The following is a 72,089-nucleotide window of genomic DNA, read 5'->3' on the forward strand; positions in this document are numbered from 1 at the left end:
CCCAGCAGCTCCCACACGCTGCACCCAGGGGCTCCCACATGCTGCACCCAGGGGCTCCCACACGCTGCACCCAGGAACTCCCACACGCTGCACCCAGGAACTCCCACACGCTGCACCCAGGAACTCCCACACGCTGCACCCAGGAACTCCCACAAGCTGCACCCAGGGGCTCCCACACGCTGCACCCAGGAACTCCCACATGCTGCACCCAGGAACTCCCACACGCTGCACCCAGGGGCTCCCACACGCTGCACCCAGGAACTCCCACACGCTGCACCCAGGGGCTCCCACACGCTGCACCCAGGAACTCCCACACGCTGCACCCAGCAGCTCCCACACGCTGCACCCAGGGACTCCCACACGCTGCACCCAGGAAATCCCACACGCTGCACCCAGGAACTCCCACACGCTGCACCCAGGGGCTCCCACACGCTGCACCCAGGAACTCCCACACGCTGCACCCAGGGGCTCCCACACGCTGCACCCAGGAACTCCCACATGCTGCACCCAGGAACTCCCACACGCTGCACCCAGGGGCTCCCACACGCTGCACCCAGGAACTCCCACACGCTGCACCCAGGAACTCCCAAACGCTGCACCCAGGAACTCCCACACGCTGCACCCAGGAACTCCCACACGCTGCACCCAGGGGCTCCCACACGCTGCACCCAGGAACTCCCACACGCTGCACCCAGGGGCTCCCACACGCTGCACCCAGGGGCTCCCACACGCTGCACCCAGGAACTCCCACACGCTGCACCCAGGAACTCCCACACGCTGCACCCAGGGGCTCCCACACGCTGCACCCAGGGGCTCCCACACGCTGCACCCAGGAACTCCCACACGTTGCACCCAGGGGCTCCCACACGCTGCACCCAGGAACTCCCACACGCTGCACCCAGGAACTCCCACATGCTGCACCCAGGGACTCCCACACGCTGCACCCACGAACTCCCACACGCTGCACCCTCAGACTCCCACACGCTGCACCCAGGAACTCCCACACGCTGCACCCAGGGACTCCCACACGCTGCACCCAGGAACTCCCACACGCTGCACCCAGGAACTCCCACACGCTGCACCCAGGGGCTCCCACACGCTGCACCCAGGGGCTCCCACACGCTGCACCCAGGGGCTCCCACACGCTGCACCCAGGGGCTCCCACACGCTGCACCCAGGGGCTCCCACACGCTGCACCCAGGAACTCCCACACGCTGCACCCAGGAACTCCCACACGCTGCACCCAGGGGCTCCCACACGCTGCACCCAGGGGCTCCCACACGCTGCACCCAGGGGCTCCCACAAGCTGCACCCAGGAACTCCCACACGCTGCACCCAGGAACTCCCACAAGCTGCACCCAGGAACTCCCACACGCTGCACCCAGGAACTCCCACACGCTGCACCCAGGAACTCCCACACGCTGCACCCAGGGGCTCCCACACGCTGCACCCAGGAACTCCCACACGCTGCACCCAGGAACTCCCACACGCTGCACCCAGGAACTCCCACATGCTGCACCCAGGGGCTCCCACACGCTGCACCCAGGGGCTCCCACACGCTGCACCCAGGGGCTCCCACATGCTGCACCCAGGGGCTCCCACAAGCTGCACCCAGGAACTCCCACACGCTGCACCCACAGACTCCCACATGCTGCACCCAGGGGCTCCCACAAGCTGCACCCAGGAACTCCCACACGCTGCACCCAGGGGCTCCCACACGCTGCACCCAGGAACTCCCACACGCTGCACCCAGGAACTCCCACACGCTGCACCCAGGGGCTCCCACACGCTGCACCCAGCGTCTCCCACACGCTGCACCCAGGAACTCCCACACGCTGCACCCAGGGGCTCCCACACGCTGCACCCAGCAGCTCCCACACGCTGCACCCAGGGGCTCCCACACGCTGCACCCAGGGGCTCCCACACGCTGCACCCAGGGGCTCCCACACGCTGCACCCAGGGGCTCCCACACGCTGCACCCAGGAACTCCCACACGCTGCACCCAGGAACTCCCACACGCTGCACCCAGGAACTCCCACACGCTGCACCCAGGGGCTCCCACACGCTGCACCCAGGGGCTCCCACACGCTGCACCCAGGAACTCCCACACGCTGCACCCAGGGGCTCCCACACGCTGCACCCAGGAACTCCCACATGCTGCACCCAGGGGCTCCCACACGCTGCACCCAGGGGCTCGCACACGCTGCACACAGGAACTCCCACACGCTGCACCCAGGAACTCCCACACGCTGCACCCAGGAACTCCCACACGCTGCACCCACAGACTCCCACACGCTGCACCCAGGAACTCCCACACGCTGCACCCAGGAACTTCCACACGCTGCACCCAGGAACTCCCACACGCTGCACCCAGGGGCTCCCACACGCTGCACCCAGGAACTCCCACACGCTGCACCCAGGGGCTCCCACACGCTGCACCCAGGAACTCCCACACGCTGCACCCAGGAACTCCCACACGCTGCACCCACAGACTCCCACACGCTGCACCCAGGGGCTCCCACACGCTGCACCCAGGAACTCCCACACGCTGCACCCAGGAACTCCCACACGCTGCACCCACAGACTCCCACACGCTGCACCCAGGGGCTCCCACATGCTGCACCCAGGAACTCCCACACGCTGCACCCAGGGGCTCCCACACGCTGCACCCAGGAACTCCCACACGCTGCACCCAGGAACTCCCACACGCTGCACCCAGGAACTCCCACACGCTGCACCCAGGAACTCCCACACGCTGCACCCAGGAACTCCCACACGCTGCACCCAGGGGCTCCCACACGCTGCACCCAGCAGCTCCCACACGCTGCACCCAGGGGCTCCCACACGCTGCACCCAGGAACTCCCACACGCTGCACCCAGGAACTCCCACACGCTGCACCCAGGAACTCCCACATGCTGCACCCAGGGGCTCCCACACGCTGCACCCAGCAGCTCCCACACGCTGCACCCAGGAACTCCCACAAGCTGCACCCAGGGGCTCCCACACGCTGCACCCAGGAACTCCCACATGCTGCACCCAGGAACTCCCACACGCTGCACCCAGGGGCTCCCACACGCTGCACCCAGGAACTCCCACACGCTGCACCCAGGGGCTCCCACACGCTGCACCCAGGAGCTCCCACACGCTGCACCCAGGAACTCCCACACGCTGCACCCAGGAACTCCCACACGCTGCACCCAGGGGCTCCCACACGCTGCACCCAGGAACTCCCACACGCTGCACCCAGCAGCTCCCACACGCTGCACCCAGGGACTCCCACACGCTGCACCCAGGGGCTCCCACACGCTGCACCCAGGGGCTCCCACACGCTGCACCCAGGAACTCCCACACGCTGCACCCAGGAACTCCCAAACGCTGCACCCAGGAACTCCCACACGCTGCACCCAGGAACTCCCACACGCTGCACCCAGGGGCTCCCACACGCTGCACCCAGGAACTCCCACACGCTGCACCCAGGGGCTCCCACACGCTGCACCCAGGGACTCCCACACGCTGCACCCAGGAACTCCCACACGCTGCACCCAGGGGCTCCCACACGCTGCACCCAGGAACTCCCACATGCTGCACCCAGGGACTCCCACACGCTGCACCCAGGGACTCCCACACGCTGCACCCAGGAACTCCCACACGCTGCACCCAGGAGCTCCCACACGCTGCACCCAGGAGCTCCCACACGTTGCACCCAGGAACTCCCACACGCTGCACCCAGGAACTCCCACACGCTGCACCCAGGGGCTCCCACACGCTGCACCCAGGAACTCCCACACGCTGCACCCAGGAACTCCCACACGCTGCACCCAGGAACTCCCACACGCTGCACCCAGGGGCTCCCACACGCTGCACCCAGGGGCTCCCACACGCTGCACCCAGGGGCTCCCACACGCTGCACCCAGGAACTCCCACATGCTGCACCCAGGAACTCCCACACGCTGCACCCAGGAACTCCCACACGCTGCACCCAGGGGCTCCCACATGCTGCACCCAGGGGCTCCCACACGCTGCACCCAGGAACTCCCACACGCTGCACCCAGGAACTCCCACACGCTGCACCCAGGGGCTCCCACACGCTGCACCCAGGGGCTCCCACATGCTGCACCCAGGGACTCCCACACGCTGCACCCAGGGGCTCCCACACGCTGCACCCAGGAACTCCCACATGCTGCACCCAGGAACTCCCACATGCTGCACCCAGGAACTCCCACACGCTGCACCCAGGGGCTCCCACACGCTGCACCCAGGAACTCCCACACGCTGCACCCAGGAACTCCCACACGCTGCACCCAGGGGCTCCCACACGCTGCACCCAGGAACTCCCACATGCTGCACCCACAGACTCCCACACGCTGCACCCAGGGAGTCCCACACGCTGCACCCAGCAGCTCCCACACGCTGCACCCAGGAACTCCCACACGCTGCACCCAGGAACTCCCACACGCTGCACCCAGGGGCTCCCACACGCTGCACCCAGGAACTCCCACACGCTGCACCCAGGAACTCCCACACGCTGCACCCAGGGGCTCCCACACGCTGCACCCAGGAACTCCCACACGCTGCACCCAGGAACTCCCACACGCTGCACCCAGGGGCTCCCACACGCTGCACCCAGGAACTCGCACACGCTGCACCCAGGAACTCCCACACGCTGCACCCAGGAACTCCCACACGCTGCACCCAGGGGCTCCCACACGCTGCACCCAGGGGCTCCCACACGCTGCACCCAGGGGCTCCCACAAGCTGCACCCAGGAACTCCCACACGCTGCACCCAGGGGCTCCCACACGCTGCACCCAGGAACTCCCACATGCTGCACCCACAGACTCCCACACGCTGCACCCAGGGAGTCCCACACGCTGCACCCAGCAGCTCCCACACGCTGCACCCAGGAACTCCCACACGCTGCACCCAGGAACTCCCACACGCTGCACCCAGGGGCTCCCACACGCTGCACCCAGGAACTCCCACACGCTGCACCCAGGAACTCCCACACGCTGCACCCAGGGGCTCCCACACGGTGCACCCAGGAACTCCCACACGCTGCACCCAGGAATTCCCACATGCTGCACCCAGGGGCTCCCACACGCTGCACCCAGGAACTCGCACACGCTGCACCCAGGAACTCCCAAACGCTGCACCCAGGGGCTCCCACACGCTGCACCCAGGAACTCCCACACGCTGCACCCAGGAACTCCCACACGCTGCACCCAGGAACTCCCACACGCTGCACCCAGGAACTCCCACACGCTGCACCCAGGAACTCCCACACGCTGCACCCAGGAACTCCCACACGCTGCACCCAGGGGCTCCCACACGCTGCACCCAGGGGCTCCCACACGCTGCACCCTGGAACTCCCACACGCTGCACCCAGGAACTCCCACACGCTGCACACAGGAACTCCCACACGCTGCACCCAGGGGCTCCCACACGCTGCACCCAGGAACTCCCACACGCTGCACCCAGGAAATCCCACACGCTGCACCCAGGGGCTCCCACACGCTGCACCCAGGAACTCCCACACGCTGCACCCAGGAACTCCCACATGCTGCACCCAGGAACTCCCACACGCTGCACCCAGGAACTCCCACACGCTGCACCAAGGAACTCCCACACGCTGCACCCAGGAACTCCCACACGCTGCACCCAGGGGCTCCCACACGCTGCACCCAGGAACTCCCACACGCTGCACCCAGGGGCTCCCACACGCTGCACCCAGCAGCTCCCACACGCTGCACCCAGGGGCTCCCACACGCTGCACCCAGGAACTCCCACACGCTGCACCCAGGGGCTCCCACACGCTGCACCCAGGGGCTCCCACACGCTGCACCCAGGAACTCCCACACACTGCACCCAGGAACTCCCACACGCTGCACCCAGGAACTCCCACACGCTGCACCCAGGGGCTCCCACACGCTGCACCCAGGGGCTCCCACACGCTGCACCCAGGAGCTCCCACACGCTGCACCCAGGAACTCCCACACGCTGCACCCAGGGGCTCGCACACGCTGCACCCAGGAACTCCCACACGCTGCACCCAGGAACTCCCACACGCTGCACCCAGGGACTCCCACACGCTGCACCCAGGAACTCCCACACGCTGCACCCACAGACTCCCACACGCTGCACCCAGGAACTCCCACACGCTGCACCCACAGACTCCCACACGCTGCACCCAGGGGCTCCCACACGCTGCACCCAGGGGCTCCCACACGCTGCACCCAGGAACTCCCACACGCTGCACCCAGGGGCTCCCACACGCTGCACCCAGGGGCTCCCACACGCTGCACCCAGGAACTCCCACACGCTGCACCCAGGAACTCCCACACGCTGCACCCAGGAACTCCCACACGCTGCACCCAGGAACTCCCACACGCTGCACCCAGGGGCTCCCACACGCTGCACCCAGGGGCTCCCACACGCTGCACCCAGGAACTCCCACACGCTGCACCCAGGAACTCCCACACGCTGCACCCAGGAACTCCCACACGCTGTACCCAGGGACTCCCACACGCTGCACCCAGCAGCTCCCACACGCTGCACCCAGGAACTCCCACACGCTGTACCCAGGGGCTCCCACACGCTGCACCCAGGAACTCCCACACGCTGTACCCAGGGACACCCACACGCTGCACCCAGGAACTCCCACACGCTGCACCCACAGACTCCCACACGCTGCACCCAGGAACTCCCACACGCTGCACCCAAGGGCTCCCACACGCTGCACCCAGGAACTCCCACACGCTGCACCCAGGGGCTCCCACACGCTGCACCCAGGGGCTCGCACACACTGCACCCAGGGGCTCCCACATGCTGCACCCAGGAACTCCCACATGCTGCACCCAGGAACTCCCACACGCTGCACCCAGGGGCTCCCACACGCTGCACCCAGGGGCTCCCACACGCTGCACCCAGGGGCTCCCACACGCTGCACCCAGGAACTCCCACACGCTGCACCCAGGGCTCCCACATGCTGCACCCAGGGGCTCCCACATGCTGCACCCAGGAACTCCCACACGCTGCACCCAGGAACTCCCACACGCTGCACCCAGGAACTCCCACACGCTGCACCCAGGGGCTCCCACATGCTGCACCCAGGGGCTCCCACACGCTGCACCCAGGAACTCCCACACGCTGCACCCAGGAACTCCCACACGCTGCACCCAGGAACTCCCACACGCTGCACCCAGGGGCTCCCACACGCTGCACCCAGGGACTCCCACACGCTGCACCCAGGAACTCCCACACGCTGCACCCAGGAACTCCCACACGCTGCACCCAGGGGCTCCCACATGCTGCACCCAGGGGCTCCCACATGCTGCACCCAGGAACTCCCACACGCTGCACCCAGGAACTCCCACACGCTGCACCCAGGAACTCCCACACGCTGCACCCAGGGGCTCCCAAATGCTGCACCCAGGGGCTCCTACACGCTGCACCCAGGAACTCCCACACGCTGCACCCAGGAACTCCCACACGCTGCACCCAGGGGCTCCCACACGCTGCACCCAGGAACTCCCACACGCTGCACCCAGGAACTCCCAAACGCTGCACCCAGGAACTCCCACACGCTGCACCCAGGGGCTCCCACACGCTGCACCCAGGAACTCCCACACGCTGCACCCAGGGGCTCCCACACGCTGCACCCAGGGGCTCCCACATGCTGCACCCAGGGGCTCCCACACGCTGCACCCAGGAACTCCCACACGCTGCACCCAGGAGCTCCCACACGCTGCACCCAGGAACTCCCACACGCTGCACCCAGGGGCTCCCACACGCTGCACCCAGGGACTCCCACACGCTGCACCCAGGAACTCCCACACGCTGCACCCAGGAACTCCCACACGCTGCACCCAGGGGCTCCCACATGCTGCACCCAGGGGCTCCCACATGCTGCACCCAGGAACTCCCACACGCTGCACCCAGGAACTCCCACACGCTGCACCCAGGAACTCCCACACGCTGCACCCAGGGGCTCCCACATGCTGCACCCAGGGGCTCCTACACGCTGCACCCAGGAACTCCCACACGCTGCACCCAGGAACTCCCACACGCTGCACCCAGGGGCTCCCACACGCTGCACCCAGGAACTCCCACACGCTGCACCCAGCAGCTCCCACACGCTGCACCCAGGGGCTCCCACATGCTGCACCCAGGAACTCCCACACGCTGCACCCAGGGGCTCCCACACGCTGCACCCAGGAACTCCCACACGCTGCACCCAGGGGCTCCCACACGCTGCACCCAGGGACTCCCACACGCTGCACCCAGGAACTCCCACACGCTGCACCCAGGAACTCCCACACGCTGCACCCAGGGGCTCCCACATGCTGCACCCAGGGGCTCCCACATGCTGCACCCAGGAACTCCCACACGCTGCACCCAGGAACTCCCACACGCTGCACCCAGGAACTCCCACACGCTGCACCCAGGGGCTCCCAAATGCTGCACCCAGGGGCTCCTACACGCTGCACCCAGGAACTCCCACACGCTGCACCCAGGAACTCCCACACGCTGCACCCAGGGGCTCCCACACGCTGCACCCAGGAACTCCCACACGCTGCACCCAGCAGCTCCCACACGCTGCACCCAGGGGCTCCCACACGCTGCACCCAGGGGCTCCCACACGCTGCACCCAGGGGCTCCCACACGCTGCACCCAGGAACTCCCACACGCTGCACCCAGGTGCTCCCACACGCTGCACCCACAGACTCCCACACGCTGCACCCAGGAACTCCCACACGCTGCACCCAGGGGCTCCCACACGCTGCACCCAGGAACTCCCACACGCTGCACCCAGGAACTCCCACACGCTGCACCCAGGAGCACCCACACGCTGCACCCAGGGGCTCGCACACACTACACCCAGGAGCACCCACACGCTGCACCCAGGGGCTCCCACACGCTGCACCCAGGGGCTCCCACATGCTGCACCCAGGGGCTCGCACACGCTGCACCCAGGAACTCCCACACGCTGCACCCAGGGGCTCGCACACGCTGCACCCAGGGGCTCCCACACGCTGCACCCAGGAACTCCCACACGCTGCACCCACAGACTCCCACATGCTGCACCCAGGAACTCCCACATGCTGCACCCAGGAACTCCCACACGCTGCACCCAGGAACTCCCACACGCTGCACCCAGGGGCTCCCACACGCTGCACCCAGGGGCTCCCACATGCTGCACCCAGGGGCACCCACACGCTGCACCCAGGAACTCCCACACGCTGCATCCAGGGGCTCTCACACGCTGCACCCAGGAACTCCCACACGCTGCACCCAGGAACTCCCACACGCTGCACCCAGGGGCTCTCACACGCTGCACCCAGGAACTCCCACATGCTGCACCCAGGGGCTCCCACACGCTGCACCCAGGAGCACCCAGACGCTGCACCCAGGGGCTCCCACATGCTGCACCCAGGAGCACCCAGACGCTGCACCCAGGAACTCCCACACGCTGCACCCAGGAACTCCCACACGCTGCACCCAGGAACTCCCACACGCTGCACCCAGGAACTCCCACACGCTGCACCCAGGGGCTCCCACATGCTGCACCCAGGAACTCCCACACGCTGCACCCAGGAACTCCCACACGCTGCACCCAGGGGCTCCCACAAGCTGCACCCAGGGACTCCCACACGCTGCACCCAGCAGCTCCCACACGCTGCACCCAGGAACTCCCACACGCTGCACCCAGGGGCTCCCACATGCTGCACCCAGGAACTCCCACACGCTGCACCCACAGACTCCCACACGCTGCACCCAGGAACTCCCACACGCTGCACCCAGGAACTCCCACACGCTGCACCCAGGGGCTCCCACATGCTGCACCCAGGAACTCCCACACGCTGCACCCAGGAACTCCCACACGCTGCACCCAGGAACTCCCACACGCAGCACCCAGGAACTCCCACACGCTGCACCCAGGAACTCCCACACGCTGCACCCAGGAACTCCCACACGCTGCACCCAGGGGCTCCCACACGCTGCACCCAGGGGCTCCCACACGCTGCACCCAGGAACTCCCACACGCTGCACCCAGGGGCTCCCACACGCTGCACCCAGGGGCTCCCACACGCTGCACCCAGGAACTCCCACATGCTGCACCCAGGAACTCCCACACGCTGCACCCAGGAACTCCCACACGCTGCACCCAGGGGCTCCCACACGCTGCACCCAGGAACTCCCACACGCTGCACCCAGGGGCTCCCACACGCTGCACCCAGGAACTCCCACACGCTGCACCCAGGGGCTCCCACACGCTGCACCCAGGAACTCCCACACGCTGCACCCAGGGGCTCCCACACGCTGCACCCAGGAACTCCCACACGCTGCACCCAGGGGCTCCCACACGCTGCACCCAGGAACCCCCACACGCTGCACCCAGGGGCTCCCACACGCTGCACCCAGGAACTCCCACACGCTGCACCCAGGAACTCCCACACGCTGCACCCAGGGGCTCCCACACGCTGCACCCAGGAACTCCCACACGCTGCACCCAGGGGCTCCCACACGCTGCACCCAGGAACTCCCACACGCTGCACCCAGGGGCTCCCACACGCTGCACCCAGGAACTCCCACACGCTGCACCCAGGAACTCCCACACGCTGCACCCAGGGGCTCCCACATGCTGCACCCAGGGGCTCCCACATGCTGCACCCAGGGGCTCCCACATGCTGCACCCAGGAACTCCCACACGCTGCACCCAGGAACTCCCACACGCTGCACCCAGGGGCTCCCACACGCTGCACCCAGGAACTCCCACACGCTGCACCCAGGGGCTCCCACACGCTGCACCCAGGAACTCCCACACGCTGCACCCAGGGGCTCCCACACGCTGCACCCAGGGGCTCCCACATGCTGCACCCAGGGGCTCCCACACGCTGCACCCAGGAACTCCCACACGCTGCACCCAGGAACTCCCACACGCTGCACCCAGGAACTCCCACACGCTGCACCCAGGGGCTCCCACACGCTGCACCCAGGGACTCCCACACGCTGCACCCAGGAACTCCCACACGCTGCACCCAGGAACTCCCACACGCTGCACCCAGGGGCTCCCACACGCTGCACCCAGGAACTCCCACACGCTGCACCCAGGAACTCCCACACGCTGCACCCAGGAACTCCCACACGCTGCACCCAGGGGCTCCCACATGCTGCACCCAGGAACTCCCACACGCTGCACCCAGGAACTCCCACACGCTGCACCCAGGAACTCCCACACGCTGCACCCAGGGGCTCCCACATGCTGCACCCAGGGGCTCCTACACGCTGCACCCAGGAACTCCCACACGCTGCACCCAGGAACTCCCACACGCTGCACCCAGGGGCTCCCACACGCTGCACCCAGGAACTCCCACACGCTGCACCCAGCAGCTCCCACACGCTGCACCCAGGGGCTCCCACATGCTGCACCCAGGAACTCCCACACGCTGCACCCAGGGGCTCCCACACGCTGCACCCAGGGGCTCCCACACGCTGCACCCAGGTGCTCCCACACGCTGCACCCACAGACTCCCACACGCTGCACCCAGGAACTCCCACACGCTGCACCCAGGGGCTCCCACACGCTGCACCCAGGAACTCCCACACGCTGCACCCAGGGGCTCCCACACGCTGCACCCAGGGGCTCCCACACGCTGCACCCAGGGGCTCCCACATGCTGCACCCAGGAGCACCCACACGCTGCACCCAGGGGCTCCCACACGCTGCACCCAGGGGCTCCCACATGCTGCACCCAGGGGCTCCCACACGCTGCACCCAGGAACTCCCACACGCTGCACCCAGGAACTCCCACACGCAGCACCCAGGAACTCCCACACGCTGCACCCAGGAACTCCCACACGCTGCACCCAGGGGCTCGCACACGCTGCACCCAGGAACTCCCACACGCTGCACCCAGGGGCTCGCACACGCTGCACCCAGGGGCTCCCACACGCTGCACCCAGGAACTCCCACACGCTGCACCCACAGACTCCCACATGCTGCACCCAGGAACTCCCACATGCTGCACCCAGGAACTCCCACACGCTGCACCCAGGAACTCCCACACGCTGCACCCAGGGGCTCCCACACGCTGCACCCAGGGGCTCCCACATGCTGCACCCAGGGGCACCCACACGCTGCACCCAGGAACTCCCACACGCTGCATCCAGGGGCTCTCACACGCTGCACCCAGGAACTCCCACACGCTGCACCCAGGAACTCCCACACGCTGCACCCAGGGGCTCCCACACGCTGCACCCAGGAACTCCCACATGCTGCACCCAGGGGCTCCCACACGCTGCACCCAGGAGCACCCAGACGCTGCACCCAGGGGCTCCCACATGCTGCACCCAGGAGCACCCAGACGCTGCACCCAGGAACTCCCACACGCTGCACCCAGGAACTCCCACACGCTGCACCCAGGAACTCCCACACGCTGCACCCAGGAACTCCCACACGCTGCACCCAGGGGCTCCCACATGCTGCACCCAGGAACTCCCACACGCTGCACCCAGGAACTCCCACACGCTGCACCCAGGGGCTCCCACAAGCTGCACCCAGGGACTCCCACACGCTGCACCCAGCAGCTCCCACACGCTGCACCCAGGAACTCCCACACGCTGCACCCAGGGGCTCCCACATGCTGCACCCAGGAACTCCCACACGCTGCACCCACAGACTCCCACACGCTGCACCCAGGAACTCCCACACGCTGCACCCAGGAACTCCCACACGCTGCACCCAGGGGCTCCCACATGCTGCACCCAGGAACTCCCACACGCTGCACCCAGGAACTCCCACACGCTGCACCCAGGAACTCCCACACGCAGCACCCAGGAACTCCCACACGCTGCACCCAGGAACTCCCACACGCTGCACCCAGGAACTCCCACACGCTGCACCCAGGGGCTCCCACACGCTGCACCCAGGAACTCCCACACGCTGCACCCAGGAACTCCCACACGCTGCACCCAGGAACTCCCACACGCTGCACCCAGGAACTCCCACACGCTGCACCCAGGAACTCCCACACGCTGCACCCAGGAACTCCCACACGCTGCACCCAGGAACTCCCACACGCTGCACCCAGGAACTCCCACACGCTGCACCCAGGGGCTCCCACACGCTGCACCCAGGAACTCCCACACGCTGCACCCAGGAACTCCCACACGCTGCACCCAGGGGCTCCCACACGCTGCACCCAGGAACTCCCACACGCTGCACCCAGGAACTCCCACACGCTGCACCCAGGAACTCCCACACGCTGCACCCAGGAGCTCCCACACGCTGCACCCAGGAACTCCCACATGCTGCACCCAGGGGCTCCCACACGCTGCACCCACAGACTCCCACACGCTGCACCCAGGAACTCCCACACGCTGCACCCAGGAACTCCCACACGCTGCACCCAGGGGCTCCCACATGCTGCACCCAGGAACTCCCACACGCTGCACCCAGGAACTCCCACACGCTGCACCCAGGAACTCCCACACGCTGCACCCAGGAACTCCCACACGCTGCACCCAGGGGCTCCCACATGCTGCACCCAGGGGCTCCCACACGCTGCACCCAGGAACTCCCACACGCTGCACCCAGGGGCTCCCACACGCTGCACCCAGGGGCTCCCACACGCTGCACCCAGGAACTCCCACACGCTGCACCCAGGGGCTCCCACACGCTGCACCCAGGAACTCCCACACGCTGCACCCAGGAACTCCCACACGCTGCACCCAGGGGCTCCCACACGCTGCACCCAGGAACTCCCACACGCTGCACCCAGGGGCTCCCACACGCTGCACCCAGGAACTCCCACACGCTGCACCCAGGAACTCCCACACGCTGCACCCAGGAGCTCCCACACGCTGCACCCAGGAACTCCCACACGCTGCACCCAGGGGCTCCCACACGCTGCACCCAGGAACTCCCACATGCTGCACCCAGGAACTCCCACACGCTGCACCCAGGAACTCCCACACGCTGCACCCAGGAACTCCCACACGCTGTACCCAGGGGCTCCCACACGCTGCACCCAGGAACTCCCACACGCTGCACCCAGGAACTCCCACACGCTGCACCCAGGAACTCCCACATGCTGCACCCAGGAACTCCCACACGCTGCACCCAGGAACTCCCACACGCTGCACCCAGGAACTCCCACACGCTGTACCCAGGGGCTCCCACACGCTGCACCCAGGGGCTCCCACATGCTGCACCCAGGGGCTCCCACATGCTGCACCCAGGAACTCCCACACGCTGCACCCAGGAACTCCCACACGCTGCACCCAGGGGCTCCCACATGCTGCACCCAGGAACTCCCACACGCTGCACCCAGGGGCTCCCACATGCTGCACCCAGGAACTCCCACACGCTGCACCCAGGGGCTCCCACATGCTGCACCCAGGGGCTCGCACATGCTGCACCCAGGGGCTCCCACACGCTGCACCCAGGAACTCCCACACGCTGCACCCAGGAACTCCCACACGCTGCACCCAGGGGCTCCCACACGCTGCACCCAGGGGCTCCCACACGCTGCACCCAGGGGCTCCCACACGCTGCACCCAGGAACTCCCACACGCTGCACCCAGGGGCTCCCACACGCTGCACCCAGGAACTCCCACACGCTGCACCCAGGAACTCCCACACGCTGCACCCAGGAACTCCCACACGCTGCACCCAGGGGCTCCCACACGCTGCACCCAGGGGCTCCCACACGCTGCACCCAGGAACTCCCACACGCTGCACCCAGGGGCTCCCACACGCTGCACCCAGGGGCTCCCACATGCTGCACCCAGGAACTCCCACACGCTGCACCCACAGACTCCCACATGCTGCACCCAGGAACTCCCACACGCTGCACCCAGGAACTCCCACACGCTGCTCCCAGGAACTCCCACACGCTGCACCCAGGAACTCCCACACGCTGCACCCACAGACTCCCACACGCTGCACCCAGGGGCTCCCACACGCTGCACCCAGGAACTCCCACACGCTGCACCCAGGGGCTCCCACACGCTGCACCCAGGAACTCCCACACGCTGCACCCAGGAACTCCCACACGCTGCACCCACAGACTCCCACACGCTGCACCCAGGGGCTCCCACACGCTGCACCCAGGAACTCCCACACGCTGCACCCAGGAACTCCCACACGCTGCACCCAGGTGCTCCCACACGCTGCACCCAGGAACTCCCACACGCTGCACCCAGGAGCTCCCACACGCTGCACCCAGGAACTCCCACACGCTGCACCCAGGAACTCCCACACGCTGCACCCAGGAACTCCCACACGCTGCACCCAGGAACTCCCACACGCTGCACCCAGGAACTCCCACACGCTGCACCCAGGAACTCCCACACGCTGCACCCAGGGGCTCCCACACGCTGCACCCAGGAACTCCCACACGCTGCACCCAGGGACTCCCACATGCTGCACCCAGGGGCTCCCACACGCTGCACCCAGGAACTCCCACACGCTGCACCCTCAGACTCCCACACGCTGCACCCAGGAACTCCCACACGCTGCACCCAGGGGCTCCCACACGCTGCACCCAGGAACTCCCACACGCTGCACCCAGGGGCTCCCACACGCTGCACCCAGGAACTCCCACACGCTGCACCCAGGGGCTCCCACACGCTGCACCCAGGAACTCCCACACGCTGCACCCAGGGACTCCCACATGCTGCACCCAGGGGCTCCCACACGCTGCACCCAGGAACTCCCACACGCTGCACCCAGGGGCTCCCACACGCTGCACCCAGGAACTCCCACACGCTGCACCAAGGGGCTCCCACACGCTGCACCCACAGACTCCCACACGCTGCACCCACAGACTCCCACACGCTGCACCCAGGAACTCCCATACGCTGCACCCAGGAACTCCCACACGCTGCACCCACAGACTCCCACACGCTGCACCCAGGAACTCCCACACGCTGCACCCAGGGGCTCCCACACGCTGCACCCAGCAGCTCCCACACGCTGCACCCAGGGGCTCGCACACGCTGCACCCAGGAACTCCCACACGCTGCACCCAGGGGCTCCCACACGCTGCACCCAGGAACTCCCACACGCTGCACCCAGGAACTCCCACACGCTGCACCCAGGAACTCCCACACGCTGCACCCAGGGGCTCCCACACGCTGCACCCACAGACTCCCACACGCTGCACCCAGGGGCTCCCACACGCTGTACCCAGGGGCTACCACATGCTGCACCCAGGGGCTCCCACACGCTGCACCCAGGAACTCCCACACGCTGCACCCAGAAACTCCCACACGCTGCACCCAGGGGCTCCCACACGCTGCACCCAGGAACTCCCACACGCTGCACCCAGAAACTCCCACACGCTGCACCCAGGGGCTCCCACACGCTGCACCCAGGGGCTCCCACATGCTGCACCCAGGAACTCCCACACGCTGCACCCAGGGGCTCCCACACGCTGCACCCAGGGGCTCCCACATGCTGCACCCAGGAACTCCCACACGCTGCACCCAGGAACTCCCACACGCTGCACCCAGGGGCTCCCACATGCTGCACCCAGGAACTCCCACACGCTGCACCCAGGAACTCACACACGCTGCACCCAGGGGCTCCCACACGCTGCACCCAGGAACTCCCACACGCTGCACCCAGGGGCTCCCACACGCTGCAACCAGGGGCTCCCACACGCTGCACCCAGGAACTCCCACACGCTGCACCCAGGGGCTCCCACACGCTGCACCCAGGGGCTCCCACACGCTGCACCCAGCAGCTCCCACACGCTGCACCCAGGAACTCCCACACGCTGCACCCAGGGGCTCGCACACGCTGCACCCAGGAACTCCCACATGCTGCACCCAGGAGCTCACACATGCTGCACCCAGGGGCTCCCACACGCTGCACCCACAGACTCCCACACGCTGCACCCAGGGGCTCCCACACGCTGCACCCAGGAACTCCCACACGCTGCACCCAGGGACTCCCACATGCTGCACCCAGGGGCTCCCACACGCTGCACCCAGGAACTCCCACACGCTGCACCCAGGAACTCCCACACGCTGCACCCAGGAACTCCCACACGCTGCACCCAGGAACTCCCACACGCTGCACCCAGGGGCTCCCACACGCTGCACCCAGGAACTCCCACACGCTGCACCCAGGGGCTCCCACACGCTGCACCCACAGACTCCCACACGCTGCACCCAGGAACTCCCACACGCTGCACCCACAGACTCCCACACGCTGCACCCAGGAACTCCCACACGCTGCACCCAGGGGCTCCCACACGCTGCACCCAGGAACTCCCACACGCTGCACCCAGGGGCTCCCACACGCTGCACCCAGGAACTCCCACACGCTGCACCCAGGAACTCCCACACGCTGCACCCAGGGGCTCCCACACGCTGCACCGAGGAACTCCCACACGCTGCACCCAGGGGCTCCCACACGCTGCACCCAGGGGCTCCCACACGCTGCACCCAGGAACTCCCACATGCTGCACCCAGGAACTCCCACACGCTGCACCCAGGAGCACCCACACGCTGCACCCAGGAACTCCCACACGCTGCACCCAGTGGCTCCCACACGCTGCACCCAGGGGCTCCCACAAGCTGCACCCAGGAACTCCCACACGCTGCACCCAGGGGCTCCCACACGCTGCACCCAGGAACTCCCACACGCTGCACCCAGGGGCTCCCACACGCTGCACCCAGGGGCTCCCACACGCTGCACCCAGCGTCTCCCACACGCTGCACCCAGGAACTCCCACACGCTGCACCCAGGAACTCCCACACGCTGCACCCAGGAACTCCCACACGCTGCACCCAGGAACTCCCACACGCTGCACCCACAGACTCCCACACGCTGCACCCAGGAACTCCCACACGCTGCACCCAGTAACTCCCACACGCTGCACCCAGGGGCTCCCACACGCTGCACCCACAGACTCCCACACGCTGCACCCAGGAACTCCCACACGCTGCACCCACAGACTCCCACACGCTGCACCCACAGACTCCCACACGCTGCACCCAGGAACTCCCACATGCTGCACCCAGGAACTCCCACACGCTGCACCCAGGAACTCCCACACGCTGCACCCAGGAACTCCCACACGCTGCACCCAGGAACTCCCACACGCTGCACCCAGGGGCTCCCACACGCTGCACCCAGGGGCTCCCACACGCTGCACCCAGGGGCTCCCACACGCTGCACCCAGGGGCTCCCACACGCTGCACCCAGGAGCTCCCACACGCTGCACCCAGGAACTCCCACACGCTGCACCCAGGAACTCCCACACGCTGCACCCAGGGGCTCCCACACGCTGCACCCAGGAACTCCCACACGCTGCACCCAGGAACTCCCACACGCTGCACCCAGGAACTCCCACACGCTGCACCCAGGAACTCCCACACGCTGCACCCAGGGGCTCCCACATGCTGCACCCACAGACTCCCACACGCTGCACCCACGAGCACCCACACGCTGCACCCAGGGGCTCCCACACGCTGCACCCAGGGGCTCGCACACGCTGCACCCAGGAACTCCCACATGCTGCACCCAGGGGCTCCCACACGCTGCACCCAGGAACTCCCACATGCTGCACCCAGGAACTCCCACACGCTGCACCCAGGGGCTCCCACACGCTGCACCCAGGGACTCCCACACGCTGCACCCAGGAACTCCCACACGCTGCACCCAGGAACTCCCACACGCTGCACCCAGGGGCTCCCACACGCTGCACCCAGAGACTCCCACATGCTGCACCCAGGAACTCCCACACGCTGCACCCAGGAACTCCCACACGCTGCACCCAGGGGCTCCCACACGCTGCACCCAGGGGCTCCCACACGCTGCACCCACAGACTCCCACACGCTGCACCCAGGGGCTCCCACACGCTGCACCCACAGACTCCCACACGCTGCACCCAGGGGCTCCCACACGCTGCACCCAGGGGCTCCCACATGCTGCACCCAGGAACTCCCACACGCTGCACCCAGGGGCTCCCACACGCTGCACCCAGGAACTCCCACACGCTGCACCCAGGAACTCCCACACGCTGCACCCAGGGGCTCCCACACGCTGCACGCAGGAACTCCCACACGCTGCACCCAGGAACTCCCACACGCTGCACCCAGGGGCTCCCACATGCTGCACCCAGGGGCTCCCACATGCTGCACCCAGGAACTCCCACACGCTGCACCCAGGAACTCCCACACGCTGCACCCAGGGGCTCCCACACGCTGCACCCAGGGGCTCCCACATGCTGCACCCAGGAACTCCCACACGCTGCACCCAGGAGCACCCACACGCTGCACCCAGGAACTCCCACATGCTGCACCCACAGACTCCCACATGCTGCACCCAGGAACTCCCACACGCTGCACCCAGGGGCTCCCACACGCTGCACCCAGGAACTCCCACACGCTGCACCCAGGGGCTCCCACATGCTGCACCCACAGACTCCCACACGCTGCACCCAGCAGCTCCCACACGCTGCACCCAGGAACTCCCACATGCTGCACCCAGGGGCTCCCACATGCTGCACCCAGGGGCTCCCACACGCTGCACCCAGGGGCTCCCACATGCTGCACCCAGGGGCTCCCACACGCTGCACCCAGGGGCTCCCACATGCTGCACCCAGGGGCTCCCACACGCTGCACCCAGGAACTCCCACATGCTGCACCCAGGGGCTCCCACACGCTGCACCCAGGGGCTCCCACACGCTGCACCCAGGAACTCCCACACGCTGCACCCAGGAACTCCCACACGCTGCACCCAGGAACTCCCACACGCTGCACCCAGGGGCTCCCACATGCTGCACCCAGGGGCTCCCACACGCTGCACCCAGGAACTCCCACATGCTGCACCCAGGGGCTCCCACACGCTGCACCCAGGGGCTCCCACACGCTGCACCCAGGAACTCCCACACGCTGCACCCAGGAACTCCCACACGCTGCACCCAGGGGCTCCCACATGCTGCACTCACAGACTCCCACACGCTGCACCCAGGGGCTCCCACACGCTGCACCCAGGAACTCCCACACGCTGCACCCAGGAACTCCCACACGCTGCACCCAGGAACTCCCACACGCTGCACCCAGGAACTCCCACACGCTGCACCCAGGAACTCCCACACGCTGCACCCAGGGGCTCGCACACGCTGCACCCAGGAACTCCCACACGCTGCACCCAGGAACTCCCACACGCTGCACCCAGGAACTCCCACACGCTGCACCCAGGGGCTCCCACACGCTGCACCCAGGGGCTCCCACACGCTGCACCCAGGGGCTCCCACACGCTGCACCCAGGGACTCCCACACGCTGCACCCAGGGACTCCCACACGCTGCACCCAGGGGCTCCCACACGCTGCACCCAGGGGCTCCCACACGCTGCACCCAGGAACTCCCACACGCTGCACCCAGGGGCTCCCACACGCTGCACCCAGGGGCTCCCACACGCTGCACCCACAGACTCCCACATGCTGCACCCACAGACTCCCACACGCTGCACCCAGGAACTCCCACACGCTGCACCCAGGGGCTCCCACACGCTGCACCCAGGGGCTCCCACACGCTGCACCCACAGACTCCCACACGCTGCACCCAGGAACTCCCACACGCTGCACCCAGGAACTCCCACACGCTGCACCCAGGAACCCCCACACGCTGCACCCAGGAACTCCCACACGCTGCACCCAGGGGCTCCCACACGCTGCACCCAGGAACTCCCACACGCTGCACCCAGGGTCTCCCACACGCTGCACCCAGCAGCTCCCACACGCTGCACCCAGGGGCTCCCACACGCTGCACCCAGGAACCCCCACACGCTGCACCCAGGGGCTCCCACACGCTGCACCCAGGAACTCCCACACGCTGCACCCAGGGGCTCCCACACGCTGCACCCAGGAACTCCCACACGCTGCACCCAGGGTCTCCCACACGCTGCACCCAGCAGCTCCCACACGCTGCACCCAGGGGCTCCCACACGCTGCACCCAGGGGCTCCCACACGCTGCACCCAGGAACCCCCACACGCTGCACCCAGGAACTCCCACACGCTGCACCCAGGAACTCCCACACGCTGCACCCAGGAGCTCCCACATGCTGCACCCAGGAACTCCCACACGCTGCACCCAGGGGCTCCCACACGCTGCACCCAGGAACTCCCACACGCTGCACCCAGGGGCTCCCACACGCTGCACCCAGGAACTCCCACACGCTGCACCCAGGGGCTCCCACATGCTGCACCCAGGAACTCCCACACGCTGCACCCACAGACTCCCACACGCTGCACCCAGGGGCTCCCACACGCTGCACCCACAGACTCCCACACGCTGCACCCAGGGGCTCCCACACGCTGCACCCAGGAACTCCCACACGCTGCACCCAGGGGCTCCCACACGCTGCACCCAGGGGCTCCCACATGCTGCACCCAGGGGCTCCCACACGCTGCACCCAGGAACTCCCACACGCTGCACCCAGGGGCTCGCACACGCTGCACCCAGGAACTCCCACACGCTGCACCCAGGGGCTCCCACACGCTGCACCCAGCAGCTCCCACATGCTGCACCCAGGAACTCCCACACGCTGCACCCAGGAACTCCCACACGCTGCACCCAGGAACTCCCACACGCTGCACCCAGGTGCTCCCACACGCTGCACCCGGGGGCTCCCACATGCTGCACCCAGGAACTCCCACACGCTGCACCCAGGGGCTCCCACACGCTGCACCCAGGAACTCCCACACGCTGCACCCAGGAACTCCCACATGCTGCACCCAGGGACTCCCACATGCTGCACCCAGGGGCTCCCACACGCTGCACCCAGGGGCTCCCACACGCTGCACCCAGCAGCTCCCACACGCTGCACCCAGGGACTCCCACATGCTGCACCCAGGAGCTCCCACACGCTGCACCCAGGAGCTCCCACGTTCTGCACCCAGGAACTCCCACACGCTGCACCCAGGGGCTCCCACACGCTGCACCCAGGGGCTCCCACACGCTGCACCCACAGACTCCCACACGCTGCACCCAGGAACTCCCACACGCTGCACCCAGGAACTCCCACACGCTGCACCCAGGAACTCCCACACGCTGCACCCAGGAGCCCCCACGTTCTGCACCCAGGAACTCCCACACGCTGCACCCAGGAACTCCCACGTTCTGCACCAAGCGGCTCCCACACGCTGCACCCACAGACTCCCACACGCTGCACCCACAGACTCCCACACGCTGCACCCAGGAACTCCCACACGCTGCACCCAGGGGCTCCCACACGCTGCACCCAGGGGCTCCCACATGCTGCACCCACAGACTCCCACATGCTGCACCCAGGGGCTCCCACACGCTGCACCCAGGGGTTCCCACATGCTGCACCCAGGAGCTCCCACATGCTGTACCCACAGACTCCCACACGCTGCACCAAGGGGCTCCCACATGCTTCAGTTGGCTCACAGGTCTCCAGGGATCAGAAGGGGAAAAATAACTTGCATTTATATAGTGCCTTCAACAACCTCAAGACATCCTAAGGTGCTTTAGAGCTAACGAAGCACTTTTTGAAGTGTGGTCACTGTCATAACATAGCAAACCCGGCTGCCTTTGCACCAGGGGCTAATTGTCAGCAGCCTCAACTTGCCCTTCCACACCTCCTTCAACAAGGAGAACGAACACGCAGTTTATGGTAACTTACGTCTGCACTCAGAGAGTGGTGAGAATCTGGAACTCGCTCCCACATCAAGTAGTTGAGATGAACAGTGTAAATCTGTTTAATGGAAAGCTGGAAAAACTACTGAGTGAGAAAGGAATCGAGGGATATACTGAAAAGGGGAAGTGGGGAGAGGTTCAAGGAGGCTCGTATGGAGCAGAAACACCAGCAAGGAGCTGAACTGTAAGTACTTTGTAATCCTTTATAAAACACAAAGAAACATCTTTTTTTGACTCTTTATTATGAGCATTTACATCTACTTCATATTCTTGAAAGCGCTGATCCATACTGTGTGCAAAGTGTAACAAAAGAAGCCCATGCAGGCTCTACATTTTATCACCAGCAAAGCAAGTTTTGCAACCTTAATCCACGGCTGACTTCAAAGCTGTTAATCGTGCTAAACTCAATAACCAACAGCCCTCCTGCTGTATTACTCACGGCGGACTTCCTGCTAAAATGGGACAGAATTACAGAACATGATTCTCAAAAACCTCAATTGTACAGTAACGATGGAATTTGATTTGCTGGGATAGATTTTCTTGGGTCAGCAATCTTGGGACACTGGTTAGTAGCAAGTATTGGAAAATCAGGTGGCCTCCAATGTAGGAGTGAGGTCTTCCCCCATTCCCAGTGTCCTTGAGCACAGATCTACCAGGAAGATCTGCTCAATCCAACCTCAGTTTGACACCAAACTTGGAGGGCTGGCAAACAGTCAGGATGATATCAATTGCGTGCAACAGTACATGGACCAGCAGAATAGGCAGGCAAGTGGCAGATGGAATCTAATACAAAGACATGTGAGGTGATGCATTTTGTCAGAAGTAATAGGGAAATGCAGTATAAACTTAATAGCATAATTCTAAAGAGTTTGAAGGAGCAGAAGGACATGAGAGTGCGTGGGCATCAATCTTTGAAGGAGGCAGGACATATTGAGAGAGTAATTAGCAAAGCATATGGGACCTTGGGCTTCATTAATAGAGGCACTGAGCACGAAAGCAGGGGAGTTGTGCTGAACCTTTATAAAGCCCTGGTTGGGCCACAACTAGAGTATTGTGTCCAGTTCTGGTCAACACACTTTAGGAAGGATGTGAGTGTCTTCGAGAGGGTGCAGAGGGGATTTACCCGGAATGGTTCCGGGGATGGGGGATTTTAGCTACAAGGTCAGGTTGGAGAAACTGAGGATGTTGTTCTCTTTGGGAGAAAGGAGATCGAGGGGAGATTTGATAGCAGTGTATGAGATGATGACAGGTTCAGATAAGGTAAACAAGGAAAAGCTGTTCCCATTAGCCAATGATACAAGGGCTCGGGGGGGCAGACACAGATTTAAAATTTTCGGCAGGAGGAGTAAGGGGAATGTGAGGAAGAACGTTTCCGGAAGCGAGTGGTAATGCCCTGGAACACTCTGTCGATGACAGCGGTAGAAGTGGAAACAATCAATTGGACGGGCACTTGATGGAAATAAACTCGCAGGGCTACGAGGGCTGAGCAGGGGGGGGCGGAGTGGGACTGACTGGATTACTCTGTGGGCTGCCACCAGAGACTCGATGGGCTGAGTAGCCTCCTTCTGTGCTGTAAATGACTCCATGATTCTATGGCCGGAATTTTACAGCCTCGTGGTGGTGGGGGTGGGGGTGGGGCATTGACTTTGACAGGAAAATCTCACTGCCATAAAATTCCAACCTAAGCGTCTGGTTTACCCATTTACAGCAACAATAACCTGTGATCCGTTTGACCCTTTTCATTCAGACAGCAAAGTGGCAACTGTGCTTTTTGCCCCTTGTAGGGGAATCTAGAACTAGGGGGCGCTGCTTCAGAGTGAGGGGCCAGCCATTTAAGACAGAGATGAGGAGGAATTTCTACTCTCAGAGGGTTATAAATCTTTGGAGAGATGTAGAGGCCAGGCCATTGAGCATATTCAATGTGAGGTAGATTTTTGAACTATAGAGGAGCCAAGGGTTATGGGAAACAGGTAGGAAAGTGGAGCCAAGATCAAACCAGCCATAACCTTATTGAATGGCGGAGCAGACTCAAGAGGCTGAATGGCCTACTCCTGCTCCTAGTTCTTATGTTCTTAGATAAGTACAATATACCATGTATAGTTTTGTCCAAATTCTGTCCACGATAAAGCTCACATAATGAATCAGTCATGAGGAGTTTTAATGGAATAAGTAAAGAGAGAACTTTCTGTTGGCCGGGGATGGGGTAATCGTCAATAACCAAAAGGCACACTTCTACGATACTTGGCAAAAGAATCAGACGGGGAGATGAGGAAGAGTTTTTTTTTAACACAGTGAGTTGTTGTGATCTGGAACTTGCTGTCTGAAAGGGCGGTGTGAAAGCAGATTCAATAATAACCTTCAAAAGATCAAGAATTGGATAAATACTTGAAGGATAGAAATTGCAGGGGAATGGGGAAAGAGCAGGGGAATGGGGTTAATCAGATAGCTCAAAGAACTGCACAGGCACAATGGGCTGAGTGGTCTCCTCTAGAATGATCTATTCTTGAGATTAGAGATTCTAGTCTCTAGAAAGATTATTATGTTGAGATAAATTCCATTCTTTGCAACAAGGGGCAAGAGATTAATTTTTCTTCTTGCACTTTCCTCTCAGTTTCACTTCCTTAAGACAGGATATAATTACATTGGAAGCAGTTCAGAGAAGTTTCACTCAGCTGGTTTCTGGGGTGAAGGGGTTACCCTTATGAGGAAAGGCTGGACAGGCTGGGCTTGTATCCACTGGAGTTTAGAAGAATAAGAGGTGATCTTATCGAAACATATTAATATCCTGAGAGAAGGTGATAGGGTAGATGCTGAGAGGATGTTTCCTCTTGTGGGGAGGGACTAGAACTAGGGGACAGAGTTTAAAAATCAGAGGTCTCCGATTTAAAACGAGGATGAGGAGAACATTTTTCTCTCACAGGGTCATTAGTTTGTGGAACTGTCTCCCCCCAGAGAGCAGTAGAGGCTGGGACGTTGAATATTTTTAAGGCTGAGTTAGGCAGATTCACGATTGCCAAGGGAGTCAAAGGGTATAGGGGGTAGACAGGAAAGTGGAGTTGACACCACAATCAGATCAGTCATGACCTTATCAAATGGTGGAACAGGCTCAAGGGGTCGAATGGCCTATTCCTGCTCTGAATTTGTATATCCTCACCCATCTGTCCCTGCCTTCTACCCATATGTCAACTCAATGGTCTGTTGTCATTCTGCACATATACGTATGGACAGTGAATATGACCTGATAACTGAGTCTACCTATCTGGAAAAAAGTGTATGACAACTTGCATTTATATTGCCTTCAACATAAGAAAAGAAATTTCAAACAAAAACAAAAATAGCTGGAAAAACTCAGCAGGTCTGACAGCATCTGCAGAGAGGAACAGAGTTAATGTTTCGAGTCCGTATGACTCTTCATCAGAACTAAGGAAAAATAGAAATGGGGTGAAATATAAGCTGGTTGAGGGGGGTTGGACAGGTAGAGCTGGATAGAGGGCCAGTGATAGGTGGAGGCAAAGAAGGGATTGCCAAAGATGTGTCAGAGACAAAAGGACAAAGGGGTGTTGAAGGTGGTGATATTAGCTAAAGAATGTGCTAATGGGGACATTAAGGGTAGAAAGCAGGACGAGCAAGGTACAGATAGACCTAGTGGGAGTGGAGTAGGGGGGAAGGGATCGAAATAGGCTAAAAGGTAGAGATGAAACAATGGATGGGAATACATTTAAAAATAATAGAAATAGATGGGAAAAGTAAAATATATTTAAAAAATATAAATTATTGGAAAAAAGGGGATCGGAAAGGGGCTGGGGATGGAGGACGGAGTTCATGATCTGAAGTTGTTGAACTTAATGTTAAGTCCTGAAGGCTGTAAAGTGCCTAGTCAGAAGATGAGGTGCTGTTCCCCCAGTTTGTGTTGAGCTTCACTGGAACATTGCAGCAGGCCAAGGACGGACATGTGGGCATGAGAGCAGGGTGGAGTGTTGAAATGGCAAGCGACAGGGAGGTCTGGGTCATGCTTGCGGACAGACTGAAGGTGTTCCGCAAAGCGGTCACCCAGTCTGCGTTTGGTCTCTCCAATGTAAAGGAGACAGCATTGGAAGCAGCAAATGCAGTAGACTAAATTAAGGGAAGTACAAGTGAAGCACTGCTTCACTTGAAAGGAGTGTTTGGGCCCTTGGACGGTGAAGAGGGGGGAAGTAAAGGGGTAGGTGTTGCACCTTCTGAGGTTGCATGGGAAGGTGCCGTGGGAAGGGGTTGAGGTGTAGGTGAGTTTATGAATAGACTCTGAGTTTCCCAAAGTCCCGGAAAAGTGTTGTAGGTCCCAGGTTGGAAATAATTGTGACATAAACTGTCCATTTGCTTCTAAGCTGAAAGAGTTGGACTCTCAAGGAGTTGATTAACATTTCTACCTAGGTACAAGGTTAATGTGTTTCAGGGCAAACCATTTTTGAGATCAGGTTATAGGCTTCCCTACAAATCAGTGAATATCACAGACAGAGCGAGGTCTTTATGTGCAAAAGCAAAATACTGCAGATGCTGGAAATCTGCCATAAGAAACAAACAATGCTGGAAAAACTCAGCAGGTCAGGCAGAGAAACAAAGTTAAAGTTTCAGGTCAATGACCTTTTATCAGAACATTTCAGCGCTTTTTGTTCATACTCCAGAGGTTCTGCGTGGTCAGCAGAGAGAAGAGGCTGCTTGGCTTTGTGAGCTACCACAGCCGGATGCGGGAGGGAGTCGATCTCCAGCCGAAGATACGCATCCTCCTGAGGATTCTCAGATTCATCCTGGCATGGCCACGAATAAGCTGAATCATCAGAACGGGCTTTACTGCCGGTGATGCATTTAAGAAACTCTCTGAAAACTGAAGAAAGCGCCTGGGGACAGTCACTCGAGGTCATTACTTAACAAAGCAGCGATACAGGAACCCATCGGAAGCTGGGCACAACTGTCGGTGGCTTGTTAAAAGGGCTGTAATTTCCTGGAGAGTGTGACACATGATTAAAAGTGGAAGTTTCTTTCTGTAGTTTAAGGTATAAGTTGCCTACAAAGAAAAAATACTCTTTAGGGTCAATAGTGTTTTATTTTAGTAACTTGTTACAATAAAAATTTTAAAATGTAAAATCCCACCATGTCATTCTTTCAGCTAATAACTTGAATCTTTTAAGAAGCGTTTAGTCTCTATGGAACTCATAGCAGAGTGCAGGAGGGGATAGAAATGCAGAACAATCCCCTACAATGAAAGTAACCTTTCACCAAAAATAAGCACAATTCGTAAATGGAAATTAACGACCGGACTTGTAAATTTTTTTTAAAAAATAGCACTTGTGTTATAAAAAGGAAACATGTTTGAAAACGGCACTTTGATGTCTGACATTCTGATGGTCAGACTACACCAGATGGTTTGATAGATCGTTGCAACAGAATCGTGAAGATTATCCCAAAGACCTGAAATATAACAAACAGATGTCAGCAACATGCCAGGAAACCCTGAAGCAAAGGTCTGAATCAAAGCATCACCCTTACTGTAATGAGGGCAATGCCGAAAGCGATTGCAGCAAAGATGTGAAGTTTGGAGTTGATGATTCCTTCGATGGCTTCTAGACAGTCCTGCACCAAAACATTGCAAAGAAGAGTTAGCTCAGAAGTATTTGCACAGTTCCTGGATTTCATTAGCTCATTTAGTAGTGAGCCCTGTTTCACCCCACTTCTGAGGGGAAAGATTGTGGGTTCAAACCCCACTCAAAGGCAATTCCAACAAGCAGGACATGAGGCTTCTGGATTTTGAATGCCACGTTGACCCTTCCGTGCTTGAATCCAATGGGAGCAGAGTGACGAATTCCCCCCCATAACATCTAGCCAGCGCCAGCCCCATTGCCGCTCCCACCCACCTCCCTCAGGCTAATGCCTGCCCACATTCAAAGGGTCCCTGTTTTGGAGAAATCACAACCCTCCTGGGCTGTGAAAGAAATGTGGCCATTCAAAAACAGAATATTGTCTTTTCAACCCCGCAGTCAACTCAGACTGAGAACACGAAAGGATCAGATTCCCCATCACTTCAGATGACTGTATGGGCACTTTAGAGAGAGTGAGAAATAAAGAAACGATTACGTTTATAGAGGGCAATATTTTACACCCAACGGATGGGCACGCACCTGACCCCAGTCACGCGCGATGATGTCGGGCGAGCGTCCCAGCTCCTGCCAAATAACTGGGTAAGCGGGCACGCACTAGCGTTGGCAGCGTGCCCATTAACTGACAATTAAATGGCCTATTGAGGCCTTGAATCAAATAATCGAACGCTATTTTCCGTTGCCCATCCAACCTCACGGCGGGCAGGTGAACAAATCGGCCGGGCAGCTTTTGGAATTTTTATGAAACCTCGTCCACGGGCAGGATGAGGTTTCCGGCAGTAATTTTTAAAAAAAAAATTCAACATAATTTTTAACATGTCCCTCTTTTTTATATCATTTGCAAAACCTTTATTGGTCAGGGCCCGATTCTTTAGCCCCCTGAAGCAGCTCTGTGCCCTTCAGAGAGCTGTCAGCGGGCACCATCCCGCTCATGCACAGACTTCCGCACTCACCCTCCTCCAGCACCCCCACCCCGGCAGCACCCAGCATTTCAGCGCTCCTTTCACGCCGTTAACTGGCCAGCCAGCGTGAAATCTCGGTGGGGGACCCGACTGCGAGAGATGATCCATCCCAGGCCCACCCACCATGCCTGTCCAGAGGGAAAATCCTGATCATTGTGTCTGGTCAAACCACCAGACATCTCAAAGTGCTTCACAGTCAATGAAGCACTTCCGAAGCACAGCCACTGCTGCAACATGGGAAACACAGTAACCAAATTGCGCACAGCAAGATCCCACAAGCAGCAATTGTGACGATGACCAGATAGTCTGGTTTTTTTTTTGTTAAATAACGTTGGTTGAGGGATAAATATTGGTGAGGACACTGGGGAGAAAACCCCTGCTCTTCTTCATAATAGTGTCATGGAGTCTTTTATGTCCACCTGAGAGGGCAGGCAAGGCCGCAGTTTAACGCCTCATCTGAACGATGCCACTTCTGACAATGCAGCACTCCCTCAGTACTGCACTGCAGTGTCAGCCCAGATTTTGCACTCAATCCCAGAGGGGAGTTATCCCTGATGTCCTGGCCAACATTTATCCTTCCACCAACACAACCAAAAACAGATTATCTGCTTGTTACCTCTTTGCTGTTTGTGGGAACTGACTGTGTACAAATTGGGTAATCTGTTTTCTACATTACAACAGTGATTTTACTTCAAATACTACCTCATTGACTGCAAAGTGCGTTAGAATGTCCTAAGGCAATGAAATGTAAATGCAAGTCTTTATTTTCCATAGCATCTAGAGTTCTACACTTGGTTCACATCGCACAGATTGTCCTGAATAATGACCACAAATTTGCTTCTGTACCTTTAAAGTCCTTCACCCAATTCAGTCTTTTCATGTAAATGTCACACCAATCTATTTGAGGGTGATTTTCAGACAGGTTATCGATTCCATTCAATTCTGCTTGCGTAGAGTACTAAACACTTAGGGGCAGGTTTTATCTTCCCCTCCCACACCTGTCCAATCAGAATGCAGTGTGTGGGTGGGGGAGGTGAGATGGAGCAAGGTGAGCTTTGCACGATGTAGATTTATGCAGTGAGGGGGGCTGCTGGGTGGAGAGGGAGGTTTAATCTGGGTTTCTGACACTTGCTTCTCTTCAGACATGGGAAGGCCACGTTACCCCAGAAGAGTGTGTGAGCAGGGGCCCTAATTTGAATGGCAGTGTCATGTCCTGTGATGGTGTTGAGATATTCTCACTGTTTTAACCAGAGGCCGGCCAATGGCCTGTCAGAATGAAGCAAGGCTTCACACCAAGAGTAGGAGCATGCCCCACGAGGACATTCTACCTCTTCCACTGATGTCACGCTCCCCGAAACCCCAACTGAAAGGATTAGAGAGCATTTCCATTCACCCCCAGCAGCCTGATCCGTCTTCACTCCATCCCACAAATGTTGACGCCTGCCTTCCGCATGTGTCGACATTCCCACCAAATTCAGGCTGGTCTCAAAATTGGGGCCTGGTTCGGAAAATCTTGTGGGCCTCAGATTCTGGATGGGGGAGAGACAGAGGGCAGGGACAGGGATGTTGTGGGGGGAGGGGTGGAGGGATGCGATGATTCAGTCCCATGATTCCTCCTGCTGCCCCACAGCTCAAAGTTAAAATCAACCCATCAGATACAGGAACAATTTAACACTGGACACCTTGAAATATAAAACCTCTCCGGGAAGATCTTAAATGAGAAGTCAGTCTCATTAAATGTTATTAGCTGTGCCTTCAGCTCCCCTGGTCCTAAGCTCTGAGATACCCTTCCTAAACCTTTTGGTTTCTCTACCCCTCTTTCTCCCTTTATGATGCTCCTTACAACATATTTCTTAACCAAGCTTTCGGACACTTGACCTAACATCTCCTTATGTGGCTCAGGGTCACACTTTGTTTTATAATACGCCTGTGAAGCGCCTTGGGAAATTTTATTGCATTAAAGGCGCTATATAAATGCAAGTTGTCTTTTCCCCATTAAATTTTTTGCCCTCCCTTCTCTATACAACGGCCAAACCTGCTAAGGCGATTGAGCCGCATGTCTCCAGATTTATTCCAATATACACCAATCTCAGCAAGGGCAGAGACTATATTAAGGATTAGATTATTACCTTATATTGGGAAGTACATCCTCTTATGTCACCTGATTTATCTTTGTAACCACAGCAGTCCAACTAAAGGCCAAAAATATTTCTGTTAGTCAGTACAAAAGAAACAAACATGTACACCAAACAACACAAAAGAGAAATCCCAGCAAACGGTTGGCAAAATAAACAGTCAGTTTGGCTGGTTCAGTTAAAGTTTCAACATGTTGGTCCGATGTAGTCCGGAGTTATTGCCACTAAGGAGGCTGGGTGATTGAGTCAGCAAACTCCGGCTTAACCTGCCACGAACCCACTTCTGAGAATTGTTGAGATTAGGCAGCCAGGCTAATTGTTTTGGTAATAAGAATAGCATTACCACAGGTGCAGATCTAGTTTTCAAAGGTAAGATCTTAAGAATGGGGCAGGAGTGTGGGTTCCAGGAGAGAGCCAGATACAAGATCACCAGTCGTCCTGAGCCAATTCTTCAACTGCAAGACCGTTCACAGGATGTGGGTGTCGCTGGCTGGGCCAGCATTTATTGCCCATCCCTAATTGCCCTTGAGAAGGTGGTGGTGAGCTACCTTCTTGAACTGCTGCAGTCCATGTGGTGTAGGTACACCCACAGTGCTGTTAGGAAGGGAGTTCCAGGATTTTGACCCAGCAGCAGTGAAGGAACAGCGATATATTTCCAAGTCAGGGTGGTGAGTGACTTGGAGGGCAACTTCCAGGTGGTGGTGTTCCCATCTGTCTGCTGCCTTTGTCCTTCTAGGTGGTAGCGGTCATGGGTTTGGAAGGTGCTGTTGAAGGAGCCTTGGTGAGTTGCTGCAGTGCATCTTGTAGATATGTACGCACACTGCTGCTACTGTGCATCGGTGGTGGAGGGAGTGAATGTTTGTGGATGTGGTGCCAATCAAGCGGGCTGCTGTATCCTGGATGGTGTCCAGCTTCTTAAATGTTGTGGGAGCTGCATTCATCCAGGCATGTGAGGAGTATTCCATCACATTGGGTGGCCCTGAGTCTGTGAAAGGCACTTTGTAAATGGGAGTTCTTTCTTTTTTTCAGAACATTGAAGGCTGGAGGGACTGGTCAAGGCCCTGCCGGTGCATCAGGAATGGTGTCATGGTGATAACTACACATAGGGTGGTTGACACATTTAGCACAGCCTCATTTGTCACCAACACACTAGCAACACCACACGGTTTACATACAGTGACATTGAGTGGCCTTAAACAATGGGCTAGATTTCCCAGTTGGAATTGCTCTCTAAAACCAACAGATTGATAGCAGGAATTCTTTCTGGAATTTGCCAAGTATATCATCAGAATGGCGTTGCGGTGATGACACTGGACTAGTAATCCAGAGGCCCAGGCCAATGGAGACATAGGTTCAAATCCCTCCGTGGCAGCCGATAGAATTTAAATTCAATTAATAAAATCTGGAATATAAAGTTAGTGTCAGTAATGGTGACCGTGGGTGGAATTTTCTGGCTTTGTCATGACAGGGGTGGGGGCATAAAATGTGGAGAGCCATCGGCGGGACCAGAAAATCCCACCAGTAAAATTCCAGCCCATGAAACTATCTTTGATTATCATAAAAACCCATCTGGTTCACTAATACCCTCTAGGGAAGGGAATCTGCTATCTTTACCTGGTCTGGCCTACATGTGACTCCAGACCCACAGTCATGTGGTTGACTTTTAACTGCCCCTCTGAAATGGCCTAACAAGCCACTCAGCTCAACGGCAATAAGGGACAGGCAACAAATGCTGGTCTTGGCCAGTGACGCCCACATCCCATGAAAGAATAAATGCCAAAAAAGCGCGATGAAATTTGCAACACATCCTTCTGACTACTCTGTCCCACTTTCCATTCAGGTGAAGATGTTCCCCTACGTGAATTACTCACTCTCAGAATTTGAGGGTTGCTGGCGAGGCCAGCAGCTATCATTAACCCCCCCTCCCCACCCCCCGGCCACTAGCTGTCCTGAGACAATGGTGGTGGGCCTTCTCTCATGAATTCTAGCTGCTGCTTGGCTTGCCAGACCACTTCAGAGGGCAGCCAGTGGTCAAACGGGTGTGAGTCTGCAGTCGCATATAGGCCAGGCTGGCTACAGACAGGATCATAGAATCCTACAGCAAAGAAGGAGGCCATTCGGTCCATCACATCCATGCTAGCTCTTTGAACAGTGCTTAAAAATAATTTCCCGCAGGCAGTTGTTAAGATGTGGAATACTGGAATAAGATTGCATAGGAACTTTCAATTGGCAGTTGGTCATATACTTGAAAACAAGTGATGTGCAGGGTTATGGGGAGCAATCTGAGGGGTGGGATCAAATGGGGCAGGACTTCCAAAGAGTCAGCACAGGCACAACTCCTTCTCTTTGCCTACTTTTCAAATTGAATTCAAATTCTCAAACCACCTGGTATGATTCAAACCTCACTTCCTGCAGGTCACTATTTCAGTAACAACCATTGCACAAGCCTAACTCCTAACTGAGTTGTATATTTAAGAAAATACTCAACCTACAGTTTTGTGCAGTGTGTTCATTATGCACTTAAAGTCAAAATCATCTTCTCTGCTCACGTCAATGGTCCCAGAGTAGGCATCCTGCAACTGCTTAATGACCTGGACAAGAAACAGGGAAAAACAATCTCAGTTTGCCAGCCTACTGCTGCATAGATTTCTTTTTGTGTGACACAAGAACAGTGAAAATGTTGGACTGATGCCTAAAACAGGACTCAGCCAAGGTGGTGCTGAGAGATGATCGAAATTTGACCTCAGGACCTTGTTTGCGTAAAAGGATCATATGTTTTGTGGCATCTGGAGGAGTGCTGCTGCTCCTGCTATGGTTTGCCAGCTGTGGCTCAGTAGTAACACTCTCACCCAGGTCAGAGGGTTGTGGGTTCGAGTCCCACTCCGGAGACTTGAGCATAGAAATCCAGGCTGACCCTCTCAATGCAGCACTGAGGGAGTATAGCCCTGTCAGAGATTCTGGATTCCGAACTTTCAACTTGTGAAACACGAGTCAGGCCCATTCCCATCTTCCGAAACCCTAGACCGCCTCTGAACCCTGTTCCTGCCATTTTTTTTTATCTCTAGGAAACAGGGCAAGAGTGAGGTCAGGTTTTGCAAGCTGTGATCCGATGTGGGAAGTGTGGGTGCAGGGGATAGCTGGTGAGAAGGCCAACCTTGGCTCTCGGGGATAGCAGCCTGGGTCCAAACATTATTCAAATGTCCCCAAACCTCAGCCCTTACACCGCAAATATCCCTCATGTCCCGCTCCACGTCCCTTCATACTTCCTATGCCCCCATGCCCCCTCATATCCTTATGGCTCCTCCATGCCCCCTCATACTCCCATGCCTTTTCATGCCCTCTCATGTCCCCCATGTCCCATCTATTTCCCCTGTGCCCTCCAAAGCCATTCACCCAGTATCTACTATTGGCAGACTAACGGATGTCATTGAAATGGATATTAAAAACATAAATAAACTTCTGACAATATCATTGATCTATCAGTCAAACACCATTCATACTGATAAAAACTCTCATTCATAAAAGCCATTCAAAAAATGTAAATCGCTCAAGTGGTCAATCTGTTGTAAAAATGAACCAACACTCATTCACTTACCACACTAGATAGGTAATCCTTTAATAACCTCTTAAAACTGTCAATCAAAATGTTAACCAAGTCCTCTTCTGAGAAAAGTGACTGTGTAGCATTTCATACACAGGCAAGCATTGCAGCTCACAGACAATGAAACTGAAAGACCAGCAGCCAGGACCTAGCATCCTGACCAACGGTTATCCCTCAACCAACATCACTAAAAACAGATTATATGGTTGCTTTTCAAAGTCTTTTGGTTTAGGGATGGAATTCCAGTGTAGTGCCTGGTTAGCAGAAGGTACGCCCACCAAAACTGGGGCAAAGGGAAGTGGGATGCATGGGGGACCCAGAACCCAGAATGGAGGTTTTGTGAGGGCTCTAGGGCTGTAGAATGTAATAGCAGTAGAGCAGGATGAGGCCAAGGAGATATTTAAACACATGGATGAGAATTTTAACTTTGAGGTACTGGGATAATTGACAGAAAGCGTATGCCAACAACGTGGAGAGTGATGGGCGAGAAACATCTACAAGCAGTTGGCTCCTCCCTTCACAGTACTACAACCTGACGGTGCCAATGGAGCCTCCTGTAAGTACATCTCATTTCAATAAATATTGCACAGATGGTGGCACGTTCGGCTTGATACATTGCTGTTAATAGTTTAATCAAACTCCAACACTTCATATATTGCGTGACTACACTCAGGGATCCAGATCAGTGAAATGCGTTTTTGGTAGAATTTTCAGCAATTATCTGGGCAAAATAAACACGTGGACAGTTGACACTGACAGCCAGAAAGAAGAAATGAGCTGTGTCAAACACAAAAGTTAGCATACCTCATCCTTTCTCGCAAATGCCCAGATGGCGATGGCCATTTCAACCAGAAATAACAGCACGATAATTGAAAGATACTGAAAGAGAAAGAGAACAGTGAGTGAGATACAAACAGTCAGGGCTCACACAATAACCTGCCTGATTTGACCTCATCCGTTGCAGTAGAGGTGCAGGTCCTGAAACTCCTGCGTTGGAATATCGGGGCAATGGGAGGCCATTCAGCCCCTTGAGCCTCCCTGTCATTCAGTGAGATCATGACTGATCTGTGCTTTAACTCCATCTACCCACATTGGTTCTGCAGCCCTTTTACCACACTAACGTCTATCACTTCTAGTTTTGAGATTTTTCAATTGACCCTCAGCCTCAACAGGTTTTTGGGGGAGTGAGTTCCAGATTTCTAATACCCTTTGTGTGAAGGAGTTTTCTGACATCACCCCTGAACAGCCTGGCTTGAATTTTAAGATTTTGCTTGTCTTGATTTGTTGCCATCAGAGCAAATGGCTTCTCTCTACCTTTCATCAACTTAAATACTTCAATTAAATCACTCCTTAATCTTCAATGTTTATGGGACGGCAAGCCCAGCATGTACACCCTGCCCTTATAATTTAGCCCTTCAGTATCACTCCGGGGTATTTCAGTTTGCTGGGATACCAGCTCCACCTAAACTGGATCTTTAAATTCTGGATGGAGGGGGGACTCATTGAGGATTTTCAGTCCCTGTGACCCTCAGGGGGTGAGGGGGATGGGATTGGAAGTTATCTGGGATCTCCACGGGAACAATTCAGTGTGTGTTTGTTTACTGTGTACCATGTTGCACATCCCATCATTTCCTATTCAGCTGTCTACATTGACTGATTCAGAAATGTATAGAAATATGACAGATCTCATGCAGAAGATAGCAGCTTGTTTAAAAATAGAACCCGCTCCCAGGACAAATAATCGGCGTTCCTTCCTTGTCACTGGGTCAAATTCCTGGAACTCCCTCCCTAACAGCACTGTGGGTGTACCTACACCACATGGACTGCAGCGGTTCAAGAAGGCAGCTCACCACCACCTTCTCAAGGGCAACTAGGGATGGGCAATAAATGCTGGGCCCAGCCAGGGACACCCACATCCCATGTATGAATAAAAAAAAGTACCTCCTTTATCCTCTTGAAAAGCCTCATTGAAACTCAAGCCACCTTTAAAGCCTCACAGAATAGAGCATTCAACTCTCGAGAAGATCAATTGTTTTCTCGGCCACCACAGTGATTCCAGTGGCAGCTGTAGACAGGCCTCAGAAGAGCCAGGAAACTTTCAGGTGGAAGGGAAAGTTACTGTTCACCTACACCAGTGCTGTCCAATACATTAGTCACTAACCACACTGTGCCAGCTGGGAATCCAGATGTGGCTGTAATTGTACTTCTGATTAGCTTATTAAAAAAAGGTCATAGGTACTGTCATTGATTATGTGATCACAGTATTCATACTCCCACAGTCTGTGTGAGTGAACTTTAAGCTTCCTGTTGTTTGTTGGTAAAATGGTGATGCAGAAAAGAGAATGCGTGCGTATTTTTTTTTGACCATTGGGTGTTTTACTTCCTTGGTTGCTGACTGGAGGCTGATGTTTCTCCAGTGAATAAACACATGGAAAAGACATTTACCTGGATTGTGTGCGAGGCATTTTCTACTAAAGTTAGTGCAAGTGGGTAAAACAGTGTCACCATCGCCTCACCTGTGCATCGTCAGTGAATTAAATTGGACGACATTGCCTGAGATGAGTGAATCTAATTGGACAACATTGCCTGAGATGAGTGAATCTGATTGGACAACATTGCCTGAGATGAGTGAATCTGATTGGACAACATTGCCTGAGATGAGTGAATCTGATTGGACAACATTGCCTGAGATGAGTGAATCTGATTGGACAACATTGCCTGAGATGAGTGAATCTGATTGGACTGGAGAAGGTGCTGCTGATACCCTGTCGCAGGCACTGGGGGACGACTCCAAATGGGATGCAGGTTGGGTCTTTGGTCTGGGCCCAGGGCTGGCACTAGTCACCTCTACACAGGAGCTGAGCTTAACATGGTATGACTTTGATTAATATAGTTTAAAATACTTTGACACCGTTTAAAATAATTTGCCACTGTTTGACACTGTTTTACCCAGTTGTGATTGGTAGCTTGACAAGAGTTTAACAGAGTTTGACACATTTCAACTTAATTTGTCGGTTCCTACTAGTTTGCTGCAGGAAGAGAGTATGTATCACTGCAGCTGTTGATAGTCAACGCAGCGTGCCATAACCTGCATCATGTAGCCATGTCTAATAAAAGAGTTAGGTCTGGTGTCATTACTCATTCAGCTTCCTTGTTCCTTTTCTTAGCACCTTTAGTTCTTAGGTCCAAAAAAGTCTTTATAACTGAAAATAAGCTTTTCCACAGCTGTAGCTCTCGAGAATCGAATTTTAATGAAACTATGAACAGTTCTCTGTTCTTGTAGGCTGTTGGTGTTGAGATGAAGCTTTGGGTGGGATTTTACCAGCTGCCCAATGGATACAGATGGTGATGGGGAATTGATCATTGTCGGCTCGGCCACATGACAGCTTTCCACGTTTGGCAGATCTCGCCGGAGGCTGATGGAACAGGATAGCCACTGGGCTGAGGTGACTAGACAATTAGTGCCAACTAACTGGTCACTAGGATCTTACTGATGGCAGAAGGGCCCCGTGCGGTGGGTGAAGCCCTGTCTCCACGGGTGGTCTCCTGGCAGCAGGCACAGGGGCGAGCGAGGCCTCCTTTACATAACGCCGCCCCACCCCTGAGCTACCTCCGGCACGAGCCCAAAGCTGCTGCCATCCCTGCGAAGGTGGTGCCCCCCTCGCTTCCCCACCCTCCGCAACGATGGAACCGGCAGCCCTGGTCGTAAATAACTGTACACATTTTACGGGTCTTCGGAGGGCACCCCTACGTTGAGGTGCTCTCGCGTTGTTCTCCGGTCGGCAGGAGGGCTCGGTGGGCACTCCCACTCACCCAGGCGGGTCCCTGTCCTTAACTGGCTGTCTCTGGTAAGATCACGCAGACCCATAGCCAGGCTTCACCAGTACGATTAAGTCAACACTACGGTGCACAACCCCTGAAGATCTTTAAAGATTCTGCCTTGTGAACTAATCTTAAACAAGTTGCGATCTTCTATGTAGGATCTGTGATATTTCTATAAATGTCTTAATCAGTCAATGTAGACAGCTGAACAGGAAATGATGGGATGTGCAGCACGGTACAGTGAATACACACACACACACACACACACACACACACACAGATGCACTGAAGTGAGGGCCAAGTCTCAAATTAGTGACATATATATAGAATTACATAAAATGTACAGACCAGAAACAGGCCATTCAGCTCAAATCTGAGAAATGGGGCGGGGGAGGGGGGGGAGGTTTAAAAAAAACAGCAGAGGAAGAGTAAAAAGATATTAGGAGCTGCAAGAAAAAGGAATGCCAAATGACACAAGATCCAAACAAAAAGTTTTTACAGTTTTATAAGAAAAAAGAGCAGTGAAGGGTAACATGGGGTGTTTAAAAACAGCTGTGGTAAAATTGCAATTGGAAAGGAGGGAATGAGAGGCATGTTGAATAATTACCTCTGTCAACCTTCGCAATAGAGGAAAAGGTAATGTACTTGAAAGTTACAAAGAATCCACTCACTTAACCTACTTATATTTCTGTAGCCTCTCTGTGTTCTGCTCCCAGCTTACCTCTCCACTTAGCCTTGTACTGTCAGCAAACTTAGACACATAACTATCCGTCCCTTCATCCAAGTCATTATTGTAGATTTTCAATAGCAGAGGCCCCTGGTGGCACTCCACTAGTCACAGACTGTCAACTGGAAAATGCCCCCTCTATGCCTTCTCATTGAGATTTTCTCAGGAATAACTAATTAACTGACCTAGAGACAGGTTCTCGGTCCAATTAAGGGTGGCAAGTGAGCTCTCAAATCTGAAGGGTCAATTGCCTCCAGCTTTAGCGAGCAACAGCCTGTAATGGAAGGTAAGTAAGAGAGAGGGTGATTCAAAATGGAGGCACTCTCACTCCAAATTTTTTAAGACTTTAATTGAAAAATAGATTCAGCAGCCAGGCCACCTTTGTGGGGGAGCAAGGGAGCTCCTAAACAATGTGCCCCGTGGTTGCTTCTGCACCCGGGCAGGCAGGGAGAGCCATTAGGCCTACCTGACATTCTGGCCCACCTCATCCTGCCACTAGGAGAGGCAACTCCAGGTATCTAACTGCCCCCTTGTCAGAGATAAAAACAAAAAACTGCGGATGCTGGAAATCCAAAACAAAAACAGAATTACCTGGGAAAACTCAGCGGGTCTGGCAGCATCGGCGGAGAAGAAAAGAGTTGACGTTTTGAGTCCTCATGACCCTACCACAGAACTCAGTTCCGTTGAAGGGTCATGATGACTCGAAACGTCAACTCTTTTCTTCTCCGCCGATGCTGCCAGACCCGCTGAGTTTTCCCAGGTAATTCTGTTTTTGCCCCCTTGTCAGTACAGGAACCTGAAGGCCAACTCAAACATTCTAGCTGGCCTCTTTTAATTGGTCTCAATAAGGCTCTTAATGAACTTGATTGGCTACATTGGGGCTATGGTGGTGAAATGGTAATGTCATTGGATGAGTAACCCCGAGGCCCAGCCTAATGCTCTTGGGGGGGGGGCGAGGGCTCAAATCCCATCACGCCATTGGTGGAATCCAAATTCAGTCTGCTAGTTTCATAAATGGTCACCATGCCAACTATCATCAATCACACCTAGTTCACAAATGCTGTTTAGGGGAGGAAATCTGCTGTTCTTACCTGGTCTGGCCTACATGTGATTCCAGACCCACAGTAATGCGGCTGATTCTTAAATGCCCTGATTTCACTTCCACAAAAAGGGCCTGGAGTTGGAGAGAGGTGGGGGTTGCTAATGTTGTAATTCCCCCCCCCCTCCCCCCAACCCCAGTGTGGGCAAAGATCCAACCAAATTAACTTGCAATCAAATTGGAAGGAGGTAACTACTGATGTACAAGATCCTGTGCACCTGGGGGCCTCAACTATTCACTACATTTATTAGTGACTTAGATAATAGAATAGTGACATACACCCGAGGCTTCCAGTGATGGTAAATAGTGTAGTTGGGAGCATTAAAACACAGAACTACTGACTGATTAAGTGAATGGGAAGAACTGTAACAGATTTCAATGCACAAATGTGAGATCTTCCATTTTGGACCAATAAAGGGAAAGTCTGTGTATTATTAAAAAGTGAAAATGTAGGAACAGTGGAGGTCTAAAAACATTTAGAGCCCGTGTGCACATGTTGTGATCAGTGCAAAAAAAATCCAAAAGACTAATGGAATATTGGCTTTTATGAATAAAGGGTTAAAATAAAGACGAGAGGAGGTTTTGCTACAACTATACAAGTCCCTAGTTAGAGCATAACTGGGGTAGAGTACAGTTCTGGACACCACTTTAGGAAGGATTTATTTGTCTTAGGAGTGTAGCGTAGGTTAACCAGAATGTTACCAGACCTCCAAGGGTTAAATTGTGCAGATAGATTACATAAACCAGGTATATAGAGGGTTAAGGGTAGTTTGATTGAGGTTTTAAGAATTTTGAAAGGCATTAATAGGTAGATAGAGAGAAATACATGGATAATATACACGCAGTCCATATATACATAGTCCATATATACAGAGTCCATTTGCACACAGTTCATATATACACACGGCCCATATATACATAGTCCATATACCCACAGTCCATAGACACAAAGTCCATATACACACAGTCCTTTTATACACAGTCCACATATGCACAGTCCACATATGCACAGTCTATATATACATAGTCCATATACACACAGTCTATATACACACTGTCCGTATGGAGATAACACATTCAATGGTATAATTCAGTTTCAATAAAGTCATTTTTAGTTCTTATTGATATACCCGCACTGGCACTGGCAACATTTCCAAATTCCACACACACTGCTACAAGTTTAACCAGTGTTACTTACAACCCACAGTAAACACTTTGATTCCCGAGTTACAGCAAAGTATCCTGTGAAACCGGCAACCAGCAGCAAGCCTCCCGCTGCCCACATGGCATAAATACCTGGAGAGAAAGTGGAAATTATCATTGTCAAATTGTAAAACACAGGCTCTTTTCTTTCCCTGTGTTTGATTATTGCCGCAATCGCTTACCTCCCTTTCCCCTTCAGTGTGTCATTGTCTTCCCTGCCCCACGCCCACCTCTCCTGTTCATCTCACATCACTGAAACACTTCCAGCCCAGAACATTCTTCTAGGACGTGCACCTTGGTGTCTTGTTCCTCCTTGACCCCTCTGCAGTGTTTGAAAAAGTTGACTGTTCCACCTCCTGCCTCCAGCTCTCCTCTGGTCCAGTTTGGGGCCACCCTTTCCCGCCAGACACAGAGCCAGTGTATATTCAGCCAGCCTCTGTCTCCTGCATTGTCATCTCCAGGATTCCCCAAGGACACATCCTGGGTCACTTGTAATTTCTGCTACTCTTCCTTGGCCACATCCTCTGCAGACATGGGCTGGCTCCTCTATCTATATGCACACTGATATCACCCAGCTCTGCGTCTGCATCACTTCTCTCAGTCCCACAATCGCGACCTCCTACACCTGCCTCCTACTCCACACATAGGATTTACAGCACAGAAATAAACCATTTAGTCCCTTTGTTCCATGGTGGTGTTTACACTCCACAAAGGCCTACACCCACCAACCCCCCACCCCACCCCCCACCACCACCACCACCACCACCACCCCGCCCCCTTCATCTCACCTCATCGTATAAAAAAGAACAGAAAGCCGGAGGAAAGGAATGAAGGAAGGGGAAGGAGTGAGCAAAGAAAGGAAAGAAGAGCTAAGGAAAGGAAGCAGTGAAGGAGGCAAGAAAGAAGGAGGGTGATAAAGAAAGAATGGAGGGACAAGAGGAAGGAAGGAGACAGGGACAAGAGAGAAGGAAGAATGGGGCGGGAGGGTAGGAAGGAAGGGAGGAGAAGAGGGAAGGAAGAATGAGGCGGGAGGGAGGGAAGGAAGGAGGGAAGGGAGGAGAAGAGGGAAGGAAGAATGGGGCGGGAGGGAGGGAAGGAAGGAGGGAAAGGAGGAGAAGAGGGAAGGAAGAATGGGGCGGGAGGGAGGGAAGGAAGGAGGGAAGGGAGGAGAAGAGGGAAGGAAGAATGAGGCGGGAGGGAGGGAAGGAAGGAGGGAAGAGAGGAGAAGAGGGAAGGAAGAATGGAGCGGGAGGGAGGGAAGGAAGGAGTGGGATCAGTGTTCAGTATCGAATAGCCCCACTATGATCAACAGCAGCAATGAATCAAGCCAGATGGGTATTCCACATGAAGGTTTGCTGCATCGAGCTCTAACTGAGAAGAGGATTTCAATCCTACCGGATCATTTTAGTTTCGGAGTGTACAGAAAACCTTAATGAGCAACAGTGGATTTTTCACAAGAATTATGAACAATTTCGCTGCCTGTTTTTGGACAGAGGTTTAATTCATCACTGATCATCGCCATTAAAGAACAGGGAAATTAATTTGCAAGATGAACAGAAAGTATTCGCAGGCTTTTCATTATTACTGTCTTTCACAGACCCACTTACAGCTCAGAGTAAAATCATTCAGATGTCCTTGGCATTGAGGTGGTGGTGGATCAAGTAGGGGAGTAAGGGGAGGAGCAGCAATAGGCCATTTGGCCCCTCAAGCCTGTTCTGCCATTCTATTTGATTTATACCTTAGCTCCATTTACTTCCCTTTGCTCCATATTCCCTGAAACTCTTACCCAGCAAAATCTTTCAATTTCTGCCTTGAAACTTTCTATTGACCACCACCCACCCCCAGCCCCCACTTCCCCCAAAACAGCACCCACAGCCTTTTGGGGGAGAGAGTTCCAGATTTTGATTACCCTTTGAATGAAGAAGTGCTTCCTGACATCACCTCCTAGCTCTAAGTTTAAGGTTTTGTCCCCTACACCAGAGGAAATAATTTCTCTCTAACCACTCTAACAAATCCTCCAATCATCTTAAACACCTCAGTTAAATCACCCCCCAGCCCTCTAATCTCAAGGGATTATGAAGCAGGTTTATGCAAACTGTCCTTATACTTTAACCCTTTTATCCCAGGTATCATTCTGGTGAATCGGCATGGCACCCACTCCAAGGCCAATAGGAAGAAGTGAATTTGGTTCGGACCGAGAATTAAGCAAATGAAGTAAGGGATTGGGTTGGGACTACCACCCCAGCAAGTCCTTACCGTTGTTTAAATACCGACACTGACCAAACCTGACAGGATGGAGAGGATGTGGCTCCTATTGGTTAGCTTGTTGTCAGACGTGGTCTATCAGGACTCCCCCGAATCTGAACTGCATCATTTTCTGTTCATTTGCAGTGTGTACAAGCCACTTTTATATCAGCAGCGTGTATTCAAGGAAGGGTGGTCACTACAGATACCACACTAGAATATATATGCATGGGGGGGGTGGTGTGGTACATCTCCATGGTGTTTTGGACCATGAGCAGGTCCTAATGAAAGTCTTACACATGAGATTCCTGAGCCTGTTCAACCATTCAATTAGATCATAACAGATCTATACCTTAACTCCATCTGCTCACCTTTGTTTAATGGCCTTTAATAGCCTTTCCCAACCTCAGTCCTGAAATCATTAAGTTTGTCTCTTATAGGAAACAAAATGAATTAGTTTCACAGCGACATCAGTAAATAAGCCAGCAAAGTGTCTAGTTTCATAAATAAAAATAGCATCTTGCAGCCAAAATTCTGCTGTGTCCTAACTAGCACCAATCAACCATTGTGCTCGCTAACCTACATTAGTTCCTGATTCGGCAACACCTCAATTTTAAAATCCTCATCCATGGTCTCACCCCTTCCTATCCCTGTGACCTCCTCCAGCCCCACAACCCATTGAGATCCTTGTGTTCCTCCAGATATCTTTGCTCCTCCAGTTATGGCCTCTTGAACATCCCTGATTTACATCATATTTGACTTCAAAATGAGTGTCAAACTGTTGTATATTTTATATCTTGGACTATGCACAGATGATACTGGTTTCTATGTGTGTAACACGTTTTATCCACAGTGCTTTAAAATGTCTACTCCATGCTTCAGCTCTGTCTCCCAACTTCATTTACTTTTCTCTGAGTCCACACCCAGGCTTAACTAATCAAACACAGTGAGCATCGGTCAGTTACCAGACTCACATAACCAAACTACCACATCTGTGCACCATCACTAAGACTCCCTATTTCCAACACAGTAACACCCCTGCCTCTGGTCTACCTAAGCTCATATGCTGCTGAAACCCTCAGCATTTGTTACCCTTAGACTTGACTATTCCAATGCACGCTTGGCAGCCTCCCATTGTCCACCCTCTGTAAACTTAAAACCATTCAAAATTCTGCTCCTCATGTTCTAATACATGCCAGGTCCTCTTCACACATCAGCCCGGACCAATAGGAGGTCACAGAGACAGGAAGGGGTAAGGCTATGGAGGGATTTGAAGACAAAGGTAAGAATTTTCAAATTGAGGGATTGCTGGACCATTAGTGAACACAGTACGTGATGGTTGGACAAGACTTGGAGGGAGTTGGAACCCGAGGGGCAGAAGTTTTGATCATAACCGTGAGGGAACCAGCAGAGGGCAGGGGGCAAGAGATATAGTTTGGGAGGAACTTGGATGAAGCTGCCAGAGTTCCAGATTGAATTGCCGCTCACTACATTGAATGTCTCTTCAGTAACTCACCAATAATGAATTTCTCCCCATGTTTAGCAACTTCATAAAGACTCTTTGTCCTTTCATCAAAACGAAACCAAAAAGCCAGTAGCAAAATGACGAGTCCCAGCAGCTGGAAAGCAATAATTCAAGGGATGATTCTTGAGGTCACAACTGTCAATATTGAGTGTTTTATCAGAAACAGTGGATAATATTAATATAATTATACTTATTAAACCAGATGGTTTACTAATGTCCTTTAAAGAAGGAAATCTGCCATCCTTACCTCACAGTGTCACAGTTTCTTTACAGTGCGGAAGGAGGCCATTCGGCCCATTGGGCCTTCACTGTCTCTCAGAAAGAGCGTTCCACCTAATCCCGCTTTCCTGTCTTTTCCCCCTAACCTTACACAGTCTCTCTCTTTTCAGGTAACAATCCGATTCCCTCTTAAAGGCCTCGAACGAACCTGCCTCCTCCATCCTTGCAGGAAGTTTGTTCCAGACTCCAACCACCCTCTGGGTGAAAACACTTGCCCTCACATCACTTTTACCCCTTTTGCCAATTATTTTGAACCTGTACCCTCTAGTTCTTGATGTTCCCTTGAGTGGAAACAGTTTCTCACTATTTACCGTGTCCGTACCCCTCAGGATCTCGAACACCTCTATCGAGTCCCCTCTCAGCCTGCTTTCCTTCAAGGAAAAGAGTCCCAACCCCTTCAATCTATCTTCATAGCTACAGTTCCTTATCCCGGGAATCATTCTTGTGAATCTCCTCTGTACTCTCTCCAAATGGCCTAGCAATGGACCACAGCAGTTCAGGCTGATGGCTGACCATCACCTTCTCTAGGGCAACTAGCAATGGACAGACATTCCATGAAAGAATGAGAGAAGAAATAGCCGATGATCAGATGAATTATCCCCTTCTTTGTCACCCTCTGGATAGATGTTCTGGAAATTCCCATCTGACGCCATTTGTGGGAGCAGCTTCGTTACAAGGGCCTGAATTTTCAGCTTGGTGAGTGGGCACGAGCAGCAGGCCCAGGATTGGCTGGGAAAGGGACCGCCGACCGTGATTGGCCCCCGACAAAGATTTCATGCTGGCTGGCCAATTAGCGTGCGCCGAAAAGCTCGGTGGGGGCGGGAAGAGGGCAGGCGATGATGTCAATGTGGGCAGGGGCCAGCGCTGACAGAAAGCTCCCCAAAGGCAGAGAGCCACCTCAGGGAGCTCGAGACCTGAAACAGCGAAAAAAAAATAAAGCTTTCAAAAGCTGATAAAAAGTGTCCAGGCATCATAATCAATCACCTCAAAATTAAGCCAATGAAAATGCTGTCCACAGAAATTGATTTATTTTCCATTTCATCACGGAAATCTCATCCCGCCCCGTGGATGAGGTTTGGTGAAAAATGCAAAGGCCGCCTGGCCAATTCGCCCGTCCGCCAGTTGTACAGGGCCTTGGTGTGACCACACCTGGAATAGTGTGGGCAGTTTTGGTCTCCTTATCTGAGGAAGGATGTTCTTGCTATAGAGGGAGTGCAGCGAAGGTTTACCAGATCGATTCCTGGGATGGCGGGACTGACATATGAGGAGAGATTGAGTAGGTTAGGATTATATTTGCTGGAGTTCAGAAGAACGAGGGGGGAATCTCATAGAAACCTATAAAATTCTAACAGGACTAGACAGGGTAGATGTAGGAAGGATGCTAGCCAATGAGGCATGACTGAAGACTAATGAACACCTGTCTGGTCAATGACGCACATCAGCTAAGAACGAAGCATTCTTAGTTCCTGCCTTCAGCAAAGTTGCTGGATAAAAACAGACAAAATAATTGCCTCTGTTGATGTGCTTGGATCAGAATTCACATATCAGCCTCCTGACTGGCTGAAAACATTGATCTTGAAGCCAATTTTAGGCCAATCAGTGGTGCACGTTAAGCAATTGGTGCATTGGGCAAGGCAATGGAAATAAATAATCTTAGACAATGTTATTAAGAAATCATCGAATATGCAGGGCAGAATAGAGGAGAAAGAAAAGGAAAGAAAGAGACACAGAAGGTGGGGGAGTCCAGAACCAGGGGTCACAGTCTGTGGATATGGGGTAGACCATTTGGGACTGAGATGTGGAGAAATGTCTTCACCCAGAGAGTGGTGAGCCTGTGGAACTCATTACCACAGAAAGTAGTTGAGACCAAAACACTGTATGCTTTCAAGAAGAAGTTAGATATAGCTCTTGGGGTGAAAGGGATCAAAGGATATGGGGAGAAAGCGGGAGCAGGCTATTGAGTTGGATGATCAGCCATGATCATAATGAATGGCAGAGCAGGCTTGAAGGGCCAAATGGCCTACTCCTGCTCCTAGTTTCTATGTTTCTATGTTTCTAAGTAATGTTGTAGTGACTACGTAAAATGACAGAGAATTGCGCCTATAAGGTGTAGACTTAAAACCATCAGCTCAGGCAAGGGAGGAACATTTCTCTAGCACCATTCCTGACTTCAGGATGTTCCAAAGCACTTTACAGCCAAATGAAGTGAAGTCACCGGAATGTAAGAAATGCAGGGACCCATTTGCACACAGCAAGATCCCACAATCTGATAATGACCATGTTCATCTGTTTTTTTAATGATGTTGGTTAAGGGGTTATTAATATTGATCAGGACACTAGGGGAAGAATTTTCCCCCCCATCAAGGGGGAAGTGCAGGAGCGGGTGCAGGCAGGCGCGCCTCTGATTGGGGGTGTGCCGCCATTTTATGTGGGCGGGCCAATTAAGGCCCGCCCAGCGTGACGTCCGCCAGGAAGCACTATGCGCTCCCTGTGTGGAGGGGTGGGGTGGGGGAGGAATCCCTCAGCCGAGAGTGTGCTTTTTCATGCATGTGTGCAAAAGAACGCACTCATCTCCCTGAGGCTAAGTGCTGCCTCAGGGAGATCGGCGCCAAGTTTAAAAATGGTCAGGGAGCAGAAACAAAATTTCCCTGACATGTCTCCTCATGTGACACTGTCACATGAGTTGGGCCATGTCTGTCACTTTAACTCTAACCTTTATTTAAATGTTTAAAAACGCTCATGAAACCTCCTCCCGCCCGTGGAAGAGGTTTCGTGATTTTTCCAATCCCGGCCTGCCCAACAACCTTAAGGATGGACGGGCAGGTCCATTAATTAAGTCAATTACTTTTTAAATGGCCTCAATAGGCTGTTGACAGGTCAGCGAGGCCACAGCTGATACGGCTATGCCCCCTGCCAGCCTGAAAATTAAAATGACGTGGGGTGATGTCGGGAGCAGGCCCCGCCCCCTGCTCGGCGGCCTAAAGATCCTGGCCCAGGAAAACTCCCCCTGCTGTTCATGAAAATACCATTGTGGGGATTCAGTCCAATGTCCTATCTGAAAGACAGTGTCCCCAACAATGTAGCACTCTCTGGGTGCTGCACGGCAAGTGTCAGACTGGATTTTGTGGCAGAGTCACAAGACTGGGACTTGAACTCACAACTTTCTGACTCAGAGGTCAGACTGCTAGCCAATGAGGCATGACTGAAGACTAATGAACACCTGTCTGGTCAGTGACGCACATCAGCTAAGAACGAAGCATTCTTAGTTCCTGCCTTCAGCGAAGTTGCCGGATAAAAGCAGACAAAATAATTGCCTCTGTTGATGTGCTTGGGTCAGAATTTACATATCAGCCTCCTGACTGGCTGAAAACATTGATCTTGAAGCCAGTTTTAAGCCAATCAGTGGTGCATATTAAGTAATTGGTGCGTTGGGCAAGGAAATAGATAATCTTAGACAATGTTAATAAGAAATTGTCAAATATGCAGGGCAGAATAAGGGGGAAAGAAAAGGAAAGAAAGAGACACAGACGTGAAGTAATTTTACAGTAACTTGGATATGAATTTGCACCTCAGTCTTTCCGATAATCCATCAGGAATTTAGGAGACAAATCTTGGACACCTCAGTGAAAAAGCGTGCACTCGAACGCGCTGTCCATTCACGATTTTGCACAACTCTTTCGCAAAGTCACAGGAGAGCATCGGGAGAATCTTATGGAACTTTTCCCCTTCATTTCCATGCTGCATTTTGACATGTGTCATTAGTACAATAATAACATAGTTGGCTAAGCAGTTGCTAACATCTAACTAACTATTGCTAATTTCTAAATAGGCTGCAGCTAGGGACTGGGGGAGCAGCGATTTAGGAATCCAAGTACAGAAATCACCAAAAGCTAGTGGACAGATTCAAAAAAGAAATGTAAAAAGTCTAATGGAATGTTGGCCTTTGTGTCAGACACCAACCTGGAATAACTGTGTTCAGTCTGGTCATCACACCTTAGGAAAGATACGTTGGTCTTGGAATGGGTTTCACCAGATTCACAAGAATAATTCTGGGGCTAAAAGGGTTAAATTATTAGGACAGGTTACATAGACTAGAAAAGAGTTGACGTTTCGAGTCCTCATGACCCTTCGACAGAGCTAGGTGAATCCCAGGAAGGGTTGAAATATAAGCTGGTTAAACGAGCTCAAGCGGCCTTCGCGTTTTTCAGGAAACTACATCCAACGGGCGGGATGAGGTTTCCCGAAGGTTTTTATAAAATTATTAATTACTTTTTGCACAATGCATAAACATGTCCCAGCTCATGTCTAAATAATCTTTATCTTTATTATTTATACACTTTTATTATGTACTTAACCTCCCTGAGGCAGCTCCGTGCCTCAGGGAGATTTTTGCGCTGAGCGAGTGAACGCCGGCCCCGACTCTCCCTCCTCCCCCTGCTGAGTGGCCGCGCATTACCCAGGGCAGCTCTTAATTGCCCCGCCCAACTAAAATTGCGCCCCCACCCCCCCACCACCCCGCTCCCCCACCCCCACCCACTCAGCCCGCCCGAAATTGGTAAAGTTTCTGGCCTCTATCTCCATGAAGTTGGCAGTTGAGGCCCAAATTTGGATGTCCGAGCCCAGTCTCCGCCATTTTTGCGGGGGTAGTGGGGGGGATCGGCGGGGGGGAGGGGGGGGCAGTTTCTAATTGACACAACCGAACGTGTTAAATTTCAGCTGGCCCCTTTCTAAGCTGATTTTAGCTCGTGGAATTGCCCCCATACACAACGGCCTGAAATTTTAGCTCGGCAGGCAGGAGCGATTGGCAGGCCCGGGGTTGGCTGGGAAGCAGGTCGCTGACTGCGCTCAGTGCTGCCGGGGTTGGGGGGGCCGGAGGAGGGTGGGGCAGTGGCATCAGCACGGGTGCGGGTGAGGGGCAGCGCTGAGGGAGAGCTCCCTGAAATCAGGCAGGAGCTCTGCCTCGGGGAGCCGCAGACCCGAAAATGTTCCACTGAAATTGTAAAAAGCAGGAAAAAAGTGTCTGAGCATCACAATCGGGCACCTGGAATATAGACGATAGAAATGCTGCCCACAGATTTTTATTTTTATTTTATTTCATAACGGAAACCTCATCCCACCCTTGGATGAGGTTTGATGAAAAACGTAAAGGCCGCCTGGCCAATTCACCCGTCTGTCAACCAGAAGGTTGGATGGGTGATGGAAAGTAACCAACAGTGGCACTGTTAATGGGCTTTAACTACCCTCTTGATTGTCCTGTTAATCGCAAAATATCGTGCGAGTGCACGATGACATTGGGACGCTTGCTCGACGCCATCTTGCGCGATTTCACGCCTGATTGGTTCGGGCGCGGGCCCTCCACATGTGTACTTTAGGCCAGGTAGGAAAGATTTAAAGCTGCCAGAATTCTTTGGTGAGTTTGGATATCCTTTTAGATATGGTTTCCAGGACACCTTTAGGAGAGGTAAGGTGCTCCTTGGGGTTCTTAAAATTAGTCATGAATGTGCATAATAAGGGCATAAACTCATTGGAATGATCAAGATCATTGGAACTGTCAAAAGAACTGTCAAGATAGCTTCAAGCTATCAAGGGTTTTAAATAATTTTTAAAAAGTAGCCTGCAGTGTTAGAAAAAGGCTTGCTATTTCACTCTATCCGTTGACATAAACCTGTGGGTTAACATTACGCGATTAATGCTGAATGGCTGATTGCGCAACCTATTTTTATCACAGTGGGGCACCTGTTGGTTCAAAGTTTGATTGGCAACTTCAAATTGTTATAAATTCTTTGATGTTGGACTATGAATACATTTTTTCTTAAGAGATTAAAGGAATTCCATGAAGTGAATGGATTTTTATCACTATGAGTATTTTTTGAAATAGTCAATTCATCAATACACATTTAAAAACTTTATTCAATCCCAGCATGGCCCTAAAGTCTGGCCTTGGTGGATACTGGTTGAGTTGACATGGTAGGTGTGAGAACAAAGGATGGTGGGGGAAGGGTCATAGATTGGCATGAATCACAGAATCACAGTGCAGAAGAGGCCCTTCAGCCCAATGAGTCTGCACTGACACTTGAGAAACACCTGACCTACTTACCTAATCCCATTTATCCAAAGTGTATCACCTCACACTTCTCAGGGTTAAATTCCATCTGCCTCTTATCTGCCCATTTGACTATCGCGTCTATATCTTCCTGTAGCCCAAGACACTCAACCTCACTGTTAACCACCTGGCCAATCTTTGTGTCATCCACAAACTTACTAATCCTACCCCCCACATAGTCATCTATGTCATTTACATAAATGACAAATAATAGGGGACCGAGCACAGATCCCTGTGGTACGCCACTGGATACTTCCAGTCATTAAAGCATCCTCCTGTCATCACCCTCTGCCTCCTGCAACTAAGCCAATTTCGAATCCACCTGATCAAATTACCCTGTATCCCATGTGCGTTTACCTTCTTTATAAGTCTCCCATGTGGGACCTTGTCAAAGGCTTTGCTGAAATCCATATAAACTACATCAACTGCACTACCCTCATCTACACACCTGATCACCTCCTCAAAAAATTCAATCAAATTTGTTCGGCATGACTCCCTCTGACAAAGCCTTGCTAACTATCCCTGATCAAACCTTGCCTCTCCAAGTGGAGATAGATACTGTCCTTCAGAACTTTCTCCAATAGTTTCCCTAACACTGACGTGAGACTCACTGGCCTGTAGTTCCCTGGCTTATCTCTACAGCCCTTCTTAAATAGCGGAACCACATTAGCTAAAACCAAAAAAACTGCGGATGCTGGAAATCCAAAATAAAAACAGAATTACCTGGAAAAACTCAGCAGGTCTGGCAGCATCGGCGGAGAAGAAAAGAGTTGACGTTTCGAGTCCTCATGACCCTTCGACAGAACTTGCGTTCAACTCTTTCTTGGACTCGAACCCAAGTTCTGTCGAAGGGTCATGAGGACTCGAAACGTCAACTCTTTTCTTCTCCGCCGATGCTGCCAGACCTGCTGAGTTTTTCCAGGTAATTCTGTTTTTGAACCACATTAGCTGTTCTCTAGTCCTCTGGCACCTACCCTTTGGCCAGAGAGGAATTAAAAATTTGGGTCAGATCTCCTCCCTTGCCTCCCTCAGCAGTCTGGGACACAAATCATCCAGACCTGGAGATTTGTACATTTTTAAGCCTGCCAACACCTCCAATACCTTGTCACTCCCTATATCAATTTGCTTAAGAACCTCGCAGTCTCTATCCCCGAGTTCGATACCTTCATCCTCATTCTCTTGGGTGAAGACGGATGTGAAGTATTCATTCAATGCTCTAGCGATGTCCTCTGGCTCCACCCACAGATTACCCCCTTGGTCCCTAATGGGCCCTACTCTTTCCCTGGTTATCCTCTTCCCATTGATATACTTATAGAATATCTTGGGATTTACCAGCCAGAGCTTTCTCATATCCCCTCTTTGCTCTCCTAATTGCTTTCTTAATCTCCACCCTGCACTGTCTGTCCTCCGCTAATGCCTCTGCTGATTTGCTTCCCTTGTACCTGCTAAAAGCCTCTCTTTTCCTTCTCATCGTAATCTGAATATCTCTGGTCATCCATGGTTCTCTGGGCTTGTTACTCCTTCCTATCACCCTAGAGGGAACATGTTGAGCCTGTACCCTCTCCATTTCCTTTTTGAACACCCCCCACTGCTCCTCTGTAGATTTCCCCACAAGGAGCTGTTCCCAGTCGACCTTGGCCAGATCCTGCCTTATTTAACTAAAATCCACTCTCCCCCAATCCAAAACATTTTTTTTGCAACTTGTCAATTTCTTTGTCCATAACAAACTTAAATTGTACCATAGATAAAAACAAAAAACTGCGGCTGCTGGAAATCCAAAATAAAAACAGAATTACCTGGAAAAACTCAGCAGGTCTGGCAGCATCGGCGGAGAAGAAAAGAGTTGACGTTTCAAGTCCTCATGACCCTTCAACAGATTGTACCTTGTTGTGGTCGCTATCACTAAAATGCTCCCCTACCACCACCTCTGCCACCTGCCCGGCTTCATTCCCCAGAATTAGGTCCAGCAATGTACCATCCCTTGTTGGACCCTCTACATATTGACCTAAAAAGTTCTCCTGTACATATTTCAAGAAATCCACTCCATCCAAGCCCTTAACACTATGTCTATCCCAATTAATATTGGGAAAGTTGAAATCACCTAATATAATTACCCTATTGTTATTGTTTTTATACATCTCCACAAATTGTGCATATATTTGCACCTCGATTTCCCGCTGACTATCTGGGGGTCTATAATAAACACCTAACAATGTAGCTGCCCCTTTTTTATTCCTAAGCTCTACCCACAAAGCTTCATTCGATGAGTTGGAACCAAGTTGGCTTAGGGACCGTAAAGAGTGGGAGGGTGAGTAGAGGGGCATAGGTTGGCATGGTCAGATATGAGGGGACATGGGAGGTGGGTGGAAGGGCAAAGGTTGGCATGGAGGGTAAGAGGGTCCATGTGGGGCGTGTGGTGGCATGGATTAGCATAGATAGAGCATGGGGAGTGTGCAGGGGGGAGGGTTTTTTAGGGCTGGAGGGATGCTTTTTGTTACATTGTTTATTATCATAACTTTGACAAAGTGTTGGAGCTTCGAGGACAGCCCAGCCCACCTCCGCACCTGCCTCCCCAAGCACCCCCCACCCTCACCTCCCAACTACCCTCATGCCCTCAGACCTGAAATCCGCCCTCCGGGGCACTTATTCCTGGCTCAGGTTTGCAGAGCCGGGAGTTGTACCAACTTTGTGCTCTGGACCGAGGTGTTTAAGATGATTAAAGCAGGTGATAGGGTAGATAGGGAGAGATTAGACGGAGAGAAGTTATTTCCTTTGTGGGGAAGTCCTTAGATCAGAGCCAGGTCATCCAGGGGTGATGTCAGAAAGTACATCGTCACACGAAAGGTTTTTTTTTTATTCTTTGATGGGACGGGGGGGCACAATCTCAGGATAAGGGGCCGATCATTTAGAACTGAGATGAGGAGAAATTATTTCACTCAAAGGGTTGCGAATCTTTGGAATTCTCTACCCCAGGAGGTTGTGGGTGCTCCATCTTTGTATATATTTAAGGCTGGGATGAACAGATTGTTGGTCTCTCAGGGAATTAAAGGATATGGGGAGGGGGAGACAGGAAGGTGGAGTTGATCAACTATGATCGTATTGAATAGTGGAGCAGGCTCAACAGGCCGTCTGGTCTACTCCTGCCCCTATTTCTTGTGTTCTTAGTTTCTCTTAGGTTCTTGCTCTGCAGGCTGGGAGATTGTTGCACGATATTCAGCTCTTGCTTTGGTCATGAGTCCTCACTTAACTAAGTGAGGCTGTGTAAAGGCTGCCACCTCCCACTCCCACTTTGAAGGGGGATCTAACCCCAGGAGGAATATTTCTGGAATCGGAATCTCAAGCCAAACCCTCACAAACAGCAGTCCCTCAATTCCACCCTGATAACAGGAACTCTAAGCGAACCCACCCCCAAAAAATGACTTTTTGCAGCAACCACTGTGTGCCACACAACTCCAGTCTGAGCTGACTCGGAGTGCGGCTGGACCACACACCAACCTTCCAGCACATTCTGAAGGAGGCGGCTGCCAAGTGAAGACAAAGGTCAACCTCGTCCAGAAACTGGTGAGCACAAGCTCAGGAGATTCAGTGATTGGGGTTAAGGTTAGGGTTAGGATTAGGGTTAGGGTTAGGGTTAGGATTAGGGTTAGGGTTAGGGTTAGGATTAGGGTTAGGGTTAGGATTAGGGTTAGGGTTAGGATTAGGGTTAGGGTTAGGGTTAGGATTAGGGTTAGGGTTAGGGTTAGGATTAGGGTTAGGGTTAGGGTTAGGATTAGGGTTAGGGTTAGGGTTAGGGTTAGGCATCAGTGATGGTCCTTGTGTACTCAGCAGCCCAGTATTGTGCAAGATGTGGCTACCCTTGACTTGTTGATGTCCAACTGATCATGTTGACCTCAACACTCTGCCTCTGCTATCGCACATCACTCCCCCATCCATTGTAAACAATGCAATAATCCTCAGGGAAGTCAGTGACTCCAGAAAGGCCACTATCTCTCCATCCACCAAGGCCTTAATAGCAACCTTCAACACCACTGAAAGCTGCAGCTGCCCTTTTTGAACCCACTGCTTAAGCTTTGGCATTATGACTGCATACCTGATGAAGCTTGGAGAGTGAATGGAACTCACAATTTTCACACAATAAAACCTTATCAAAGGTCTGACACTAAAGATTTCATCTTCCACAAAGCTCCTGGACAACCCTAAACCTCATCCACATAAACCCACGATCGCGACCATCTAGAAGGACATGGGCACCGGATAGATGGGAACACCACCACCTGGAAGTTCCCCTCCGAGCCACTCACCATCCTGATTTGGAAATATATCACCATTCCTCCACTGTCAAGGGGTTAAAATCCCTCCCTAATAGCACTGTGGGTGTACTTGCACCACATGGACTGCAGCGGTTCAAGAAGGCAGCTCACCACCACCTTCTCAAGGTCAACTGGGGAAGGGCAATAAATACTGTAGAAAAACAGAAACAGAAATACCTGGAAAAACTCAGCAGGTCTGAGTTTTTCCAATAAATACTGTCCTAGCCAGTGATGTCCACACGCCAGGGATGAATATGAAAAAAGCAAACCATGGCAGATGTGGATGCTTGGTGCACAAATGGCCAATTAAAAATTCTCCAGTGTGCAGCTGTGGGCAGCCAGAACAGATCACAGGACATGTAACAACTCAATACTCAATTCACAAAGATGAAAGAAACATCAAAGCAATGCACTCCACCACTGCTAACACAGTTATCTGGTTCAAACGGCCAAAAGTAAGAGAAGGGTGTTGTTCAACATCTACACCAACCATAAGAAAGAGAGATCTTATTCAGTATTGTTGTTATCCCCATTTTAAGACTAAAAAAAGATACTGTTTTTCAGAAACATCCATTTTCATGATCGTTTTATTTCAAGATGATGTGTTGGAAATTTGATAAAAAGAAATAGACCTTGATACATTATTAATCATACAATGGATAAAACCAAACAAAAAAACTGCAACAGATTTAAATACAGCCCAAGATCAACAATGACCTTATTGTGGCTGATATTCAAATGAGAAATTCTTAAAACTTGCAGAGTTAAGAAACAACTTAACAGGCACACACACAAAACAATCAACAAACAAGCAGAAAGTCCAACTTACTGAGAATAACAGATTGAGTACGATGAGACAATATTTGATGCACCTTGCCTGAAATACCACCATTCTGGCTATCCTTTAGCAGACAGCTTTACCCTGTGTTGTTTAATGCAGAATGTAAATCAGCCCAAAGTGAGTGGCACACACTGCTATTTAAGATCTGCAGAGCAGACGACTTCCTGTCCACCCTTGACTGGTTGCAAGATGCATGTACTTCCCTCGTGAATGTTCGATACAAGCCCTAAAAATCAGAACGATTCAGCAGTGGGAGTTAGCTCAAACAATGGAAAGCCAATGGTGTAAATGTTCCACAAAATTAGTCCCTCTTTGGTAGATTATACCTATGAATCCTTCTGTAGTTTTGGCCAGCTGATTTAGAGGGCTTTTGACTACGAGCAGAAAAAGTTTATGGTGTAAATGTACCAGAGGGGGAAATGAGCCAGAGATCAAAACTCAATAGTCCCTGAAAATAGGTGTACGGATAACAATTGACAATCAACCCGTGCGTACCCATTGCTTCCAAAGCAGGCAGCATGCAATCTTCATTTAAATTTAGCTCTTATTTTACGCAGTAACATTTTATGTGGCACCTTATTGAATGCTTTACTAGTCTAATACCAGGAATGGGCGGGTTGTCTTATGAGAAAAGACTGCACAGGTTAGGCTTGTATCCACTGGAGTTTAGAAGAGTAAGAGGCAACTTGATCGAAACATGTAAGATCCTGAGTGGTCTTGATAGGGTGGATGTAGAGAGGATGTTTCCTCTTGTGGGAGAATCTAGAACCAGGGATCACTGTTTAAAAATGAGGGGTCGCTCATCTAAGACAGAGATGAGGAGAATTCTTTTCTCTCGGAGGGTTGTGAGTCTTTGGAACTCTCTTCCTCAAAAGGTGATGGAAGCAGAGTCTTTGAATATTTTTATGGCAGAGCTAGATACATTCTTGATTGACAAGGGGGTGAAAGGTTATAAGGTATAGGCGGGAATGTGGAGTTGAGGTTACATTCAGATCAGCCATGATCTTTTTGAATGGCAGAGCAGTTTTGAGGGGCTGAGTGGCCTACTCCTGCTCCTAATTCACATGTTCGTATGTTCATATGCCTTTTGTAAATCCAAATGCACAAAATCTACTGGTTTCCCTTTATCCACTCTGTTACACCTCCTCACAGATCTCTAATAAATTTATCAAGGGAATGGAGAAGGGTGATTTGTTGAATTTTGTATGAAATATTGAATGGTTTGATATATAAGTTTGGTTTGGAAGGTTTGTTTTTGTGCTGACTTTTATTTGAGCACTATGGTCAAGGAGATACTGTGATGGTTAGTAACAGAGGCAAGGTGAGGAGTGGGACTGCTGGCGAATGGGGAATTAGGGTTGTATTCACTGGTACCGCATCTGGGCAGCCCTGTGGGAAGGGGATCTGCTGGATGTCTCCTCTATTCTTTCTCCCCCGCCGCCCCTTCCCCTTCCCCTTGCTCCTCCTCCTCTTCATCTGGTCACTGGATTACTGTTCAGCAGGGTTATGTCCTCATGATAGTGAGGTTGTGCAGCACGTTTTTTAACAGGTGATCCACTGAGTATTGCAGGGTGGAGACAGCAGGAACATTGCTTAAACATGCCAGTCATTAACATTTTGTTTGCAGTGTGACTTTTGTAATATGTTTGCTGTGTGTGTGCATGTGTGTGTTTGGGTATGTGCGCGCGCGTGTGTATATGTGTGTTTGTGTGTGTTTGTGTATGTGTGCGCGCACGTTTGTGTATGTGTTTGTCTATGTGTTTGTCTATGTGTTTGTGTGTGTGCGCGTGTGTGCACGTTCGTGTATGTGTGTTTGTGTGTGCGCGTGTGTTTGTATGTGTGTGTGTGCGCGTTCGTGTATGTGTTTGTGTATGTGTTTGTGTGTGTGTGCGCGTGCGTGTTTGTATGTGTGTGCGCGTTCATGTATGTGTTTGTGTGTGTGTGCGCATGTGCGTTTGTGTGTGTGTACGTGTGTGTGTGTGTGTATGTGTGTGCGCGTGTGTGTGTACGTGTTTGTGTGTGTGTATGTGTGTGTGTAGCCCAGGTAGCAGTGATCCCCATGCTCCTATAAGATGCGGGAGACTTTCACAGCCTCCAGCAGGCACCCCAAAGCACTGGAGAAGTTGATGCGTGGGGACTGGGGGTGTTGGGCAGGGGTTAGAGGCTCAGCTCAGCATCAGACAGGATCACAAGATCCGACAAATCTGGTGGCAAGAAAAGCAGTCCAACAGCAGCAACCTCTCCCAGGCCATCTTGCCCAGCATTGAGGTGCTGATCACTCAAAACCAGTGCTCCTGGACAGGAGGTGTTGCTTGTATGCCTGACACCATATTCCCAAAACAACTGCTGTACTCAGAGCTGTGTCGCAGCAGGACAGCTCCCAGGGTGACAGTGGAGTCGCTTTAGGGAAATCCTCAAAACATCCCCACAGACTCATGGGAGTCCCTGGCTTGTGACCAACCAAAATGGAGAAGCTTCATTCGAGAAGGCAGGGAACAGATCGAGAGGCTTCCTCAGGTACACACACAGGCAAAGTCAAGATACCGGAGGGAGTGCACAAAATCCCAAACAACACATCTACCCAACCCTTCACATACCAACTGCCCCACATGGGGCAGAGTCTGCAGACCACACATTGGATTTATGAGACATTTCCATACATTGCACTGGACTAGATGCAAATCATCCATGATCCCAAGAGACTTCCTAAGGAGAAGAAGGTCAACAAATCTCCCTTGTCACCCAGTCATCACCCTCCCTCCATTTCTTCCCCCCCCCCCCACCAACCCCCACCTCCCCCAAACTCAAACAGGGTCAAAATCCTGGAACTCCCTCCCTAACAGCACTGTGGGTGTACCTACACCACATGGACTGCAGCGGCTCAAGAAGGCAGCTCACCACCACCTTCTCAAGGGCAACTAGGGATGGGCAATAAATGCTGGGCTCAGCCAGCGACACACGCAACCTGTGAATGAATAAAAACACTCAGCCCCACACAGCCACCCCCCACCCCCCCATTTCCAATCACTCCCCATTCTCCAGACCCCCTCCCTCTCTCACAAACGCTTCCCCCCACCACCACCGCCCCCCCATTCCCCGTCTATTCTGATCGTGCCCCTCCATCTAATCACTTCTCCTTCCTCTCCCAGGATCTATTCCAGAGTATTGTTTCCTGCAGTGGATGGGATGGGGGCCAGAGAAGGCTGATGATACAGAGGTGAAGCCAGCTGTTTTAGTGGTGGAGGTGATGCGTGGGGGCTGGTGGCGGGGGGGGGGGGGTCGTTGGACAGAGGCCAGAGGCTCAGCTCAGCATCAGACAAGACACCGAGTCTGATTTAGCCTGAGACAGTGACCAAGGAACGGGATGGAATTGGTGGTGAGGGAATCATTTGTAGGGAATTGTTTGGTTTAATGAGTAACCTGGTCAGCTGTAAGACAGAAAGTCATGAGTTCAAGCCCCTGTCCAGAGACTTGAGCCCAAAATCCGGGCTGAAAATTCCAACATCAGTACTGACGGAGTGCTGCACTGCTGGGGGTGCCACCTTTTTGGTCACACATTAAACCGGGGTCCTGTCTGCCCTCCCAGGTGTATGTAACAGATCCCACGGTACCATTCTGAAGAAGAGCAGAGGAGTTCTCTCCATTGTCTGACCAATATTTATCCCTCAGCCAGCAACATCACTAAAATAATACTGATTATCTGGTCATTATCACATTGCTGCTTTGTGGGATCTTGCTGTGCAGTAAATTGGCTGTAGTTATTTTTTCCTACAATACAACAGTGACTACTTTTCAACAAGGTCTTTCATTGGCTGACAAGCGCTTTGGGGCATCTTGAAGTCATGAAAAATGCTGTAAAAATACAGACTCTCTTTTTTGTTCTTTATGAATTGATCTTTGCAGTGTTTCACTGGAGGGAAGGTTCATTCAAGTCTGTGTGTCCAGCAGGAAAGGCTGATAAGATGGAGGCAGTGGAAGGGTGGAGGGGTCAGCTGGGCGCCACTTGGAAACTGACATCCTGTCTGTAGATGGCGTCACTGAGGGCCGGTGTGAAGATAAGGGTGAGGAGACCGCAGATAGAACCTTGGATGAACTCCTAAAATAACAGCGCCATGATGATAACAAGTGAAATTGAAAACACAAACATTAAAAAAAATTGATAGCAAGATAAAGCCCAGCTGGACCATCACTATTCCCCACACCACCCCCACACCCCAACTCCCACAATGACCCAAACATCAGGATTCAACACTTCCTCTTGACCCAACCTCCCCATCATCAACCACCCCCCCCCCCACTGTCCCCATCATCAACACCCCCACCCTCCCCATCGCCAACACCCCCACCTTCCCCATCGCCAACACCCCCACCCTCCCCATCGTCAACCACCCCCCCCCACCACTGTCCCCATCATCAACATCCCCACCATCCCCATCGCCAAACCCCACCCCCACCACTGTCCCCATCATCAACATCCCCACCCTCCCCATCACCAACACCCCCACTGTCCCTGTCGCCAACAACCCCACCCTCCCCATCGCCAACACCCCCACCCTCCCCATCGCCAACACCCCCACCCTCCCCATCACCAACACCCCCACCCTCCCCATCGCCAACACCCCCACCCTCCCCATCGTCAACCCCCCCCACCACTGTCCCCATCATCAACATCCCCACCCTCCCCATCACCAACACTCCCACCCTCCCCATTGCCAACATCCCCACCCTCCTCATCGCCAACATCCCCACCCTCCTCATCGCCAACACCCCCAACCTCTTCATCGCCAACACCCCCACCCTCCCCATCACCAACACTCCCACCCTCCCCATCATCAACACCCCCACCCTCCTCATCGCCAACACCCCCACCCTCCCCATCGCCAACACTCCCACCCTCCCCGTCACCAACACCCCCAACCTCCCCGTCATCAACACCCCCACCCTCCCCATCACCAACACCCCCACCCTCCCTATCACCAGCACCCCCACCCTCCCCATCACCAACACCCCCACCCTCCCTATCACCAACACCCCCACCCTCCCCATCACCAACACCCCCACCCTCCCCTCCACCAACACCCCCACCCTCCCCATCACCAACACCCCCACCCTACCCCCTCCACCACTACCCTCATAGCCCATGTAGTCTCTCGGCCGTGACAAAAGCAGTGAAAACTCCAGAGCCAATAACGGAAGAAATTCCCTGGAAAATTTCTCTCTGGCCCCCTCGGTGCATGGAGACACTTATGTTCTCTATGATGTGATCTCTATCCCAGAGAGCTCCTTGTTGAAAGGACATAGAGAGTCTTCACCCACTGGGCCCAGCAGCAGCGTCACATTCCAGGGGCTCCCTCTTCCCTGAGAAATGAAGACCCACCTCCAGTCTGTTCCTCATCTTACATTTTCTTTTAAACATTAACAACTTGCATTTATATAGCCTCTTTTACATAGTAAAGCGCAAGAACACAAGAAATAGGAGCAGGAGTAGACCAATGGGCCTTCGAGCCTGCTCCACCATTCAATACAACAATGTCTGATCTTGGGCTTCAACTCCATTTTCTTGCCTACAGTTCTTTGGAAGATCGGTCACTAATGCGAGGGCTGATAACTTAATGAAGTTTGATGCAGGATTAGAGCCGATGAACTAGTAGTGCCTGTCATTTCCAGTGTGGTAGGATCTCCCAGGGTTCGGGACACTACTGACCACCTCCTTATGGCTCATTACACTCTCCAACTGATGATCTTCATTGTTTCTGAGACGGGCAGGGTCCTGATTCGCTGAACGTTCAGCCAACTTGCGACTACAGGCACCAGCTCCTCCTTGTGACTGTCAGGCATACTGCCAACTGGCCATTCACAGCAGTCACCAGACAGCTGAACATTCCTACTCATTCTCGAAACAATGGCCAAGTGTTATGAAGGGTCCTTGGTGACAAAGACTGGCATTCTAAAGATTTTGGGCGTGGAGGGTGCATTTGGAAAAAAACCCAACAGCAATCTTTCAAAATCTAATTTAGTGGAATTCATGTTTCTGCTTAGTTCAAAGGTCACAGCTTGTGGGAATTGTTCCATTGGCTCATTTCACCATTAGGTGGAGATGTGTTGGCAGGAAAACGTTTGTCCAGCGCAGGGAAATGGAATTGTCTCTGATCCATGGGAATGGTGTCTCAGTGCTGTGAGCGGAAGTTTACCGCTTTCTATGCTCGCAAAGCAGCTAAAGGGGGAGTAAAATTCACATTCAGAAAGCTTTGGTTGAAGAGAGTAAGAAAGAGAAAGCAAACCACTGAGAAGCCAAAAGTTTACAGAGTCAAGTAAATCCAAAGAATACCAGATCACGTGAGAGACAGGGAGTTGCCAACTTTGGCTGGATGTATTCTGGAGATTTCATCAAATGACCTCCAACTGCTTCCCCCCCCACCACCCCCCCCCCAACACACACACACACACACACACATAGCCCCCCACCCCCCCCCCCACACACACACACACACACATAGCCCCCCACCCCCCCCAACACACACACACACACATAGCCCCCCACCACCCCCCCCACACACACACACACACACATAGCCCCCCACCACCCCCCCCACACACACAGACACATAGCCCCCCCCTCCCCCCCCACACACACACACACACTGCTGCCATTGGTCAGCCACCATGCCCATCAGTGTGCTGTACAGCCAATTGAACAGTGCCAGATGTTCCATAACTCAATTGGATGGATCTTGATTGTCCATCAGACATTCACTTTTCCCATATTGCTGATGTTTCTGATGAATAAACAGAAGTTTATCTTTCCCTGTATGTTTTTTTTTTCCTTTTCATCCAATCCCCTTTTGAAAGTCGCTATTGAATCCGCTTCCACTGCCCTTTCGGGCAGCGCATTCCACGCTGCTCAGAACTCGCTGGGTAAAAAAGATATGTTCATTTCTGCATGTGTTCCTTTGCTAAGAACCTTATAACTGTTTCCTCTGGATATCAAGCCTCCTGCCGCTGGAAACGCTTTCTCTTATTTACTCCATATAACGGTGAACACCTCTATTAAATATCCCCTTAACCTCCTCTGTCCTTTGGAGGACAAACTCGGCTTCCCAAATCTCTCCATTTAACTGAAGTCCCTCATCTCTGGTGCCGTTCTGGTAAACTTCTGCACCCTCTCCATCCTTTGTTTCTTTATTCATTCATGGGATGTGGGTGTCGCTGGCAAGGCCAGCATCTGTTGCCCATCCCTAATTGCCCCTTGAACTGAGTGGCTCGCTCGGCCATTTCAGAGGGCAGTTAAGAGTCAACCACATTGCTGTGGGTCTGGAGTCACGTGTAGGCCGGGAAAGGAGGACAGATTTCCCCCCATAAAAGACATTTTACAACAATTGATGTTAGTTGTCATGGTGACCATTAATGGGGCTAGCTTTAAGCTCCAGATTTTTTTTATTATGAACTGAATTTAAATTCCACCAGTTGCCATGGTCCCCGGAGCAATAGGCTGGGCCTCTGGAACACTCGTCCACTGACGTTACCACTGCCCCACCAGCTCCCAGCCCAGGAAGCAAGGAAAATTGGTGAGCAGTCACATTTGACATGGGTAAGTGATCTATTTCTTTTGAACATCCAAGCAATTTTGTCCTTAATTATATTGTTATTTTTGTCCTTAATTTTAACTGGGGAGGTGGTAGCATAGTCATCATGTCACTGGGCCACTAACCCAGAGACCCAGGCTAACGCTTTAGGGACATGGGTTCAAATCCCACCACAGAAACTGGAGGAATTTAAATTCAATCAAATAAATTGGGAATATAAAGTTTGACTTGGTAATGGTGGCCATGACGACCATCATCGATTAAAGGAGACCTCCTGCCTTTACTCAGTCTGGCAAAATGTGACTCCAGACCCACAGCAATGTGGTTGACTCTTAAGTGCCCTTTGGTCAAGGGCAGTTGGGGAAGGGCACCAAACGCTGGCATTGCCAGTGATGCCCACAACCCATAACAGGAAAAAGAATCAGAGTGCATATGTTATAAAACTGAGTGGGATTACTTGCGTGTTTAATGGATCCCTATCACACTTCCCTGTTCTTGATATATTTATTTTGGTAGATCTGCGCGGCTCTGGTGTTATTGGGATGGGAATGGGTTTGTTGATGGCTCCAAGGGCAGGATCTTCCGGTCAGCGAGCGAGGGGGCGGGGCCCGCTCGCCAGCGTGTAAAATGACCCGGGATGATGTCAGGTGGAGCTCCCGATGTCACCCCGCATCATCTCCATTTTCAGGTTGGCGGGGGTGCAGCCGAGTGAGCTGTCCCCTCGCCAACCTGTCAACGGCCTATTGAAGCCATTGGAAAACGAATTAAGGTCATTAATGGACCTGCCCGTCCAAGCTTAAGGCCGGGAGCCCCTGGCCGGCTTCGGAAAAAGCATCAAACCTCATCCACGGGCGGGATGAGGCTTCATGAGGGTATTTAAATTTTTAAGAAAGGTTTCAATAAAACTTATGGACATGTTCCAACTCACGGGACAGTGTCACATGAGGGGACATGGCAGGGATAAAGTTTTAAACATGTTTATTAAAAGTTTTAAATCGGAGCCAGTCTCCCTGAGGCTGCACTTAGCCTCAGGGTGATGAGTGGGCTCTTTCACATGCACCCGCGAGAAAGCACACACTCGGCTGAGGGAATCCCCCACCCGCTCGCACAGGGAGTGCATAGCGCTTCCTGGCGGACATCACGCTGGGCGGGCCTTAATTGGCCCACCCACGTAAAATGGCGGCGCAGCCCCCAATCGGGGGCACCGATCAGAGGCACACCTGCCCGCGCCCCACTCCCGCACTTCACCCCCCAACGGGGGGAAATTTTTCCCCAACTCTTGGCTATTGCCCAGTTATCCTTTTTCTGGGATACTTTCAATTGCCCTCCCAAATTCCTTCGATCTAATGCCTCTTCCAGAATTGAAGATCTAAACTTCCCCTAATGGAGTGAAGAGGACAATGGTGAGATTTGATGCGGTTCAGTTCTGCATCACCTCAGGCCCAGAAGATTATCGGTTCAAATGCCACTTTGGAGGCTTGAGCACAAAACTCAGGCTGACACTCCTACTGCAGTCCTGGGAGAGAGTTGCACCATCAGCATTGCTAAATTTTTTGATGAGACATTCAACAGAGGCCTTGTCGGCCTCTCAGGTGGCTCTATTCAAAGAAGAACAGTGGAGTTTGTCGTGTTCAATGGTTTAATTGATCTGTATTTGATTATGTTAGTCTGGCAACTGACCCTTGTAACTGTACTTGATTGCTTGAGTCTGTCGGTGGAGCTGGTGAACTAATTATTCGGAGAAGCTTCTAGGGAGAAAAGACCTGGGTTTTGGCTGACACGTATGGAGAAATCCTGTAAGTTCTGAGGTGTTTTAAAGTAATGTAAATAAACTGTTTGAATTTAGAACTAGCATTATCTCTACATTACTCTGGTGCATACATTACAGAACTCTCCCCCAATATTCTAGACTAATATTCATCCCTCAACCAACATCATTAAAGCAGATTATCTTGTCAGTTATCTTAATGCTGTTTGTGGAAGCTTGCTGTACATAATTTATCTCTCACATTTCCTACAATACTGCAGTGACAGCACTTCAAAAGTGTTTTGTTTGGTGTAAAGCACTTTGGGACCTTGCGAAAGGTGCTATCTTAAGTGTAACTTCTTTATATAAGGACCTCCAGTTGTTGGAAGTGACAGCAGAGGGAGCTCCAACACTGCCCACAGAACAGGCTGAGAAATTGAGAATGATTTGAGATGGTACTTGAGCGAGGAAATTGACACCTCACTCCCTCCACGATCATTTATCGTCTCTGAGTAAAGTTCAAGAAGGTCTCAAACTGATTCGTGCCGAGTGTGAGTTTCAGTGAGGCCTTTCAAAGGGGAAGAGTCAGGAATCTCCCTGGTAGTGACTTCCCCCAGCCCCCACACACACACACACACACACACACACACACACACACACACACACACAGAGAGATACATTGACACACCCTTCTGATGTGGTGGAGTGGGATGAAGATTCTTGTAAGAGAAATACCAATGGGAACCTGGAAGACCAAAGAAGGGCTCAATGTCAGGATCTGCCTGTTGGCCTGAAACCCTTTTCCCTTTGGTGGAAGTTAAACATGACTAAAGTACACCCATGGTTAGAGACCGAGGAACATTAGGGAGTGGAAAGGTAAAGCGATGCAATGGGTTGACATGGGATTCAGATCCTCAGTGAAGGAACACAGCAGCCCCAGAGCCTCTCACGGATAATACACCGCGCAATAAAACTTCTGTAAACATGGCCAAAATGATATCAAATAACAATAATAATATCAAATATACTCAGCTCTGAAACAATTTGTAGCAGAGGTTTCAAAAGAGCACACACTGCTAAGAAAATATCATCGTAAATGGTCCCAGGGTGTGTTTAAGAAATACTGCTGGAAACAAGGTCTCTGGGAACTACCAAACATTTATTAACCATTTACAGCCATGTACAGGGATAGATAAGGACTAGGTTCCCACCAGAAGTATCTCCCTCTGAATTCCAAATGACACATGATCTAACATCAAGGATGATGTATAGGAACAAGCTGTTAGCATAATAGCTATCAACCCTTTAAACAACATCTGCCCCATGTCTTTCATTCTACTCATTAAATATTTACACAAGTATTTACACATCCTACTCCCCCCCCCCACCGCCAAGTCGCTGTCACTATCCCTGAGTCATAGAGAAAGGCCATTGGACCAGCCGTGTTCTTGTTTCCTTTGGAAGAGAGTTAGGATCACAGTCTCCCTGTGGAGGGGCCTGTGAACCCTCCGGCAGGTTGGCCGGGCAGTCAACTTGGTCATCCAGACAATCCTGTGAAGGCCTGTCTGCTGCTGGATATCAGTGCAGACCTGTCCCTCCTGAGGAATGCCGTGGTCAGTGCGCGCAAGGTCGGAGGGGTGGGTGAATGGACTGATTCAAAACCTGGCCAGGCTGGAGCTGGTCTCGGTCCCAGGTCCCGCTGGCCAGAGTGCCGCCAGACCCTGTGATTAGTGGCGATGATTGTATGTTAAGGCCTGGAGCACCCGCTAATGGTCCACACTTCTCTACCTTTTCTGCCTCTGTTGTCTTGAGGCACGGTCAATGGGAATGTGGGAGACTTGGGAGCTGTGTGTGCAATCTCCACCCCATTAAGCGTTCTGATGGAATCAGATCGCTCGGCAGCGCTGTAGACTAGTAACTCAGTAAGGCTAGGTCAACATTGTTATTTTGCTTCTACAAGGATTTGAGAGTACGCATCCCTCTCACAGCCTCTCTGTTTGCCTGTGTGTACCTGGGACAAAGCTGGATGTCTCAGTGAAGCATTTGGAGCAGTCGCTGGTGAACTGTGAGCTACTGTCAGGGACAATCAAGTCAGGGATGCCCACGTGTGACAAAAGCTTTCCCTGAGCGCGGCAATAATGGGCACCGAGGTGAGCCCGCATAACTGTTTAACCATGATCCAGTGAGAGGAATAATCCCCGGCAATAAGGAAGGTTTTATCCCTGAAGGCACAACGATCCATCCCGAGGTGCTCCCAAGGTTGGGATGGGAAGCAGAACGCCGTCAATGACTCATTGTGCTTTTGTCTATGGATGGCACCATGTGTACAATCGGAAATCCTGTCCTCAATAGCTCTGGAGGTACGCGGCCAACAGACTGGACTGTGGGCCCTTGCCCTGTGCTCAGTGACCCACAGGTGCCCCCTGGTGTAACCGTTAGACAATGTCTAGCCAGAGGACAGACCCTGGGAATGACTATCCTGTCGTTATAGACTAACAAGTCACCCATGAGGCTAAGGGGACGACACTGTTCAAGTAACTGCTTCAGGATACCATTGCTAGAAACATACACAGGCAGCCCAGTGACACAGTCCCTCCCATTTCTGTACACAGTCGGCATCAGCTTTCTGGGCTGTTTGAATTTCTTCTCGTTTCTGGGTGGTTGCCCAGAGGAACTTGATAGACAAGGAGACGTAGGACTTCACATCTTCAACAAAGTGTACATCATTCTGTGCTTTCCCACAGGGATGTGGGATGAAGCATCAGCTGCGGTCTGTTGTTTACCCTGGACATACTCTGTAAGCTCATGAGGCCTAATTGAAGCCTTTGAATGTGAGATGGGCCATTTCACTAATTCTTTGGTGTTAAGCAGGGCGACCAGCTGCTATGATCTGTCTGGAGGATGAATTTTGAGTGCCAGCGTGTGATCCAAAAACTCTTCACCAGTCCGTGTGACCCGCCATTTCCATGACAGCAAGACCGGCTGCTCTGTTTCTGTCAGTACCCTCGAGACGAGAGCTGTCTCGCTGAATTTGGAACAACCCTGCTTGGAGGCCAGGCCTGTGAACAATGTAGCCCAAGAAGTTGGGCTTAGAAAACTCACATTTATGGTTAAGTGTCAGGCCTGTGGCCTGTAAGCGTTGTGACACTGTTCTCACCCTGGCATCAGGCGATGGTGGCTAGATCTGACCTGTAATGGGCCAGTGGTTTCCATGGATATGAGCATGTCTTTCATCATGTCAAATGCCCTCTACTAGTGTTCACCCTAATACCAGGCCTGGCCCTGCTTCAGAAATTGCCCTTTGTGGTTCATTGAGCTGAATTCATTGTGAGCAGGAGGTGGTGGTGTAGCAGTATTGTCACTGGACTGGTAATGCCCCAGGGATCCAGGTTCAAATCCCAACACAGCAGATGGTGGAATTTGAATCCAATAGGAATTAAAAGTCTAATGATGACCATGAAGTGATTGTTGGAAAAACCCATCTGGCTCGCAAATGTCCTTAGAGAAGGACTTCTGTTATTCTTACCTGGTCTGGCTTAAATGTGACTCCAGACCAACAGCAATGTGGTTGACTCTTAAATGACCCTTCAAGACACTTAATTTAAGGGATGGGCATTAAATGCTGGCCTAGCCAGTAATACCCACATCCCATGATTTGTTTTTTATTTGTTCATGGGATATGGGCATCACTGGCAAGGCCAGAATTTATTGCCCATCCCTAAATGCCCTTGAGAAGGTGGTGGTGAGCTCCCTTCTTGAACCGCTGCAGTCCATGTAGTGTAGATACACCCACAGTGCTGTAAGGGAGGGAGTTCCAGGATTTTGACCCAGTTACAGGGAAGGAACGGTGATATATTTCCAAGTCAGGATGGTGAGTGAGAATTTGGAAGGGAGCTTGAAGGTTGTGGTGTTCCCATGCATATGTTGCCCTTGACCTTCCAGGTGGTAGAGATCACATGTTTGGAAGGTGCTGTTGAAGGACCCTTGGTAAGTTGCTGCAGTGCATCTTGTAGATGGTACACACTGCTGCCTGGTGGAGGGAATGAATGTTTGTGGATCTGGTGCCAAACTAGTAGGCTGCTTTGTCCTGAATGGTGTCAAGCTTCTTGAGTGTTGTTCGAACTGCACTCATCCAGGCAAGTGGAGACTGTTCCATCCTGACTTATGCCTTGTAGATAGTGGACAGGCTTTGGGGAGTCAGGATGTGAGTTACTCGTCACAGGATTCCTAGCTTCTGACCTGTTCTTGTAGCCACAGTATTTATATGGCTGGTCTAATTCAGTTTCCGGTCAGTGGTAACCTCCAGGATGTTGATAGTGGGGGATTCAGTGATGGTAATGCCATTGAATGTCAAGGGGTGATGGTTAGATTCTCTCTTGTTGGAGATGGTCATTGCCTGACACTTGTGTGATGCAAATGTTACTTGCTGCTTATTGGCCCAAACCTGGAAATTGTCCAGGTCTTGCTGCATTTGGACGTGGACTGCTTCAGTATCTGAGGAGTCACAAATGGTGCTGAACATTGTGCAATCAACAGCAAACATCCCCACTTCTGACCTTATGATGGAGGGAAGGTCATTGATGAAGCAGCTGAAGATGGTTGGGCCGAGGACACTACACTGAGAAACTCCTGCAGTGATGTCCTGGGACTGAAACGATTGATCTCCAACAACCACAACCATCTTCCTTTGTGCTAGGTATGACTCCAATGATAGATTGGCAGGAATTTGCCAAGCTGATTAACCATGCCAATAAAATCTTGAAGCTCTGTAACGTTAAGGGGCAGTGGGAAATTCTTGATGGCTGCAGTTTTCTATGGATCTGCTTGGAGGCCAGACCTGTGAACAATGTGGCCTAAGAAGTTGATAGTGGGTTTAGAAAACTCACATTTATGGTTAAGTGTAAGGCCTGCAGCCTGTAAGCGTTGTGACACTGTTCTCACCCTGGCATCATGTTCCAAACCCGTGGATCCAGGAATGAGAATATTGTCCATATGGCAGATGACTCCATCCAATCCTTTTAAATACCAGTCAAGGTAGATTGAAAGATCTCAGGCTCTGAGGCACGTCCGAATGATGGGCGATAGAAGCAGCACCAGCTGGAGGGCACCAATAACGTCATTAGCAATTTGGACTCCTCGTCTAACAGGAGCTGCCAGAAGCCGCTGTTGGCATCTAGTTTACTGAAAAATAAGCTCCTCACGATCCTCGCCAAGTCTTTATCAGCGGATGCCATGGGGTGGACTGCCCTTTCTCTGGCCTTGTTCAAATGTCTGAGGCCCACACAAATGCAAAGTGAGCCATTAGGCTTGGGTATAGGAAGCCCGCCTGAGCACCAAAAGCTGGGATATGTTATCGCCAATATCACAACTCCCTCCCTAACAGCACTGTGGGTGTACATACACCACATGGACTGCAGCGGTTCAAGAAGGCAGCTCACCACCACCTTCTCAAGGGCAACTAGGGAAGGGCAATAAATTCTGGCCCAGCCAGTGACACCCACATCCCGTAAGTGAATGAGAAACATCACCTCCTTGTGTCGTGTGGAGTCAATCTCTTGTCTCACCTTCTTCAGGAGATAGTGTGGGACCTTCATG

General features: G+C 53.2%; 1 protein-coding gene across 1 annotated transcript; it reads right to left on the reverse strand.

Annotated features, from left to right (window-relative positions):
- Window positions 1-27,743: 27,743 nt before the first annotated feature.
- LOC121293272 (CD9 antigen-like) lies at window positions 27,744-57,750 on the reverse strand. Its single transcript, XM_041216154.1, has 8 exons — window positions 57,153-57,750; window positions 45,623-45,725; window positions 41,858-41,955; window positions 35,816-35,890; window positions 33,903-34,001; window positions 31,405-31,467; window positions 28,207-28,290; window positions 27,744-28,128 (listed from the first exon to the last, which is right to left on the reverse strand). Exons 1-8 carry the CDS (start codon window positions 57,213-57,215, stop codon window positions 28,066-28,068), a joined length of 648 nt encoding a protein of 215 aa, XP_041072088.1. The 5' UTR covers window positions 57,216-57,750; the 3' UTR covers window positions 27,744-28,065.
- Window positions 57,751-72,089: the final 14,339 nt, after the last annotated feature.

The sequence above is a fragment of the Carcharodon carcharias genome, chromosome 21 (genome assembly GCF_017639515.1).
Source record: "Carcharodon carcharias isolate sCarCar2 chromosome 21, sCarCar2.pri, whole genome shotgun sequence".
NCBI lineage: Eukaryota > Metazoa > Chordata > Chondrichthyes > Lamniformes > Lamnidae > Carcharodon > Carcharodon carcharias.

Coding starts and splice junctions, on each gene's coding strand:
- LOC121293272 (XM_041216154.1), bottom strand. CDS start 57,215: ATGGTGGTATTTCAGGCAAGGTGCATCAAATATTGTCTCATCGTACTC. Junction 41,956..45,622: donor TGGGGAGAAATTCATTATTG/GTGAGTTACTGA, acceptor CTTTCTCTCCAG/GTATTTATGCCATGTGGGCA. Junction 35,891..41,857: donor CAAAGTGTTTACTGTGGGTT/GTAAGTAACACT, acceptor TTTCTCTTTCAG/TATCTTTCAATTATCGTGCT.